At 37.7% G+C, this 72,089-nt stretch overlaps 1 pseudogene; it reads left to right on the top strand.

Moving 5' to 3' along the window:
• Positions 1 to 33,540: 33,540 nt before the first annotated feature.
• LOC107060443 (uncharacterized) lies at positions 33,541 to 38,651 on the top strand (annotated as a pseudogene).
• The last annotated feature ends 33,438 nt before the right edge of the window (positions 38,652 to 72,089 follow it).

Here is a 72,089-nt window from a genome sequence, read left to right as displayed (position 1 = left end):
AGGGTTCTAGAAACTGCCCTACAAGAGTGAACCACAACAGGATCCATGCCCCGTGGGTGGGTCCACGCCTCATGGGTGAGGGGATGTGGGTCAAGGCCCTGAAAACAGGTTTTTGAAACCCAACCCATGCTTCACCATCACGGGCCATGGGTCCACCCACGGTCCATCAGTGAGGGTCGTGGATGGGGCCTGAAACTACTCTTTGGTGGTTAAGTTTAGGGGCACTTTAGGGTTTTCCGGTTTTAATTAATGTTAAGTGAAGTCGTTTTAGCCTACATTAGATAACCTCTATAAGGATTTAAACCCACTAAATTAATCATCTACCTCATTATTTCTAAAACCAAAACTACTCCCAAAACTTCATCCTAACAAAAAAATTTATCTCTCTAGAACTTCAAGGAAGAAGAAGAAGGAAGTTGGAGATAGGGTTCAAGTAGCAAGGATTTCTTCTAAAATTCATTGGATTTTATTTCTAAGGTATGGTAGCTCTTCATCCATGGATAGAATTTATCCATGGTTCCCCTTCAAAACTCCAATTTCAAAGATAGAAATCCCCAAAAGCTAGGGTTTGATTCCAAAGTCATAGGTTCCATTAAAAATGATTCTAATGGTTGGATTTATTTATATTATGATTAAATTGATGATTTATTATGGTTTATATGTTGAAATCCCCAAGAACCTAGGAAATCCCCATATTTCCCAATTATGAACTTGTGATGTGGGTTGCGGATGAAAAAAAGATATCATGAAATTATTCTTGTAGTAATTGGGTTACTTGAATTATGATAATATCCATGTCTAATATAGTGAATTCTAGATGTGTTTATTTGATATGAGCTTTGATCCTTGAAAGGGAAAATTATGATATTATGCATGTTTATGAAGACCTTGTATATGCTTTAAGAACACATTGACAGGGAAGTGTCTATGATTATGATGTAGTTGTTGTGTTGTTGAAAAGTTATTCTCATATACACACTTATGCATGAATATGATATGATGTGAAAAGGTTTTCTCACAATATGATGATTTTAGGGTTGAAAAGCTTTCTCACCTATTGAATCTATATGTATACATGGATGGTGAAAGGTTATTCTCATGCATGATCAATGAGCTATCTTTATGAATTATGTTGGATTGAGTGTCAAGACATTCTTCCATGAATATGAAATTAAGTCAATACTTCATAGGAACTCCATGGGAATTAATGTTTAGCACCGAATGGATATTGAATATGAGATGGAAGTTTTTACACTAGTTGAGTCCGGCTTCCCAATGGGACCTTTTACACTAGTTGAGTCCGGGTTCCTAAAGTATGTCTCATGAGATGGAAACCTGCTACCTTAGTTGAGTTTGGGTTTCTAGTAAAAATCTTCGTATCCCATAAACTTTGTGCCCTCATAGGTATTTAGCTAGTGGATCCACCTAAGCTAAGAGTATGGTTTACCTTAGGGAAGTAGAGCAACCCTTTTCGGTGTGGGAGTCACCGGATAAAATTTTAGCTCACCTTGTCTCATATCAGTTAAGGCTTATTCCCACTATGTCAATAACAATATGAACAAGAATATGAATTATGAACTATGACTTATGAGACAATCTAGGACCATTCTAAACCTTGTTCTCTCATTACCAAGTTTTTCACGACCCAGTGGTACCCCTAGATGTAACATGGTGTATAGAACCACGAAGAGGGTTGTTGTTTCTTATTGTGGTAGTGGTGGTGTTCTTATTCCATCTATGATTATAAAAGTGGAGGAAGGATGAGAGGAAGTTTTACCAAGAGAAATAGTTAAATGAGAGCAATTAGTCGGTCAGTGGTAGTAATGCTTGACTTTTCAGTTGGTAGAGATGATGAGAGAATGATAAATTCTTATAAGGATTGTTTAGCAGGAGTTGATGGAGTGGTAATAGTACTATGCTTGAATGTGGTGTTGTTAACATGTGGACAAATGCATGATGCATTAGGTGTTTCTTGACATGGTCTTAAGGTTGTTTGAATGTCGTTATAAGGAGAAGTATTCTTGGGATGATATTCCCCATAGAGGTATAGAACATGAATCTTGTGGTTTAGATAAGTATAACCATCTCATGTTTAGAACCTTGTGCATTAGAGATTAGGCTTGAACACAGTAAGAGCAAGGGATTTCACCTAGACATTTGTAAGAGTAGTCATATATTCTAGTGGGAGCTATGAGTTGTAGCAAATGAAGTATAATAATCATAAGGGGGACCATAATCGAGAAGTGTTGCTAAGCATAAAAGCTACCAGCCATATCACTCAAGGCATAATAGTCATATTCTTACTTCCTGCCTGGATACTCTTCTTTCATGTCATTGGTTGTAATCTTGATGTAACACTCCGGAAATTAGTAGGCTAAACTAGAGCTTAACGTGAGGGCTGGAGTCATGAAAGTAACTCCCCGTACTTAAAAATAGAGGGTTTTCTGTTAGAATGTCAAGGTACGACCCCCCAAGGACCAACCATGGGACCTTGAGGAGGACTATGGAAACTGCCCAAAAGTGGCGGACCACGGCAGGACCAACGCCTCGTGCATCAGTCCACGCTCTGTGGGTGTGGGCCGTACGTCCAAGCCTGAAATCAGGCTCTCTGAACCCCAAACCATGCTTCACCAGCACGGGCCATGGGTCCAACCACGGTCCGTCAGTGAGGCTCGTGGATGGGGCCTGGGAGCTGGTTTTGAGGGTAAAGTTAGGGGCACTTTGGGGTTTTCTGGTTTTTAATTAATATTAAGTGGTTTAGTTTTAGCCTAATTTATACCACATATATAAGTATTTTATACCACTAAATTCAGTTATTCATCTCATTATTTCTAAAACCCAAATCAATTCCCAAATTTCATCCTCACTAAAGAAATTCTCTCTCTAGAAAACTCAAAGAAGAAGAAGAAGAAGGAAGTTGGAGCTAGGGTTGAAGAAGCTAGGGTCTTCACATCAAATTCATAGGTCTTCGTGATAAAGGTATGGTAGCTGTTCATCCATTGAGCCCCTTCAAAATCCTAATTTCAAAGATAGAAATCCCCCAAAAGCTAGGGTTTAATTCCAAAGTCATAGGTTCCTTTCAAAACCGATTATAGTGCTTGACTTACTTTATATTATGTTTGAATTGATGACTTATTATAGTTTTAAAATTAAAATCCCCAAGAACCCATGAAATCCCCATATTCCCAAATTATGATCTTGTGATGTTGGTGTGTTGATGAAAGAAGGATATTATGAGACTATGCTTGTAGTAACTGGGTTACAACAATTATGTTAATATCCATGTCTAATATAGTGAATTCTAGATGTGTAGATTTGATATGAGCTTTGATCCTTGAAAGGGAAAATTATGATATTATGCATGTTTATGAATTCTTTGTACATGCTTTAAGAACTCTTTGAGAGTGAAGTGACTATGATTATGATCTAGTTGTTGTGTTGTTGAAAGGTTATTCTCATATACACACTTATGCATGAATACGATATGATGTGAAAGGTTTTCTCACAATATGAAGATTCTAAGGTTGAAATGCTTTCTCACCTATTGAATCTATATGTAGACATGGACGGTGAAAGGTTATTCTCACACATGATCTAATGAGCTATCTTAATGAATCAAGGTATGACTTAATATGTATTCTTTGGGAAGTAATGCTTAGAACTGAGTGGATATTGAATATGAGATGGAAGTTTTTACACTAGTTGAGTCCGGCTTCCCAATGGGACCTTTTACACTAGTTGAGTCTGGGTTCCCAAAATGTGTCTCATGAGATGGAGACCTTCTACCTTAGTTGAGTCTGGGTTTCTAGTAGCAATCTTCTTATCCCATAAATTATGTGCCCCCATAGGTTATTCATCTAGTGGATTCATCTAAGCTAAGAGCATGGTTCTACCTTAGGCAAGTAAGACACCCCTTTTCGGTGTGGGTAACACTCAGTGGCGGAGCCAGGATTTTCATGGAGGGGGTTCAACATATAAAGAAGTAAATAAAAAAATGGAGCAAAATGAATTGGGGAAGAAAAAAATTATCCTTAATCTGTTAAATTTAATTTGCCTTGTCAAGCCGCGTTTAACTTTGTTTCCTACTTTTACCCTGCTTCATTGATTTTCTTTTTTTAAAAAGTGATTTTTTTTCTTTTATTTTTTATTGTTTTACTTTATTTTGAATTTTTAAAATAAATTAAATTAGTGTTCATTCAATCATATGTTACTTTAAAATTGTTTGATACTCTTTACAAACGTGTGGGGATTGAGTTACTAATATTATAATGCATATTAAAAGGATAAATAAATGGCATCGCCAATTTTTTGTTCATTTATTCAATTAATAAGGTTTTCAATCGGTGAAAAATAAAAGACGAATAATCAAATAAATGTAGTTTACATCTCTCTAGAATAGAAATGAAAAAATGAGAAAAAAAATATCATGAATAATCATGCCTTTCAAATTTGTTCGTTCGATTAAATTTAGTGTAACTTATCTTTAAAATATTTTTTCTCTATCTCAAATTCAAGTTTAAGAATAATTGACAGTTTTTTAAAAAGTTCCTTTGAATTACTATATAAAAAAAGAGTTACGTAAAAATAAAATGAGCAATAGAGATAAAAAGAATAAAATACAAAAAATGAAAATAATGTGCCTAATTCCCTATATTCAAACAAATGAATATTGAAAAGGAGAAATAACATTGAAAAAAATAAGCCCAAAAAATAATAATAAAGCTCCAGCCCAAAAATATTGAGCCCATCTCAGCCTAGCTATTTGATTTTCTAAATGAAGAAAAGAAAAAGAAGTGTTGCCGTGCGGAATCGAACCCAAGGCATCCAGGCAAATTCTTGAACACCCTTAACCACTGAGCCAGCACACTGGGGTCCATGTATAGCTCACATGGTCTCATGTCGGTTAAAGATTATTCCCACAACAACAAGAACAAGAATAGGAATTATGAACTATGGTTACTCAAGAAGCTTATATATGAGTTTTTAAGGTCTTACAGGTGATGAATATGAATGATGGCCTAAGAGGTTTACTTAGCATGGGTGAGATTTAACGGGTCTTATTCATGCATTGCACAAAAATGCCTTGAGGGTATATATGAAGTATTTCTCTTATGATATGATGATGCATGTATTGACTATGCATATGACGTATTCTTTTCCACTATCCTTATGATGATGTTTATAACTTGATAAATTGCATACTTTCAAATAAAGTGTTCCTTTTTGCATGTCTTCAAGGTTTTTATGCATGGCTATCATACTTAGTCCATTTTTGTACTAACCCCTACTTTCCTACATTTTCCCCAAGTGTAGGGTCCTGATCTCGAGGTGAATGTTCTAGTGGCTAGTGCTTGGAATTCGCTATCTTCCGAGCTTGTTGGTGAGTCTCATGGTTCGAGGATGGATTTTTCTCATGATGTAGTTTCCTTTATTGTATTTCCCATTTTGGACATGTGTATGGGATTGGCCCTATTTCATTCACGTATTGTAATAGATGGCTATATTGAGACAAGTCTAGACTTCCACTTTCTTTAGTAAAAACATTTTAGACTTGAAATGTGTTTTACTCTTATTGTTCTATTGCTTATGTTATGATATGCTAAGTTGCTTGTCTAGAGTCCTTCGGGGTTCTATACGCCTTGTTACATCTAGGGGTTACCCCTGGGTCTGACAAACTTGGTAATCAGAGAACGAGGTTTAGAATGATTCTAGGATGATGTGTCATAATCCACGTCTAGTAGAGTCTTGTTCATGAGTGTGAAGTGCACCACATTTATAAATAAGAAGCTACAAGATGTTTAGGAAATTTCACTTCTTCATTACTCTTAAGTCATGCCTTAGAGTTTAACTTTAAAAATATCCCTCTCATATGAATACTTGAACGAATGCTAGAAGGATGGAGGGTGACAAAGTGAATCAAGGAGCTCCTCTTAAAGCTCATCAAGCTCCGGTTGATCCTTTGGTTGAGAATGTGACCCATGCAGAGTTTAGGTTGACTATCCAAATGTTGGCTCAAGCCGATACGGCTCAATCCAATAGAGAGGTTGTAGCTCTAGTGAATTCTAATATGAATTCGACGGCTTCAAGAGTGAGAGATTTTGCAAGAATGACCCCCCTCCCCTGAATTTCATGGCTCCAAAGTGGGAGAGTATCCTCAAAGGTTTATCGATGAGGTTTATAAAGTACTTGCTATTATGGGGGTGTCTTCGGAAGAGAAACCGGAGTTAGCCGGCTATCAACTAAAAGATATTGCTCAAGTGTGGTATGATCAGTGGAAGGAAGAGAGACCTATAGGAGCGGGCCTGGTAAAATAGGAATTGTTTAAATCGACATTTCTTGATAGGTTCTTCCTCCTAGAGTTGAGGGATTCAAAGGTACAACAGTTCATCAACCTTCATCAAGAAAGTATAAGTGTTAAGGAGTATGCTCCAAAGTTCACCCAACTCTCCAAATATGCTCCAACTATGGTAGCGGACTCAAGGGCTAAAATGAGTAGGTTTACGTCGGGGGTGTCTAACTTGGTTGAAAAAGAGTGTCGTACGGCAATGCTCCTCTATAACATGGATATCTCAAGGCTTATGGTGTACGCCCAACAAATTGAGGAATCAAAACTCAAGGAAAATAATAAGGAGATGAAAAGAGCTAGAACCGGTGATGGGAACTTCTCCAATGCTAGGTCCGATGGACAAGGTCGACCAAGGTTTAGACAAAGATTTTCCAACCAAGGTTTCTCTAGTGCTTCCCTAAGGGTCAAAAGGGATAGGGTGTATAACCCTAAACCTCAAGGTGGTAATAGTAGTGGCTCTTATGTGACTAGTCCTATTTGTGCAAAGTGTGGGAGGAAACATGATGGTAAGTGCCTAGTTGGCAATGATGGTTGCTTTGGTTGTGGAAAGAGTGGCCACAAGATGAGAGATTTCCCGATGCTCGAGGTTAAGGGGAGAGAAGACAAGCAAGCTCCTCCAAGCGGTTCAAACTCCAATGCTCCTAAGCAAAACCGTTTCTATGCTCTCCAAAGGTTACCAAGAGAGCTCCCCAGATGTGGTTACCGGTATGTTAAAAGTCTTTCTTATTGATGTATATGCCTTGTTAGATCCTGGTGCTACTTTGTCCTTTGTAACACCTTATGTGGCCATGAAGTTTGATATTCTCCATGAAGTGTTATTAGAACCTTTTTCGGTCTCTACCCCGATTGGTGATTATGTGGTAACTAAGAGGGTTTATAGAAGGTGTCCTATTTCCTTATCCCATAGAGTTACTCTTGTTGACTTGGTAGAGCTTGACATTTTAGACTTTGATGTGATTCTTGGTATGGATTGGTTGCATGCATGTTATGCCTCTATTGATTGTAGAACTCAGCTAGTTAGATTCCAATTTCCGAATGAGCCTATCATAGAGTGGAAAGGGAGAAATTCTATGCCTAGAGGTCAATTTGTGTCTTACCTTAAATCTGGGAAGATGATCTCGAAAAGTTGCTTTTACCATGTTATTAGGGTGAGGGATGTAGATTCTGATACTCCTTCTCTTGAGTTGGTTCCCGTGGTTAGTGAGTTCCCGGGGAAGCTTTTCCTGATGATTTGCCCGGTTTTCCTCCGAAGCAGAAAATAGATTTTGGTATTGACCTTTTTTTGGATACACAACCTATCTATATTCCTTCTTATAGAATGGCTCCGGCCGAGTTAAAGGAGTTGAAGGAACAACTAAAGGATTTTCTAGATAAAGGTTTCATCCGACCAAGTATCTCTCCATAGAGTGCTCCTGTATTGTTTGTTAAAAAGAAAGATGGGTCTCTTAGAATGTGCATCGCTTATCGTCAATTGAATAAAGTGACCATTAAGAAAAAATATCCTCTTCCAAGAATTGATGATTTATTTGACCAACTTCAAGGGGCTAGTTATTTCTCCAAGATTGATCTTCGTTCGGGTTATCACCAATTGAGGGTGAGAGGGATTGATATTCCCAAGATGTCTTTTCAAACCCTGTATGGTCATTATGAGTTTTTGGTTATGTCATTTGGGTTGAGAAATGCTCTGGCGACATTTATGGACTTGATGAATAAGGTGTTTAGACAATACCTTGATATGTTCGTAATTGTGTTTATTGATGATATTTTGATCTATTCAAGGAGTGAAAATGAACATGTGGACCATTTGAGAATTGTGTTGCAAGTTTTTAAGGACCAACAACTTTTTGCAAAGTTTAGCAAGTGTGAATTTTGGTTAAGGTCTGTAGCTTTCCTTGGTCATATTGTCTCAAGCAAGGGTATTGAGGTAGATCCTAAGAAGACGGATGTGGTCAAGATTTGGCCTAGACCTCTAACTCCTTCCGACATTAGAAGCTTTTTTGGTTTGGCCGGTTACTATAGAAGGTTTGTTGAGGCATTTTCTTCCATTGCTTCTCCTTTTACGGCTTTGAGGCAAAAGAAAGCTAAGTTTGTGTGGTCGAAAGCTTGTGAGAAAAGTTTCCAAGAGTTGAAAGATAGGCTTACTTCCGCTCTGGTGTTGACCTTACTGGAAGGTACGGATGGTTTTGTGGTGTATTGTGATGCCTGTAGAGTTGGGTTGGGGTGTGTGCTTATGCAAAATGGTAAAGTGATTGCCTATGCTTCAAGGCAACTTAAAGTCCATGAGAATAATTATCCTACCCGTGACCTTGAGTTAGCGGCGGTTGTGTTTGCCTTAAAAATATGGAGGCATTATTTGTATGGGGTCCATGTGGATGCTTTCACCGATTATAAGAGTATTCAATATGTGTTTAGTCAAAAGGACTTGAATCTTCACCAAAGAAGGTGGCTAGAAATCTTGAAGGATTATGATATGAGTGTCCTTTATCAATCCGACAAATCTAATGTGGTAGCGTATACTCTTAGTAGGTTGTCGATGGGTAGTGTGGTTTATGTTGAGGAGGAAAAGAAAGAGTTGGTTCGTGATGTGCATAGGTTGGCCCAACTAGGTGTTCAACTAGTGTATTCCACCAAGGGTGGTGTCATGGTCCATAATGGTTCTGAATCGTCCTTTGTGATGGATGTGAAGTATAAGCAAGGTCTTAATCCTATATTAGTTGAGTTGAAAGAGGCAGTACTTAAGAAGCCCGTTGAGTCTTTATCCCAAGGGGGAGATGGGGTGCTTAGGTATCAAGGTCGATTATGTGTTCCGAATGTTGATGATTAGAAGGAAATTTTCTTAGAGAAAGCCCATAGTTCTCGATATTCTATTCACCTGAGAGCCACCAAGATGTACCATGATCTACGGGAAGTCTATTGGTGGAATGGGATGAAGAAAGATATTGTGGGATTTGTAATGTGTTCCAGATGTTGATGGTTTTAGGGAACAAATTTTAGAGGAAGCCCATAGTTCTCGGTATTCTATTCACCTGGGAGCCACCAAGATGTATCGTGATATACAGGAAGTCTATTGGTGGAATGGGATGAAGAAAGATATTGTGGGATTTGTAGCCAAATGTCCTAATTGTCAACAAGTTAAAGTTGAGCATCAAAGGCCGGGAGGCTTGTCCCAATATATAAGTATTCCCACTTGGAAGTGGGAAGATGTAAACATGGACTTTATTGTCGGTTTGCCTCACACTCGGAGATAAAATTATTCTATTTGGGTCATTATAGATCGGATGACAAAATCAGCCCACTTTATTCACATCAAGGTTTCTTTTTCGGTGGAAGACTATGCTAAGTTTTATATAAGTGAAATGGTGAAATTGCATGGAGTTACTCTATCTATTATTTCCGATCAGAGTACTCAATTTACTTCACACTTTTGGAAGTCATTCCAAAAAGGTCTTGGCACTAGGGTTAAGCTTAGCACGGATTTTCATCCCCAAACCGATGGGCAAGCGGAGCGTACCATCCAAACATTGGAATATATGTTAGGGCATGTGTAATAGACTTCATGGGTAATTGGGATGACCACTTGCCATTAATAGAGTTCGCCTACAATAATAGCTATCACTCAAGTATCGGTATGGCTCCCTTTGAAACCTTGTATGGTAGGAGTTGTAGGTCTCCGATTGGATGGTTTGAGGTGGGTGAAATTGCTCTAATTTGTCCCAAACTAGTTTTTGAAGCCATTGAGAAAGTTCGGCTTATTAGAGAGAGGTTGAGAACGGCTCAAAGTAGATAAAAGTCTTATGCCGATGTAAGAAAAAGGAATCTAGAATTTGAAGTTAATGATTGGGTCTATTTGAAAATCTCACCCATGAAGGGTGTGATGAAATTTGGAAAGAAAGGGAAACTTATTCCAGTATGTAGTCCCATACAAATTTTGAAACATATTGGGAAGGTTGCTATATGTTGGATTTTCCAAATTAGTTGGCTCCGGTTCATCTGGTATTTCATGTTTCTATGCTTAAGAAGTGTATTGGAGATCCGGCATCCACTATTCCCCTAGAAGGGTTGGGAGTTGATGAAAGTATTTCATATGAAGAGGTTCCGGTAGAGATCCTAGACCGGCAAATCAAGAGATTGAGAAACAAGGAAATAGCTTCCGTGAAGGTTTTATGGAGAAATCACTTAGTTGAGGGTGCTACTTGGGAGGCCGAGGCTGATATGAAGTCCTGATATCCTCATCACTTTCCTTCTACTCCTATTCAAGCTTATGGTAAGTAGTTCCTCTTGAGTTTTCTTGTTTTGGAGTCATGTGTGTTATATGTGTTTTTCCATGATTTCCTTATGTTATGCATGTTATTGAAAAATTCATGTTTAGTAAGAAAGTGAGTTTTTATGATTGATTTTCCTCATACTGTTGTGCATTGAGTAAGAGTTGCCTATATGCTTCATGAGATGAATTGTTGAACATGCTTAGTTGGCCTTTTTGGAATCATATTTGCATAACTTCTCTTTGAGATTTTTTTGAGCATGCTTTTAGTTTGGAGAAGGTAGTTCCTCCTATGGATATGATAAATGTTGAGTTTTCATGCATAATGGGTTGTTAGATATAGTTCCTACTTCCTTGGGATGCATTGATTATGTTTGAGATGGAGTCGATGTTTCCTCCTTTGAATTGTGCATTATTTGATGTTTCATGAATGATAGGTTGCTACTCTTGAGTCTTTACTTCCATAAGGCGGCTAGATCGTCATTCGAGGACGAATATTCCCAAGGAGTAGATATTGTAACACTCAGAAATTAGTAGGCTAAACTAGAGCTTAATACGAGGGCTACAGTCATGAATGTAACTCTCCGTACTTAAAAATAGAGGGTTTCATGTTAGAACGTCAAGGTATAACCCCCCAAGGACCAACCATGGGTCCTTGAGGAGGACCCGGAAACAGCCCAAAAGCAGTGGACCATGGCAGGACCCACGCCCCATGGGTCAGTCCACGCTCCGTGGGTGGGGGCCGTAGGTCCAAGACTGAAATCAGGCTCTCTGAACCCCAAACCACGCTTCACCAATGGGTCCAATCACGGTCCATCAGTGAGGGTTGTGGATGGGGCTTAGGAGCTAGTTTTGAGGGTTAAGTTAGGGCACTTTGGGGTTTTCTAGTTTTTAATTAATATTAAGTGGTGTTGTATTATCCTTATTTAGACCACATATATAAGTATTTTTTACCACTAAATTAAGTCATTCATCTCATTATTTCTAAAACCCAAATCGATTCCCAAACTTCATCCTCACCTAAGAAATTCTCTCTCTAGAAAACTCAAAGAAAAAGAAGGAAGTTGGAGCTAGTGTTGAAGAAGCTAGGGTATTCACATCAACTTCATAGGACTTTGTGATCAAGGTATGGTAGCTCTTCATCCATGGATAGAATTCATCCATGGATCCCCTTCGAAATCCCAATTTCAAAGATAGAAATCCCCCAAAAGCTAAGGTTTGATTCCAAAGTCATGGGTTCCTTTCAAAAACTATTCTAATGCTTGAATTACTTTATATTATGATTGAATTGATGATTTATTATTGTTTTTATGTTGAAATACGCAAGAATCCATGATATCCCCATATTCCCAAATTATTATCTTGTGAAGTGTGTTGATGAAAGAAGGATATTATGAGATTATGCTTGTAGTAATTGGGTTACTTGAATTATGTTAATATCCATGTCTAATGTAGTGAATTCTAGATGTGTTAATTCAATATGAGCTTTGATCCTTGAAAGGCCAAATTATGATATTATGCATGTCTATGAAGTCTTTGTATATGCTTTAAGAACACTTTGAGAGTGAAGTGACTATGATTATGATCTAGTTGTTGTGTTGTTGAAAGGTTATTCTTATATACACACTTATGCATGAATACGATATGATGTGAAAGGTTTTCTCACAATATGAAGATTCTAAGGTTGAAAGGCTTTCTCACCTATTGAATCTATATGTAGACATAGACTGTGAAAGGTTATTCTCACGTATGATCTAATGAGCTATCTTAATAAATCAAGTTATGACTTAATATGTATTTCGTGGGAAGTAATGCTTAGCACAGAGTGCATATTAAATATGAGATGGAAGCTATTACACTAGTTGAATCCGGCTTCCCAATGGGACCTTTTACACTAGTTGAGTCCGGGTTCCCAAAGTATGTCTCATGAGATGGAGACCTTCCACCTTAGTTGAGTCTAGGTTTCTAGTAGCAATCTCCTTATCCCATAAACTATGTACCCTCATAGGTTATTTAGCTAGTGGATCCACCTAAGCTAAGAGTATGGTTCTACCTTAGGCAAGTAGGACACCCTTTTTTTGTGTGGGTTGGTGTCTATGTATAGCTCACATAGTCTCATGTCGGTTAAGGCTTATTCCCACAACAAGAATATGAATTATTCACTATGGTTACTCAAGAAGCTTATATATTAGTTTTAAGGTCTTAAAGGTTATGAATATGAATGATGGCCTAAGATGTTTACTTAGCATGGGTGAGATTTATGGGGTCTTACTCATGCATTGCATAGGTATGCCTTGACGGTATTTATAAAGTGTATCTTTTATGGTATGATGATCCATGTATTGACTATGCATATGACTTATGCTTTTCCACTATCCTCATGATGTTGTTTAAAACTTGATAAATTGCATGCTTTCAAATAAAATGTCCATTTTTGCATGTTTTTATGCATGGCTATCATACTTAGTGCATTTATGTACTAACCCCTATTTTTCCTACATTTTCCCCAAGTGTAGGGTCCGGATCTCGAAGTGATCATTCTAGTGGCTAGTTCTTGGCTTTGCTATCTTTCGAGCTTGTGGTGAGTCCTCATGGTTCGAGGACGGATTTTTCTCATGATGTAGTTTCCTTTATTGTGTTTCCCTTTTTGGACATGTCTATGGGATTGGCCCTATTTCATTCAAGTATTGTAATAGATGGATAAATTGAGACAAGTCTAGACTTCTCCGCTTTCTTTAGTAAAAACTTTTTAGACTTGGAATGTGTTTTACTCTTATTGGTATATTAGTTATGTTATGATATGCTAAGTGTCTTGTATGGAGTCCTTCGGGGTTCTATAAGCCTTGTTACATCTAGGGAGTACCCCTGGGTCGTGACACTTGAAATCTTAAGTATGTTTCGTGCCAACTGACAAGCGTGCTCTTCTCCCGTTTCAAAACTATTAGTATCAATCAATTCATCTTCTGTTAGTAGGCAAGCTCAGAAGTCAAGAGAGGTAGTGATAGTTACTCTTTCCCCTCCATTCTATATTTAAACATCATTCGAGGATGAATCATGCCAAATGGGAGATATTGTAACACCGCGAAAATTTCTAAGTTATGACCCGAACCATTCTTTATTTGTGAATAAGATTATACCAAGTGATTCTTAATTTTTCTTAGGTGTTATGGTCAATAAATTAGTGTGGAATAATTTTGGATATGAATTAAGGTCACTAGAATCCCTAGCACAAAGTGGAGTTGAAAGCTTCCATACCGATTGAGTTTCTGTAGCTCCCAAAAATTCTAAGTTAAGACCCGAACTATTCTGCATTTACATGTAAGTTTGTATTGGGTGATTCTTAAATTGACCAACTGTGTAAAGGTAAATTCTTTAGTAGGGGAATGATTTTTTATATCAATTAAGGTCACTAGAAACTCCTAGCACAAAGTTGAGTTGAAAGTTTCCTTACCGATTAAGTTAAGATGTAAGATTTTCATTGGGACAACTTCAAATGACCATATCTCTTAGAATACAAAATGTTATGTGGACCATAACCTATGAAATTAAAGGTGTTGTAATCTTCTTTCTAAAGCCACCAATTTCTCAACAATCCGAGTTTTGAGTAAAAAATTTATGACCATTTTAGTAACCTGATACAGTATAGTAACGAATTAGCCGACAAGAAAATATTAAAAAGGGTCATTTTGTCTTTTTACCTCTAAGAAAACCCTAAAAGAATTTCTTGACTAATTAAAGACCTAAAACAATCAAATTTTCATCTCTTAATCCATAATTTTCTTCTCTCTCAACCCTAAGGCAAAATCCTAAAAAAAATCAAAGGACTACATTCAAGATTCTTTCAAACTTTTTGAAGATTCTTCTTCAAGGTAAGTCTTTTCTCCAAGAATTTCATTCTTTCCAACTCAAATTACTCCATAAAATTATTAATCAATCACTAATGAAAATCATAATTCTTGGCCATAGAGATTTCAAGAAATTAATTCAAGAATCTCAAGAAAGGTTTTCTTGATTGTTTACCTTCAAGCTAGGGTTTCAAGGCTTCTAATCAAGTTCTTATTCAAGATTATACAAGAACCTTGTTCTTCTAGGTATGTAAGTTTATCATAGTGTTGGACTAGTTCGTCCTCGCGCCCTACATCTACTTTTTCAAATCAGTAAAAGAGTAATATAGGATTCTATCCCTAGATTTGAGTGTTCTTGAGATTAGTTGATTTTGAGTTCTTGGGTTCCTAATTCTTTTAGTAAATCTATTCCTACTTATTGAATTGCTATATGTTATGTATTATGATTTTTGATTTGATTCGTTCATGTCTATATCTCAGCATTAACCCTATTAATTGAGTATTCTTCAAAGAAATAGTATCGTTGAGTTATGAGTTCTTGAGTTCTAAGTATTGAGTTTTGTATATTGTTATTGAGATTCTTGAGTTGATTTGTTCATGTCTATATTTCAGCATGAACCCTATTTTGAGTTATACTTTTGAGAATCTTTTAAAGCAAACTTTTTTTATCTTAAACAGATTTTTCTATGAAAGCAAAGATGAGTTTTGAGAAAATATTTTAAAATATGATTAGTATGACAGTCGAGTATGCCATCAATGTTTAGGCAGTATGACTTCCCGCGTCATCAATTATCATATCACAATACGATTTTTTATATAGTTTTGCAAAAGTTTTCAAATATGAATTGAGCAACAATATAAGGGAACTAAGTATTCCCAAAGAGAAATTTTTATTTCTAAATAAGTTAATGAGTTCAGAATATATTTTAGAGCACTTACCACTTTTAAGAGGTTATTTTGTGTAACTACTTCAAAACAGAGAAAGAGTATGTTTTATACATTTGAGCATGAGTATATTATTAGTAGTAGTGTTGAGCACCGATATGGGGATGAGTTCAGACAACTCAAAATCCTCACAAACCATGTCTGCCAACATGGGTAAAGGATCATACTTTTAGATGAATCCTTATTACTTAGTGGATTTACTTAGTTGAGTTGTTCTAAACCCCAGTAAGGTATAGGACAGTTCTGGCAGCGTGGGCGAGACGTTGTATCATCACGTAGCTCATAGTGATATTGGCGATTAAAGAATCTCCCAAATAGAGTTAAAAGTGTATTTTTATTATATCACTTACTATGTTGAGTTCAGAGATAAGTAAGTATTTTGTAAAGTTTTAATGATTTCACTTCTTTATTTATTTACATTCAGTTGAGTGTATATCTATATCTTTTGTAGTCATTTCATTCAGTTATTTGTTTTTCAGCTATATTACATACTCATACATTCAATATATTGATGTCATTCAACCTGCATCTTTAATTGATGCACATACATGTTCTTAGGATCCTCAACAAGAGTCCATTGAGATCACTTCATTTGCTCGTTAGATTTTGAGTAAGACCTCCTTGCTTTTGGAGGACTCTAGTTTTATGAGTTGATAGTAGTTGTTCATTTGAGGAGTTGTGGATCTTGTCACAACACTCATCATTGTACAATAGAGACTTCATTAATAGACAATTTTCGAGAATTTTTCAGTTTCAGATATTTTATTTAGAACTTATGTTTCATACTCAGTATATTCACCGAAGTTTTGACATTCAGTAAACTATTTTTAATCATTTCTTTCAATTTGATGCTTATGTATGCTTGAGTTAGTCTTCCACTTGTAGTCAGCTAGGATGAGGGTTCACTTGAGGGCAAGCAATGGTTCTCGAGTGCCAACCACGTCCAGGGTGTAGGCTTGGGTCATGACAAACTTGGTATCAAAGAACAGAGTTCAAGTGTCCTAGGGTGTCAATGAAGATGTGTCGGTAGATCTTGTTTACTGTTATGGGGGACCCAAATCTATAAATAAGAGACTACAGGCATTTAAGAAAAATTTCCCTTATTTCATACTATAAATCGTGCAGTTCAGTTGTGTCATAAGGAACTTATTTAAACTCATGTGTTTCTGTTGAAGTTTGCTTTTAGTTACTACAGTAGTTTTTAGCAAAATAAGTTAATTAGTTTAAGATGAATTTGAATTTTGAATTTTAGTTAGGTCATTTGAATTATTGAGATATTTTAGGTTGTTTTAAATTTCAAATTATGCAGATTATATTTTTATGTTGGCTATTTAAATCCCCTCAATGATTAATAAAATCATTGAAAGCTATTGAATGTCATTTCAATCCATTGAGAGATATTATCAATCTTTTTGTTCTGCCCCATCTTTTTAGAAAACACCAACAGTGGTATCAAGAGCTTCATTAATCTTAAGGGATCTGTGAAATCTTCCAAAGAACTACCATCTATTTTTAACCCATAAGGGCTACCTTTTTAACACATCAGGGCTACCCATTTTAACCCATCAAAGCTACCTTTTCAACCGGTGCTTTTTTCAACGCACAGGCTTTTCTAAATCATTTTTAACCAAAATAATGGCAAGCAGCAATCTCTCTTTGAATGCTCCAAAATTTTCACTGGTGAAAACTATCAGATTTGGTCAGTGAAAATGAAATCATATCTTGAAGCCTATGATCTATGGGAAGTTGTAATGGAAGATGTACCCTTACAACCTCTCCCTGCAAATCCTACCCTTGCTCAAATTAAATCTCATTCGGATGAAAAAATCAAAAAATTCAAAGCCAAAACTGTAATTCAAAATTTAGTTGCGGATTCGATTTTTTCTAAAATCATTGCTTGTGAGACGGCAAAAGAAGATTGGCAAAAATTAATAAAAGAATATCAAGGAAGTGAACGAGTCAGGCAAATGAAAATTTTGAATTAGAAAAGAGATTTTGAATCTCTTAGGATGCAAGAGGATGAAACTATTGTTAAGTATTCTGACAAGATTTCTTTTATTGTTAATAAAATCAGGTTGCTTGGCGAGGATTTCAGAGATGGCAGAATAGTAGAAAAAATTCTTGTGACATTTCCAGAGAGATTCGAATCTCAAATTTCATCTCTGGAAGAGTCTAAAGATCTCTCTACTATGTCTGTTGAAGAAATAATAAGTGTTCTTCAAGCACAAGAGCAGAGAAGAGCCTTCAGGCAAGATAATGTTATTGAGGGTACCTTTTATGCACAAAATAGAAAAGAAAAAGGTAATTATCCCCTTTGCAAATACTGCAAAAGAAAAACACACTTGAAAATATTTTGTTGGTGGAGACCTGACGCAATATGTGGAAATTGCAAACAAGTCGGTCATGTTACAAAAGTATGCAAGCTGAAGAACAATTTTCAAGCACAAGTTGTAGAAGCATAAATCGAGGAGGAGCAACTTTCTTAAATTGCAGTATCTAAAGCAAAGGAGGAGTGTTGAAGTTTGCTTTTAGTTACTACAGTAGTTTTTAGCAAAATAAGTTAATTAGTTTAAGATGAATTTGAATTTTGAATTTTAGTTAGGTTGTTTGAATTATTGAGATATTTTGAGAAAATGACCAAAAGCCCCCCCAACCTATACTCGAATTCCCAACTACACACTCATACTTTACAGGGGTCCTATTACCCCCCTGAACATTTTTTTTTACTAATTTTCTCACCCTTATTTGCTGACATGTCCAAGAAGGTGAGATCAACTCCCTTAGGCGCGTAAGAACAGAAAATAAAACGTTAAAAGCTGAAGAAAACTACACATGTGAGTTCAAATCAGCTATATTAAATCTCCAATGGTATAATCTCATCTCTCCCAAAATCAAACTCTCTTTTTCTTCCTTTTTTTCTCAATTCTTCTAATAGTTGACAAATCTCCAACGGTATATTCCTTCATTCTCTCCCAAATCAGCTTAAAACTTGAATTTACTTGTCAAAGCATTCAACTGTAGTTTCAATTTCGAAAAAGCTTGAAGCTTTAGGACTTGTAATTTCTCTGATTTCATAGTTATGGTTCAAAAAATTTCTTCAATGGAATGCTATTATACCAAAACCCAGTTATTGCTCTTCATTTTTTTGTCAATTTCATAACCCTTATCAAACACAATAATCAATATCGTTCAAAATCGCTAGTAAAGAACTAAAAGAACTAACCTTTACTTAGAGAAAACTTCGACCCAACAAACGAAAAAAGCTAAACGAACCTTCCCCAACCTTCCCAGCAAACTTTGATTGGAACGAAATCTCAGATCGAAGAGAATGGGGGTGAATTTGGTCAGATCGAAAAAAGGTTAGGGTTTAGAGAAAGAAAGAGGAAAATGAAAAGATTAAAGGAAATTCGTGGGTTCTGGGGTCCAGTCATTATGTGGCAGCGCGTGTAAACAAACATTTAATTATATCTGGTTTATGTGGACACGTCAGCAAATAAGGGTGAGAAAATTAGTAAAAAAAAATGTTCAGGGGGGTAATAGGACCCCCGTAAAGTATGAGTGTGTAGTTGGGAATCCGGCTATAGGTTAGGGGGGCTTTTGACCATTTTCTCAGATATTTTAGGTTGTTTTAAATTTCAAATTATGCAGATTATATTTTTATGTTGGCTATTTAAAGCCCCTCAATGCTTAATAAAATCATTGAAAGCTATTGAAAGTCATTTCAATCCATTGAGAGACATTTTCAATCTTTTTGTGCTGCCCCATCTTTTTAAAAAACACCAACAGTTTCTCATATACCTTCGACTACCCCTCATACTCAAGGTTGTTGAAAAGCAAATCTAGTTCCATATCGATGAGTTACTCTCAGCAAAAGCCTTGACGAAATCATTAGAATGTAGAGGGGCTTGAGAGAAGCCCGTGAGTGAGTTAAGTGTTGAGTTTTGAAAGAATTCACTTTTATTCATATGAATTGTACGTTCAAGCTAAAAGCGAGATGTACTCTCTTCTCTAAATGTTGTTTCAATTGAGACCACTATGAGAAAGTGTGTTTTAGAGCTTGGGTAGTTATTGCACCCAAAAAGATAGTATGTGTTATGAAAGTATAAGCAATATTAAAAAAAGTTTCAAGAGTTAGAAGAATGCACGCAGTGGTGATGAATGAGGAGATAGTGATGAGGCAAATCATGTTATTGTAGTCATGCACCTAATGAGTTATTAATGAGGAGATTTGCCTTATGGGTAGATTAAGAAGTGATAGGTTTGTGTAGATTTCATGATAAAAGGTAGAGTAAGAGTTACTAGTTAGGATGAGTTACAGTAAACGTTAACTAGAAAAGATTTATGATGATGTGTCATTGTGTAAGTAACGACCAAGTGTAGGTGTTGAATAAAAGAGTAGAGTATTCATATGGTGATAAATCTAAGCTAGGCTTTTTTTTTTGGGAGAGTCATGAGGTCAGAGGGTTATAGAATAATCTAGTAATGATGTATAGTTAGTGGATAAATAGTACTTAAGTTGTGAAAAGGAATGTGATGGTAGTCTGTAAATAAATAGGTTGTGAGATAAAGATTTACTACTTTTCATGAGGTCTTAGTGGGTAAGTGTTTCTTAATTTAATCTAGTAGTTGTAAGTTGGTATAGTAAGCAAGAAATCATACTAATATCCGGGATTAGTAATAAACATTACGCTTGAATTTGAGATGAGTGTCATGAGAATGGAAACATGAGGGTGATGATGTTAGTCTTGAGATCTGATCTGGTAGACTTGACATAGAGTAGGTGAGGAATTGAGATGTTAGTTGCAATGAATACGAGTGGTACAAGTGAGAGATCCTAACTTTTAGATAAGGGCAGTGAAATGTGGCTAAGACATAAGAGTAACAAGAGCATTAAGAGGTGTACCGAGATTGTATGTAATCAGACGAGGTTCTAATTAAGTTAATGATTTTACATGTGTGCCTAGATAGTGTATTTGAGCTATCAATGTGGAATAGGATGAGTTCAACATTTTATTTTCTCCTTAAGATTTAAATGAGGCGGCCTTATAAGCCAATGAGAAGAGGTTAGTAGTAGCATCTTCGAAAAAGGTCCTAGAAGGAGTCTTAGTACCTGCTTATGTAGAGTTTTGTAGTCATGAGACAAGCCTTTCCCGAGTATTAAAGGGAATGTAGACTAGTTTGGAGTTGAGGGAATAGATCCATAGTTTTCAAGTGTTAGTTTTAGACCTAAGGGTGATATGAAAAGATGAGAAACCAAGTTAAGTGTTAAGGATGAGATAGTGATGTTTTCTGGATGAGTTTTAGAGGTTCATTAATCCATTCATACTCTAGTGTATTCCTCATATTTTAGTCATTCAACATCATGATGATGTTTCTTACATCAGAATTGTGTTCATGACCTATGCTCATACACTTCAAAGAGACTAGTGTTTTGACACGTGCATTCACGTGATTACCAATTTCAAAAATATATGTTATAGTAAATAGTATTTGCTTATTTAAGCGGAGATTTGAACAATAAGTTTAGCAAAAAATAATATTACAGATTTTTTTGTGAATATTCAATGTGGATCGTCATATATATATATATCTTATTCATGCAAACCTAGGAAGATGGTCAATGAAAAAATTTATTAGTTAAATGCAATATATATATTTATTTCAAATTGATAAGGTTCAATTATGTAATTAGTCGTATCTCACCAATATTAATTTATAGACAATATTTGCTTTGTATTTGTCTTGGCATCTAACAAGATGTGCTTTGCATATGTTTTTCACGTTAAATTGTTTAGATGTCATATGAACATGTAAAGAAAAAACTACATTTTATATATTCACATATTTTCACATTTGTTGTGAGGTTTTTTTATTAAAAAAACTCGAAATATTTTAAAATAATATATTTTAAAGTTAGAAGATCTTGTGAACTTGATAATACATTTGTGACATATATAATACTTTAATTTAAATACAAATACCTACCCAATTATAAATATATATTTACATTAATGAAAATATTTATTTCATAAAATTAACTATTAAATAAATAATAAATATTAAACTAATACAAACTTCAACTGACATTATTACAAGTCATATGACCTTTTCTTCGTCTAAAATAATGAAATTTTAAGAAATAGTAAATAAGTAAAACAAAAGGGCAATGTTTATATAGTAATAATTATTTTGAAGCAAACTTCCTGAGAGTTTAAATCACATAAGTAACATTGATAAATAAAGTCATTCTTTTGACTTAAGCATAAAAAAATAAATCGTGATAATTCTCTAAATTTTGGAAAAGATATTCAGAAGCATATATTTACATCACAAGAGAAATTGTTAACAAAAAACAAATGAATTTAGACTACATCATGTTAACTTCATATATTGGAACATTACATACTAATGTATATATTAAGCAAAAAAAATAATTATTGCATCATCAAAATTATTTTCCTCGAGTACTCGAGGTTATGGAATACACCCTCTTAGGATAGAATGACTTACTTCATCAGACTAGTGGTACCTCATATTCCGCTAAACTTCGAACTCACTCAACCATGAAAAATCACACAAAAAAAATTAAAATGCAAGAATAAGAAGAGTAGAAGATTAAAAAAAATGTGGTTGAAAAATGAGAGGAAGCCCCTTTATTTATAGTCAACAAAGGGTAGTATGAACAAATATATTTTGTGTCTTATCTGAAAAGTCATTACCTTTTCGAGAAGTCACAACCCTTTGAAAAAGTCACAACTTATTGAAAAAGTCACAACTCTTTGGAAAAGTCACAACTCATCAAAAATTCACAACCCTTTGAAAAAAGTCACAACTTATCGGAAAAGTCACAACTCATCAAAAAAGGTCACCAGCTAAGTTAGGGATACTATATTAATTTAACATTCAAGTTAGGAGTTCATGCTTTTAAGGTAATATAGATATATAGATAGATTATAATTGAAAGAACATAGGACAAGTGTTTTTAAATTATTAATACATATTGTTACAGAGTTACTTGTATTTTCATATCAAAATGACCAGATATCATTAAAACATTTCAAAATACACTCAAAGTTTCAATATGGGAGAAACTGATATTTCTTTAATAATATTATTTCTTACTTCACTCAATTTTGTAAAAAAATCTAACCAACAAAATAGAAAAAAAAATTATTCAAAAAATGTCACCAATAGCGTTTCCTCTTGAGGTTATGAACATAAATGATATACACCATTTAAGTACAATTTTTGTCTTAAATATTCATACTTGAAATTTAGTATGTGCATGAAACTAATAAGGATTACCATAAGTATTTCAATATTTTATCTTTATATCCAACATATCTTTTACAAAATATTATTACTCTATTAATATTTTTGTAAGGCTATCATAGAGAGGTAATTTTACCAAAATGTGAACTTTGTTGTTATCATGAATGATGGTTATATATACTTCAGTAGTAATAATTAATTTTAATATATGAATAACATCACCTATGGTGAAAATATTTCATTTCATTAAGTTTCTACCTTATCTTTGTGGAATAATAGTCTTCTCCTTTTTTCTGCAGCATGCATATCATAAAGTTGTTGTATAATGAAAGTATCTAGTATCTTATAGAAGTTGTATCATGATATAAATTATTTAATTTTTTCAATATTAAAAATTAATAGATGAATAAATTGTAAAGTATTATTTATAGAATCATTAATTTGATTTAAGATCATTTTATGATCGATCACTTTTTTCTTATCTATTTTTATATAGCTAGTAAGGAGTGTATCTTGTGACATAAAAATAAATTATATGGAATAATACATAGCCAATGAAGAATAAAAACGAAACTATATGTTCATGCCATATTCACTCTAGTGTTCCATTTGATTTAAATCTCTTGCCACCAACACTTTACATTCTCTGTTCATTTTTATGTACATATCTATTAAAAATAATTATTATCATGGCTATGTTATCATCTTATAAGAAAAAATAAAAATTGATTTTTGAAATAGTGAATTTAACATCAAAACTAATAATTCAATGGACTACGTTGATACTCTTTGTTTTCGAAAAAATAGGAAGAAACTCATTCGTTTAAGGGAAAAGAATAAAATATAAAATAATAAAGAAGAAATATCGTACTTAAATCATATGCCTTTTTATTATATCTGTTTAATATTACTGTCTCTCCCATAAATTTTTCGTCACTGTTAACTCATGAAAACGGTAAGAAAAAATACGAGTGTTGAATTGATGAATGATTTGCTACAATTGTTTCACCAACTTTTTCTTATGAGGTACCTCGAATTTCGTTGAATTTTGAACTTAATCAACTTTTGCAAATAACACTTAAGATTTTTTAAGAAGAAAAAGAATAGAGAACTTAAAGAAATTGTAGTTTAAAAGTGTGAGGAAACCCCTCTTTTTATAGCCACCAAATAGTAGTATTAATAGGTGTTAATTGTGCCTTATCCGAAAAGTCACAATCTTTCGAAAAAATCACTGCTTATCGGAAAAGTCACAACCCTTTGAAAAGGCACAACTCATAAGAAAAGGCACAATCCTTTAGATTAGTCACAACCCTTCGAAAAAATCACAACCCTCTGGAAAAGTCACAACTCATTGAAAAAGTCACAACCCTTTGAAAAGGCACAACTCATAAGAAAAGGCACAATCCTTTAGATTAAGTCACAACCCTTCGAAAAAATCACAACCCTCTGGAAAAGTCACAACTCATTGAAAAAGTCACAATCCTTTAATTTGAAAAGGTATCTACTTTCAATATAATAAAATTAATTAAATTAATAAATAAACTAAATTGAGTATTTTTAATTGGGGGTATTATAGTAATTCTAATTTTTAGTTTCGGAGTTCATGTTTTTAAGGTAGTATAGATAGATAGATATAGATATAGATAGATAGATTCACATCTATGCTCAGTTTTCAGAATGAGGGGTAAAGACTTTAGCCCGTTGATCTCAATCTTACTCCATAAAGTTATGGATACCAATCTCATGCTATGAACATATTCATATAAGTAATCATGTCTAACAATATGTTCAGTCTCACAAATTCATGAACTACTCTCAGTGGCGTGCAACATAATGTTATGTCATGCATATTCTTCTATCTGACATCTCGAATGAATAGTGCTTATATTTTTCGCCCTAATGTTCTTTCACTAATACTTTTTAGTTTTGGGAGAGGTGTTGTTGATAATAGTTGTGTGATGATAGAGAAAAGGAATGTTATTTCTTATTGTGATATTGATGGTTTGTTTATTCCATCTAAGGTTATAAATGTGGAGGAAGAAGGAGATAGGGTTTTATGATGAGTAATAAGTCAGTTTCATGGTAGCAATGCATGAAATTTCAGTTGGTAGAAGTGATGAGAGAATGAGCAATTTTTATAAGGATTAGTTAGTAGGAGTCCATGGAGTTGTCACAGTACTAGACTTGAATGTTGTGTTGGTAGCATGTAGATGAATGCATGATGCATTAGGTGGTTCTTGATTAAGACTCGAGGTTGGTTGAATGTTGTAGTAAGGAGTAATATTCGTGCGATGAGATTTCCTATGGAGGTATAGAACCCGAATCTTGTGATTTAGATTTGAGTAATCACATTATGTTAAGTACTTTGTGATTTCGATTTAGGCTCTAATATAGTAAGAGCATACAGTTAGACTCAAACCTTGGTAAGAATAGTTGTATAACCTTGTGGGAGCTTTGAGTTGCAGCCAATGAGGTGTGGTAATAATAAAGAACAGCATAGTTGAGAAGTGTTTCTAAGCTACAAATCTATCAGCTATATCACTCAAGGCATAATATTCCTATTCGTACTTTGTTCCCAGATATCCTAGCTTTATATCAAATCATTTCAGATAGAGTATGACTATGTTCAAACTCATATCGTTTGTGACTTATGTGCTCTAGTCCAGTTTCAAAACTATTAGTATCAATCAGTTCAGCCTATGTTAGTAGGCAAGCTCAGAAGACAAGAGAGGTAGTGATAGTAACTATATTCCCCTCCATTCTCAGTTTAACTGTCATTCGAGGACGAATGATCCCAAGGGGGAGATATTGTAACACCCCCAAAAATTCTAAGTTAAGACCCGAACTATTCTTCATTTACATGTAAGGTAGTATTGGGTGATTCTTAATTTAACCATATGTGTAAAGGTAAATTTTTTAGTGTGGGAATGATTTTGGGTATCAATTAAGGTTACTAGAAACTCCTAGCACAAAGTTGAGTTGAAAGTTTCCTTACTGATTAGGTTTAAATGTAGGATTCTCTTTAGGTCAACTTCAAATAACTATATCTCTTAGAATATAAAAAGTTATGTGGTCCATAACCTATCAAATTATAGATATTTGAATCTTTTTTCCAACACCACAAATTTCTCAACCATCCGAGTTTTGAGTAAAAAGTTATGACCATTTTAGTAACCTGATACACTGTAGTGATGAATTAGCCGACGGTAAAACATTAAAAAGGGTCTTTTTTGTCTTTTTACCTGTAAGAAAACCCTAAACGAATTTATTGAATAATTAACGACCCAAAACAATCAAATTTCATCTCTTAATCCATCATTCTCTTCTCTTTCAAACCCTAAGGAAAAATCAAAGTAGAAGACTCCATTCAAGATTCTTTCAATCTTTTTCAAGATTCTTCTTCAAGGTAAGTCTTTCTCCAAGAATTTCATTTTTTCCAACTCAAATTCCTCTATACAACTATTAATCACTAATGAAAATCATAATTCTTGGCCATAGAGATTTTAAGAAAGTAATTCAAGAATCTCAAGAAAGTTTTTCTTGATTGTTTACCTTTAAGCTAGGATTTCAAGGCTTCTAATCAAGTTCATATTCAAGATTCTTCAAGAACTGTATTCTTCTAGGTATGTAAGGATATCATTGTGTTGGACTAGATCGTCATCACACCCTACATCTACTTTTTCAGATCAGTAAAAGAGTAATCTAGAATTATATCCCTAGATTTGAGTATTCTTGAGATGAGTTGATTTTGAGTTCTTGGGTTCCTGATTCTTTTTGAAATTCTATTCCTAATTATTGAATTGCTATATGTTATGCATTATGATTTTTGAGTTGATTGGATCATGTCTATATTTCAGCATGAACCCTATTAATTGAGTATTCATGAGAAACGTAGTATCGTTGAGTTGTGAGTTCATGAGTTTTCGATATTGTTATTGAGATCCTTGAGTTGATTTTTTCATGTCTATATTTCAGCATGAAACTTATTTTGCGTTATACTTTTTGAGATTCTTTTAAACAATCTAGGGTGTAGGCTCGGGTCGTGATAGTTTCTATATGAGATTTTTCTTAGGTAAACTTCAAACAATCATATCTCTGAGCACAAATAGAATTATATGGCCCATGTCTTATCAAATTAATATTCTTTGAGTCCTTTTTCCAACGCCGTCAAGTTTGCTTAATTTCGAGCTAAGAGTAAAAAGTTATGCCTGTTTTGGTGAAGCCTCTCTTTTAAGGAACCTCAATCGTTTTTAGAGGGGGAATTTGGTCTTTTCCCATACCTTATAAACCTAAGCCATGTTTCTTTTCACCCAAATAAGGGGTCTAATCGGTGTTAAACCATCTTTTCACGTTCTTTTACACTTAGTGGAAATAAAACAATGTTCCAAGAGGTGAAAAAACTAGGTTCCAAGAGTCTTCAAGTTTCCAACAATTCTCACCAAGAACCATTGTTCTTTCCAGGTATGTAAGTCTTCTCATAGTGTTGGACTTGTTCGTCATCACGACCTACATCTCGATTTAGTCAAGAAATCATTATATCTAAATGGTCCATTCGTAGTTCTTGATATTGAGTTCAATTCTTTAACAATGGAAGTTTTTATTCTTTTGTTTTGTTGATCTTTGGTGAAGTTATGTTTCCAAAGGAATTGTATCAAATTTCTTTGTATTCGTGTTGGGTTTGAGAATTAAGAAGAGTTTAGGAGAAATTTTTCCAATTCTAAACTAGTTGGGGTCCTAATTTTAGCTTGGAAATCTGTCAGGTCGCTGGGCAAAGGTATGGGGCGGAGTACCACGAAGGCGCTAAAGATGGCTCCCTGAAGTTTTGGGCCTGCCACACTGCACCATCAGTGCACTCCAAATATGGGGCTTAAGTTTTATGCCTGGCGCCCTGCACTAGCAATGCGCCAGGGGTCGCCTGGACCATCCCTTCTATGTTTCATCCGACGCATGTTCCTTTAAGTTAAGCCCACGTTTCCATTCTCTGTATTAGCTCCTATATGCTCCATTTACCTTTGAAAATTCCGGCATATCCTAATCACATATATTAAAGCATGCTCAAAACTAAAGTGAGTTTAAGAGAAAAGTTCAAGAGCTTTTATTAAGTAATTTTGAGTTCTTGAATTCTTATTCTTTTAAAAAAAATTATATTCCTAATGATTGAATTTCCATATGTTATGCATTAAGATTCTTGAGTTGATTTGTTCATGTCTATATTTCAGCATGAACCCTACGAATTGAGTGTTCTTGAGATGAGTAGTATCGTTGAGTTCTAAGTTCTTGAGTTCTTGAGTTCTTGAGTTCTGAGTATTGAGTTTCCTATACTGTTATTGAGATCCTTGAGTTGATTCTTTCATGTCTATATTTCAGCATGAACCTCATTTTGCGTTATAAATTTTGAGAATCTTTTAAAGCCAACAATTGTGTTTTAAATTGAGTCTTTGATGAAATAAAGAGTTGGAGAAAGAGTATAAGGAAACTAAGTACATCCCAAATGTTTCATTTTACATGAAGAAAGACAGTTTTATTTTGAGAAAAGAGAAACTTTGATTTCTAAACAAGTTTATGAGTTTAGAGATATTATAGAGTTGTTACCTCTTTTAACAGGATATTTTGAGCAATTATTTCAAACTAGAGAAAGAGTATGTTTTATACAATTGAGCATGAGTGTATTATTGGTAGTAGTATTGAGCACTGATATGGGGATGAGTTTAGACAACTCAAAATCTTCATAAACCATGTATTCCAACATGGGTAAAGGATCATACTTTTTAGATGAATCCTTAATGCCTTCGGACAGAGCTTAGTGGATTAACTTAGTTGAGGTGTTCTATAACCCAATAAGGTATATGATAGTTTTGGCAGTGTGGGTGAGACATTGTGTCATCACGTAGATCATAGTGATGGTTGTCGGTTAGAGAATCTCCTAAATAAAGTTAAGGTATTTTATATATCACTTATTATGTTGAGTTTCAGAGATGAGTAAGTATTTTTTGTAAAGTTTAAATGATTTCGTTTCAGTAATTCTTTACATTCAATTGGGCTTATTTTTAACCTATTGTAGTCTTTCATTCAGTTATTTTTTACTTCATTTATATTACTCGTATATTCAAATGTACTGATGTCATTTGACTTGAATCCTTTTATTATGCAGATACACGTGTTCAGGATCATCAATAGGCGATTCGTTGAGATCACTCTACACTCCAGTTAGCTTTTGGTGAGCCTCCATGTATTTTAGAGGACTTCACATTTACTTTCAGTTTAGTTGTTTTGAGGCGTGGTGGCTCTTGTCCCGACACCTATCTTAAATATTAGAGGCTTCGTAGATAGATAGACATTCTTAGAGAGTCTTTTAGTTTCAAAGGTTTTCTTTAAAACTTATGTTTAATACTCAGAGTATTCAGAGAGTTTTGAGATTTAATACATTGTTGATTAAACATTTCTTTCAGTTTTATGTTTATGTATGCTCGAATTAGTCTTCCTCTAGTAGTCAGCTAGGATGAGGGATCGCTTGGGGATCAGTAATTGCTCTCGAGTGCAAGCCACGTCCAGGGTGTAGGCTCAGGTCGTGAGAAACTTGGTATTAGAGCACAGAGTTCAAGTGTCCTAGGGTGTCTATTAAGCCATGACAGAAGGATCTTATTTATTATTGAGAGGGCCCCACTTCTATAAATGAGGGACTATAGACATTTCAAAAAAGTTTCCCTTCTTTCATACTCTAAATTGTGAAATAGAATTATGTCATAAAGAACTTATACGAACTCGTGTGTTTCTCAGATACATTCGACAACCCCTCAAACTCTAGTTGGTTTAAAATCAAAGTCAAATCCTTATTGATGGGTAACTTACAGCAAAAAAATCTTGAGAAAGTCATGAGACTTCGGAGGGGTTTGAGAGAAACCTGTGAGTGTGTTTAAGTGTTCTTATTCGAAAGAAAGCACTCTTAGTCATGTGAATCGTGCATTCGAGCAAAGAGCGAGATGTACTTGCAAACTCTCTCCTCTAAACCTTGTTTCAAGTACAACCCTTATGAGGGAAGTGTATTTTAGAATGTTTGGGTGGTAATTTTTTTCCCCGAAAGATAGTATGAGTTGCAATGTGATAAGTAGTAGTAGTAGTAGAAGCACCCAGAGTTAAAAGTTTCTATGGAGAGGTATAGTAATCTAAGAAAGGGAGATAGTTATGAGGTAGATTATATTATTGCAGTCATGCACCCAATAAGTTATTAATGGGGAGTTTCCCCTATAGGTAGAATATGAAGTGACAAGTTCGTGTAGACTAAGGAAGAATAATCTTGTATGGAGTTCATGATAGAGGGTGGAGGAATAGTTACTAGTTAGGATAAGTTAGAGTATACTTTTACTAGAATGGAGTTTATGATGATATGTCAATGTGTTAATAACGACCAAGTGTTGAATAGAAGGGTAGGAGTATTCATGAGGTGAGAGATCTACCATAGGTTTATAATATTTAAGGGAGAGCCTCATGGTATTCAAAGGGTTATAGAAACTAATTAGGCAATGATGTGTAGTGATTGGGTAAGTAGTACTTAAGTTGTGAAAGGAAATATTATGGTAAACTTTAAGTATCTATATAGAGAGAGAATGATTGACTACTTGTTATGAGTTCTTAGTGAGTGAGTATTTCTTAATTTTATCTAGTGGTCGTAAGGTAGTATAATATGTGAGCAATTATATTCATTTTTGTGGTTAGTACTATACAATAAGCTTTAATTTGAGATGAGCGTCGTGATTAAAAAAAGGGAGGGGAGGGTGATGAGTCATGGATTTCTACTCATTTTGGGCTTATATTCGAGGATTTAGTGTCTTCAATGCCTATTTGATGCTCATAACTGATGTTAAAATGTTGATCTGTAGTAATGGAGGCTAAAGAACAAGGCAAGGACATTACGAGGCAAAAAGGAGCGAAAAAATTGAAAAGTTGAAGGAAAGAGAAGTTGGTACCCTTCAAAGCCACTCAGCGACTTGCCGAGTGGACCTTCAACTCGCCTAATGTTCTAGCATACTATCCCGTGGATGAAACTAACTTGGTGAGCATACAAGCGATTTGGTGACATACCCAAGAGATCGGCGATGATGACTTGGCTCGCCGAAAGTTACAGAATGCTTTGATGAAAAAGTCATGCCAAAGTGGCGAGAAGAGGAGCAACTCGGTTGTGCGGCGAACTGGTCGGCAAACCTTACTTACCTCGATGAGTTGACTCTGTGTTGAAATTTTGAGAATGTACAAATGCAATTTTAAAAAGAAGAGAAGGAGTTCCCAAATTGTTTACTTCTGGGTTTTTGAGTTTTTACATTCTAGAACATTGTTTTTACATTATAGAGTAGAGATTTAGATATTATGAGATTTTTAGATTAAATTTCAGCATTTGGGAATTGCAGATTGTTGTCAAATCAGATGGAAAACTTAATTGGTAAAGATTTCTGGTTTTTCACTATGCTTGGCTAAAACGCCTTTCCTTGGGTGTGTGATTATGTAGTTGAATGCGTTAATTAGCTAATGGGTGTTGTTAGTTACTAATTTTATTGTTGTTTTGAAGTGGATTCAATTAATTGTTCAAGTTTTAATTGAGGAATTGGTTTTCCAAATGCAATTCTAGCCTAGTGCTCTATACTTACTTGAGAAAGAGGTATAAGAGTTGAATTATTGGTTGATAGTTGTATTGATTGCATCTTTAAGAATCTAGCTTGAGAAAGTGAGTTTGATTGCATTCTTACAAATCTAGCTTGAAAGAGTGGATTAATTAAGGAATTGGGTTGTTTGATAGTGTTTTGCTTGTTGAGGTTCGAAAAAACTTGCTAGAAATGCAAAAGTAGATTGAGAAATGGCTATTGCACTTAAAACCTAGCCTACCTATTGAGATTCAATATCTTTGAATAACTACTAATCACCTATTACGTGAATTTAGCATTAAACTTATCAAACTCCTACGGACCAATCTCTACTTGTTCACTTCCCATTTTAGTTGTTGAAAATTGGTTGCCCAAATCCCCCTATTCGATATTAATCATTGAAACTTTGTGATTTGCTTTATTATTGATCTTAGGCATATTTATATGCCTAAGTTGTCAATATTTGTCGATGAATGGATTGAAGTAATGAATGATCTTGAGTCTATTAGCTTGATTTTGTTATACTTGCTATGATTATGCACAAATACATGTGATTAAAGATTTCAGGAACTCTCAAGGAAATTGGAATCAAATTGAAGAAAAGAGATGCAAGAGAGCATGAAAAACGGCTAAGGATGAAGGTCCTAGGGCCAGGCGCACTGCTAGGTGCGAGGCGCCAAGGGCCAACATTCAGAGGCCTTTCTCAGGAACTCTGAGTGACGCAACGCTCCAAGCCCAACATTCTGGGGCCGTTATCAGGCGCTCTGAAAGGTGCGACGCGCCAAGATGGAAACTTCATAGGTTAAGTCTAGGCGCGATGAGAGGCGTGACACGCCAGTGGGATCCTGACTTTTCCAGCTTAAAAGTGTAAAAAAAGGATTCCTAATTGTAATAGACTTTGGCTCTAATTTTCCTACCATTATAAATAGACCCTTAGGGCTCCATTGTTAGGGTTTGAATTTTATTGGGTGTGCAAGAGCAAGTATTCACGTTTGTAATAGGTTTTGATCTTCTAACTCTTCTATTTTCTGGAAATCGCATGAACAATTGTATTTTGTGGTTTTCGAATATTATGAGTGGCTAAACGCCCTAGTTCTGTGGCTGTAGCTACAGATTGAATGTTGATTATTTAAGGTTCGTGAATTAATTTTTGGTTGTCATTATAAGTTACTTCTATATTCTTGTTTTAGTATTTTATGCTTGATCAACATAAGATAAATATATTGTCTAATCTGAAAATTTGGAGAGGAGAGGTTAGATAAACCAGAGAATATAGAGAGCTCGATCGACCCATTTGATTGAGGTGATTTGTGTTTAGGAGTGACGCCCAGACGAACAACTTGCTTGGTTACGAAACAGGATGAAATATAAATGCTTGCCAATTAGTCTGTTTATGCCCGCTCAACGATGTAGTTAGACAACTAACTAGAGTAGGAGACTAGAGGTGTATAACCTGACTCATACAATTAACCCTGTAAACCATTAACTTGACAACTGAAATTAGTTCTAAGTTGATAATATGATACATGAGATTCAGTTTATGTTGCAGCCCTGGAATTGCCTTTTACTTGCTTGAAACATCATATTAAAGTCGTTCACAATTGGTTACTTTTATTTAGTGCATAATTATTAGTAGTTAACAATCATCACAATCTCTTAAATGGTTACTTTTACTTTTATTTGTAGAATTGAGTGTCTAATATAAATTAATCATAAGTCCCTTGGGAACGATAACTCGTTCTTTAAGAATTTATATTACTTGTGCGACCACGTACACTTGCGTGTTTATTGCGGAGCAACAAGTTTTTGGCGCCGCTGTCGGGGACTTAGAAATTGATTTATATTCGATCTTCTTAAGTCTACAATTAGAATATTCAGGTATTAATTACTTGATCTTAGCTTGTTTATTACAGGCACTTGACTTTCAGGTCTGGCTCGAAAAGGAGAATTTATCGAACCTTACAACGAACCCAAAATAGTTTTACGCCAGAGCAAAAAAATGAATCAAGGACGTCAAGGAGAATTGGGGTTAGGTCTTAGGGGGAACAATGATGAGAATAACCAAGACAACATGAATAACCCAGAGAATCTGAACAACCAAGAGAACTTGAATAACCAAGAGGTACCCCCTGTAGTACCCGCAAGGCCCATTCGTGATGTGGCAATCCCACTCATAGCGAATTTGGCATCTAGTATTAGGAAACTTCCACCGGGGGTAGATTTGAACTGAAGCAAGGCATGGTACAACTCCTCCATTCTAATGGGAAATTCACGGGTCTCCTCCACGAGGATCCTCAAATCCACCTTAGAAACTTTATAGATATTACTGATACATACATCCCAACTGGAGTCTCATCGGACTATGTGAGGCTGACGTTGTTCCCATACTCATTGTTAGGAGCCGCAAGGCGTTGGTTAGATTCTGAGACACCAAACTCCATCACTACCTGGGATTATCTAGCAAAGAAGTTCTTGAGTCGATTCTTCCCATCCAAGAAAACCACTAAGCTGAGGAGTGAGATATTAAGCTTTACTCAAAACCAGGGAGAGAACATGTACCAAGCATGGGCTTGTTTCAAATAAATGTTGAATGCTTGCCCGCACCAAATGCAAACTAATGAGGTACTTGCTCACACTTTCTTTGAGGGTTTAGATTATAATGCTCGTGTGCTTCTTAATAGTGCAGCAGGTGGACAGGACCTAGCTAAAACATGTGAAGAGTTGTTCGACTTACTCGATAGACTCTCCGAAGGGAACCCAGGGTATGAGGGGGAAATGCCTAAAACCACAACCCAAAGGGCCGCATGAATTTTAGATGTAGATCAAGCCACCGCCATAAATGCCAAATTAGATGCGATGCAATACAATATAGCCATGCATTTGAAACAGATGTCCTTAAATCAAGCATCGGTTAATATGGTACAACAGGAATCAAATTGGTGTGGGGTATGTGGTAGTGGAGCTCATGAAACCGAGCAATGTGAGGCAAACCCGAATTCCATAAACTATTTGGGTAATGCACAAAGGGGTTGAGTTTAGTAAAATTATGGTAACACTTACAACCCTAGTTGGAGGAACCATCCTAACTTCTCATGGGATGGGAACCGAAACCAAAATCAGGGGCAAGGGGCTAACCAATACCGTTCTCAAACGGCTAGGCAAAAATACCAAAATCCTAACCAAGGAGCAAATCCTAGTGCACCAAAAGGGGGGATGACCAATGAAGAGCTACTCCAAAAGCTCATGACTGAAATAGGGACCAAAATAAATGTTAGAATAGATAAGCAGGATGAGAACATCAGAAACATCCAAATGTCCCAAATGAGTTTAGAGAAACAAGTTGAGCAATTAGCTAATTCTCTAAACTTCCATCCCCAAGGTGGGATGCCCGGTGATACTGAACCCAACCCAAAACAATTGTATGCGGTAAGTACTAGAAGTGGGTTACAATTAGAGGAACTAGCTCCAAAGAAGAGAGATACTGAGGCAAGTACCAAAGAAAAGAAAATGGAAGAGGTAGTAAAAAGATCCAAGGTTGAGGTACCCATTCCTCAAAAGAAATTACCACCTCCATTTCCACAAAGGCTCAAAAAACAGAATGAAGATGAATGCTTCGGTAAGTTTCTCTCTCTTCTTAAACAGGTTCACATTAATCTGCCTTTGGTTGACATTTTGTAGGGTACCCCGAAGTATGCTAAATACGTGAAGGACATTGTGGCTAGCAAGAAGAGGGCTCACGGAGTGTGAAACTGTAGCACTTACTGAGGAGTGCAGCTCTAGGATCCAAAATAGACTGCCCAAAAAGTTAAAAGATCCAGGTAGTTTTACTGTACAAAATACAATTGGGCAAAGTGTTCATGCCCGCGGGTTGTGTGATTTGGGGGAAAGTATAAATCTGATGCCCTTGTCATTTTATCAAAAGCTTAGGTTGGGTAGTCCAAAACGAACCACTATTATTCTCTAACTCGCTGATAGATCCATTGCTAGGCCATAGGGGGTGGTAGAAGATGTGTTAGTTCAAGTAGGTTTATTGATTTTTCTTGTACATTTTGTGGTCTTAGATTTTGAACCTAATTTTGAAGTTCTATTCATTTTAGGACGTCCATTCTTGGCCACGGGTAGGGCATTGATTGATATAGCAGTTGGTCAGTTAACCATGAGGGCACATGATAAACTTGAGGTATTCGATGTTTACCTCGCTTTAAAATTGCCTTCTATTTATGAAGAATTGTCTGTTATTACTGTGGTTGATCACATAGTAGAATCACAAGTAGTTGTGCCCGAAGATCCTTTAGAAAGAGTGTGGGTTGTGAGGTAGATGGGGATACCGAGGCCCAAGAGATAGAGACATGTTTAAATCTGGCAATCGTAGAGGCTCACAGGTATAAAGTGGAGCCATTAGATCGTGAGTTAGGGCCACTACCCAAACCCTCCATCGAAGAAGCCCCCAAGATGGAACTGAAAACATTGTCGGCTTACCTCAAGTATGCTTATTTTGGTACTAACGAAACTTTGCATGTTATACTTTCTACAGAGTTGTCTGAATTACAGGTTGATGCGGCACTAAGGATCTTAAAGCGGAGGAAGAAAGTAATTGTATGGCAGATGGCTGATATTCATGGGATAAGTCCGGCATTATGTACGTACAAAATTTACATGGAAGAGGTTCACAAACCAAGTGCACAACATCAACGTCGGCTAACCTTTGATGAAAGAAGTGGTAAGAAAGGAAATCATAAAGTGGCTAGATGCTGGAATTGTGTACCCGATCTCTAATAGTAAGTGGGTAAGTCCGGTACAATGTGTTCCCAAGAAGGGAGGTATGATAGTGGTAAGAAACGAAAAGAATGAGTTAATTCCTACTAGAACAGTGGCCGAGTGGAGAATTTGTATGGATTACCAGAAACTAAATGATGCCACCCGGAAAGATCACTATCCCGTTCCCTTCATTGATCAGATGCTTGACCGACTAGCAGGGCAAGAGTACTATTGTTTCTTAGATGGGTATTTCGGTTACAAGCAGATCGTAATTGGCCCCCGAGGATCAGGAAAAGACCACGTTCACTTGTCCTTATGGTACCTATGCTTTCAAACGCATGCCATTCGGACTTTGCAATGCACCAGTGACTTTTCAAAGGTGTATGATGGCCATTTTTCACGATATGGTGGAAGATTTTGTAGAGGTGTTCATGGATGATTTCTCCGTCTTTGGGAAGTCTTTTGAGGTATGTCTTCGGAATCTTGATAAAGTACTTCCTAGATGTAAGGACACTAACTTAGTTCTAAGCTGGGAAAAGTGTCATTTTTTTGTTAGAGAGGGGATAGTGTTGGGACACAAGGTATCTAAGTCAGGTTTAGAGGTTGATAAGGCCAAGGTAGAAGTTATTGAAATATTGCCCCCTTCCATTTCTGTTAAAGGGGTGCGTAGTTTCTTGGTCATGCAGGTTTTTACAGGCAATTCATCAAGGATTTTTCTAAGATTGCAAGACCTATGTGCAGTCTTTTGGAGAAGGAGGTGAAGTTTGACTTTGATGAGATGTGCTTGAAAGTTTTTGAGATGTTGAAGAGGAACTTAATTTAGGCTCCCATCTTAATTGCTCCTGATTGGGGACTACCAGTTGAACTCATGTGTGATGCAAGCGACGTAGCAGTGGGTGCAGTGTTGGGACAAAGAAAGAATAAAGTGTTCCACTCGATCTATTATGCAAGCAAGACCCTTGACTCTACACAAGCTAATTACACAGTGACTGAGAAGGAGATGCTAGCTCTAGTGTTCGCCTTTGACAAGTTCAGATCATATTAAGTAGGTACTAAAGTGATTGTTTTTACTGACCATGCAGCTATTAGGTACATATTCAACAAGAAGGATGCTAAACCAAGGCTTATTCGATGGATATTGCTTCTCCAAGAATTTGACCTTGAGATCAAAGATAGGAAAGGTACTGAAAATCAAATAGCTGATCACTTGTCTAGGTTGGAGGATTTTTCCCATGTGAATGAAGGTGAGCAAATCTGGGAAGAGTTTTCGGATGAACAATTGATGGAATTAGATATCTCTCAAGTGCCATGGTATGTAGACATTGTGAATTTAATATTAAGTGGAGAATATCCTACGGGGGCAACAGACCAACAAAAGAAAAAGCTAAATCATGATGCTAAGTTCTACATCTGGGATGAACCGTTCTTGTTCAAGCAAGATGTGGATCGGGTAGTGAGAACATGCATTCCGGAGTAAGAGGTTCACAAAGTGCTCAAAAGTTGTCATGCTAGCCCATATGGAGGTCACCACGGAGGAGAGTGCACTGCTCATAAGGTACTACAATCTGGTTTCTTTTGGCCCTCGTTATTTAAAGATTCTATTGCTTTTGTGAAGGGTTGCGATAAATGCCAAAGGTTGGGTACTATTTCAATAAGACATGAGATGCCGCTAGGTAACATTTTGGAGGTGGAAATATTCTATGTGTGGGGTATTGACTTCATGGGTCCCTTCCCGCCATTTAGTGGAAACTAATACATTCTTTGTGGTTGTGGATTATGTGAGTAAATGGGTTGAGGCTGTCGCTCTTCCTTCAAATGATTAAAGGGTGGTGATAAAGTTCATCAAAAAGCACATCTTCACTCACTTTGGCACTCCAAGAGAAATCATAAGTGATGGAGGTAAGCATTTCATTTACCATCTAGTTAAAAATCTTCTTGCTAAGTATGGTGTTCGGCATAAGGTTGCTACAGCTTACCATCCTCAAACGAGTGGCCAAGTGGAGGTGTCGAATAGAGAGGTGAAGCAAATTTTACAGAAAATGGTAAATGTGCAGAGGGAAGATTGGTATGAGAAGTTAGATGATGTGTTGTGGGCATATAGAACTAGGTACAAGACACCCATAAGGACTTCTCCCTATCACATAGTATTTGGGAAAGCATGTCATTTTCTGGTGGAATTAGAACATCAAGCTTATTGGGCAATTAAGAGGTTGAATTTGGACCCCGAGCTAGCCGATAAAATGAGAGTGAATCAGTTACATGAACTTGAAGAGTTTAGTCTCCACGCATATGAGAATGCCAAACTTTACAAAGAAAAGGTGAAGAGGTGGCATGACAAGCACATAGTTGCGCGTACTTTCACTCTGGGGGAAAAGGTACTACTCTTTAACTCTAGATTAAGGTTATTCCACGGAAAACTAAGGTCTAAATGGATGGGTCCGTTCGAAGTTGTAAGAATGACACAACATGGGGCTGTTGAACTTAAAGGTAAGACTGGCCTTACGTTCTTGGTCTATGGGCAAAGGGTGAAACACTACTTTGGTGAGTATTCGGATCATGATCGGGAGGCTCTTGAGCTAAATGATGAATGATCCAAGCTGCGTTGTACCGCGCCGTTAAATTAAGCGCTACATGGGAGGCAACCCGTGAACAATATGTAATAGATATGTAGTTCATTTTTGAAATTTTGATTTTTATTGTTTTAGCATAGTTTCAATTCCTAGACTTTAGGAAGCACTTTTAATTATTAGTTTTAGCTAGATAGGCTTTTTCATTACTTGTAACCGAGTTTTCACCCGGTCAAACCCGACCCACTACCCTTATAACCGCCCAAATCCCAAATTCTTTCCCTATTCTCCTAAAAACCGCCCAACCCCCCAATATACTCTCCAACTCCTCTTTTTCTTCCTCCATTACTCTCCACCTTCCTCCATTAACACCCGCTCAAAACCTTTCTCTTTTCTAAAACCAACTCTCATTCTTCCCCTCACCTACTATAACACCCTTTTCACCCACAAATCCAACACCATCTTTATTCTTTCTCCCTCAATTTTTTTTTCTTGTTTTCTTCCCCCACCACTGCCATAACCGACCCCCCCCCCTTTTTTCTAATCTTATTTCTTTTCTCCACTTTTCTCTTATTAACAGGTAGGGATGGCTCCAAAAGCAAAGAATGTGGATGGTTCTAAGCGGAGTAGGAAGGGTGAAACATCCGGGTCATCTAATCGTGAACCAATCAGGAAATTTGGGAAAAAGGCGGTGGAGCTGTATGGTTGGGAATGGTTTGAGTGTCAGCACGAACCGAAGTATATGGGCGATGAGTACGTCCATGAGGTAAGGTTGCAGTCTCAATTTCCTGTTATTTATCAAACTATGCTTGAGTTGGGGCAGAGATTTATTTTTTATCATCCGGGAGATTGTATTTTGTCTTTAGTTTGTCAATTTTATGCAAATTGGCTCACTGAAACTAAGTATAAAATTGTTCCTATTAGAGGTAAGGATGTGAAGTTCAGTGCTACGATACTAAATGAATTTTTGGGGACCCCAAATTGTGATTCTGATGACTTTAATAAATTGAAGGATAAACCTCCTTATAGGGATATCCGACATACATTATATGGGGTAGAGTCCACGGCTAGGTGGGAGCGTAGCAAGGATATTGGGAGGCATAACACCCTTCACTTTGCTAATTTCAATCAAGTTGTTAGGGTGTGGTTAAAGATAATGTGTAGTGTGCTGCTACCCGCAAAACATCTAACAGAGGTGACGAGGGATAGGGTGGTGTTGGTTTATATGCTGATGAATGGGATACCCATTAATGTAAGGGCAATTCTAAGACAGAACATGATGAAATTTAGGAACAATATGAGATGGAGGTTTTGCTATGGGGGTTTGATAACCCGTTTTTTGAGGACCCAGGGTATTGAGGAAAAGGTTGTGGACCTAACTATTGCTTTTCACCCGGATCTAACGGGTAAGTTAGTTGATGTGACTCGAACAAAGGCACTAAACACGTCTTATGGAACTATCTTGTCTGCCTAGAGAGGCAAGCCCGTGATGACAGTGTCATGGCAAGAATGTTCGGTATGGCAGAGCTGCAGCTGTGGATCGGAGGATGCCCGGTTACAAATGAGGAGATGGAAAACCTGGCAGATCGCTACCCTTTGACCGAGAGTGAAGCATCCTTATGCAGGACTGGTCCCATATTTTTGGAGCCTTTGGATGATGATGAGGCTACAGCTGATGAGGCGATGGATGATGAGGAGGATGATGTTGTAGATGAGGAGGTGAATGCCTTGATGGTGTTCAATGGCGGTGACGACGAGGCCTAGAGACCCGAGGGAGTATTCCTAACTCTATACTTTGCTTTAACTGTGCACTGAGGACGGTGGTTATTTTTAAAGTGTAGGGTGGGTAATATGTCTCTGTTGTATATAATTGTTTACTGCTTTAACAATTCTAGTGTTAGTTTTTAGTTAAATTTTTAAAAAAAAATTGGGTTCCCTCAACATTTGTTTTTGGTACTTTTACTGAGGGTTGTCCCTTTGAACCGACTAGGACTAGTTTACTGCTTTATTGAGTCTTTAAGTCGTCATAAGAGTGACAGTTCCCAATGTTGGATGGATGACGACCGTCTTAAGGGAAAATTAGTCACATAGAGGAGTAGGATTGAGAAACCAACCTTGGTCTTTTGAAACTATGTCCAAAAAAGTTAGCCAACGTCATGGGTAGTCACAATTTGAGAAGTGCAATAGAATGTTAACCTTGTAACAAGCATGTGTTCTTAGTTTGACTAAAAAATATTTTTAAAATGGGCTTAATTGTGTAGTAATACTGTAATGCAAGTTGTATGAGCATGTTAGTTGATATATCCCTATATGTGTCATGATGCCATGTGTGGTGAGTGTTGTTTGGTTCTTGCTTAACTTGATATCTAGAACTTTCCTTGTGTGTGTTGAATGAGTAGCTTGTATGAATTAGGGAATGTGATTGAGGCGTTTCTTTGAATTAACCAATTCTTGACTATACTTGTATGCCTACCATTGAAATTATCCCTAGTGAAGCCCAATTGAGCCTTTAGCCTTGTTTGTTGATAAGCCGAATGATAAGCTGAAACCCATTTTCTTGATACCAAGTTCTTTTGATCCAAAAAAAATCCTTAATGCACTATGTTAAGAATAAGGGTTGAAAATTGTTGGTTGATATAAGAAAGGGTGAAATGCTAAATTGTGTGGAAAAGAAAAAGAGAAGTAAAAACTATGTTTTGTCCCTGGTCCTTAGTGACAATGTGCACCTCAACTCAATTCAGGATGGCTATTTCAGAAATATGTTCTAAACATTGGCCCTGGTCCTATCAAGGATAATATGTACCTTACCCGGACTTTAAAATATAGAGTGAGGGTGGCTAGTGCAAAGGCATGAAAAGAAAAAAAATGTATATAAATAAATGAAAGACAGAGATGGAGCTACAAAAATGGGGTAAATAGGCATGAAGTGTGTACTAGGAGGAAAGAAAATATATGAAGGAGATTGTTGGCAAAATAATGACATGTGCATTAGGTAGGTGTAGTCACTAAAATGATTCCTAAATATTCCCTCCCTTACCTTAAGCCGACATTACAATCAAATGAAAGTCATCTTGATTCCTTGAGAAATATAATGTGAAAGTAAAAATACACTATGGGCAAGCTTATGGTATGTTGAGAGAACTAAGAACCTCTTTTGTGAGAATGAGTTGATTGTTTGAAAAATAGGCCTTGTTGATATTGTGATTGCTCGAGTGAAAGGGCTTACTAAACAAGAATAAGTGTGGGCATTCATGGCATGTGTAGGATTATCTAATTGGTGTGTTTGTATGAATTTGCATTGGCCCGGAAAAATATTAAAAGAGTCATTCTTTGAGCATGTGTTGTAACTTGGTGTAAAAGTTGTGAAGTGTGCATCCTTTGTGAACTATATGATCATGATTTTAAATGTTTGGTTGATTTTAAGGTGGGTTGATAAGTCCAAGGGTTGTGAAAAAAGAGTTGATAGTCTAAAGATTGTTTGAGGAAAAACAAAACTCTAAGTGTGGGGTGGTGATCTTAGGCGTATTTATATGCCTAAGTTGTCAATATGTGCTCATGAATTGATTGAAGTAATGAATGATTTTGAGTCTATTAGCTTGATTTTGTTATACTTGCTATGATTATGCACTAATACATATGATTAGAGATTTTAGGAACTCTCAAGGAAATTCGAGTCAAATTGAAGAAAACAGATGCAAGATAGCATGAAAAACGGCTAAGGATGAAGGCCCCAGGGCCAGGCGTGAGACGCCAAGGGCAAACATTCAATGGCCTTTCTCAGGCGCTCTGAGAGGCGTAACGCACCAAGGCCCAACATTCTGGGGCCGTTCTCAAGAGCTCTGAGAGGCGCGAAGCGCCAAGATGGAAACTTCAGAGGTGAAGTCTGGGCGCGATGAGAGGCGCGACACGCCAGTGGGATCCCAACTTTTCCAGCTTAAAAGTGTAAAAAAAGGATTCCTAATTGTAATAGACTTTGGCTCTAATTTTCCTACCATTATAAATAAACCCTTAGGGCTCCATTGTTAGGGTTCAACTTTTATTAGGTGTGCAAGAGCAAGTATTCACGTTTGTAATAGGTTTTGATCTTCTAACTCTTCTATTTTCCGGAAATCGCATGAACAATTGTATTTTGTGGTTTTATAATAGCATGAGTGGCTAAACGCCCTTGTTCTGGGGCTGTAGCTTTGAATGGATTGTTGATTATTAAAGGCTTTTTGAATTAATTCTTGGTTGTCATTATAAGTTACTTCTATATTCTTGTTTTAGTATTTTATGTTTGATCACCATAAGATAAATATATTGTCTAATCTTAAAATCGGGAGAGGAGAGGTTAGATAGACCAGAGAATATAGAGAGCTTGATCGACCCATTTGATTGAGGTGATTTGTGTTTAGGAGTGATACCCAGACGAACAACTTGCTTGGTTACGAAACAGGATGAAATATAAATGCTCGCCAATTAGTCTGTTTATGCCCGCTCAACGATGTAGTTAGACAACTAATTGGAGTAGGCGACTAGAGGTGTAGAACCCGACTCATACAATTAACCTTGTAAACCAGTAACTTGACAACTGAAATTAGTTCTAAGCTGATAATATGATACATGAGATTCAGTATATGCTGCAGCCCTGGAATTGCCTTTTACTTGCTTGAAACATCATATTAAAGTCGTTCACAATTGGTTACTTTTATTTAGTGCATAATTATTAGTAGTTGACAATCATCACAATCTCTTAAACAGTTACTTTTACTTTTATTTGTAGAATTGAGTGTCTAATATAAATTAATCATAAGTCCTTTGGGAACGATAACTCGTTCTTTAAGAATCTATATTACTTGCGCGACCACATATACTTGCGTGTATATTGGGGAGCAACAATTATAGTGAATGTGTTACCTCTACAAATAATTAGGACACCATTTTACCTCTTGATCGAATTCTCTACTGTATCACTCCCTGTAGGATCGACCTTAACTCTTAGTTGGGTTTATGCTTGTTAGCGACCACCTACACTTAGAATTGGATGAAGTGTAGTTGAGCGTTATCAAAAATGGCACCGCTACCGGGGAGTAGTGTTTAGAATTCGTTTATTGAAGTTTAGTTGTGAACTGATTTTGTTGTAGTTGAATTATCTTATTTGTGTTCTTTGTTGGCTTCTCTAAAACAAGTGAACAAATGAGTGTAAATGGGAGAAATGCCAGCCAACTTGGGAACAACGATGACATCAGGAATTTGCATGATGTCAATGAGGATCGGTTGGGAAGTGCACGTGATATCTAATTGCCTCTGACTGTGGGCAATGCGGTGTTTTATGTGACCAGCACAATGTTGCAGTTGTTGCAAATGAAGGGTCTCTTTTGAGAACTCGCTCATGAGGACCCTCATGACCACATCCAAAACTTTGTGGATGTATGTGGGATGTTCTCTTTCAAAAACACTCAAGAGTCAGTCCGACTTCGTTTGTTTCCGTTTTCTCTTATGGGGGAAGCAACGAAGTGGTTGACTGAACTACCAAGGGATTTAATTACTTCTTGGGAGGAGCTCACTGATTCGTTTTATGAAAGGTTTTTCCCTCCTTCAAAGATGGTTAAGTTGAGGGATAATATTCAGAACTTCCACCAAGTTGATGGTGAACCTATCCATGATACATGGTTAAGGTTCCAAAAGTTGATGCTCCAATGTCCAACTCACGGGCTACTGGACAACGTGTTATTGCACTACTTTTACCGGAGCCTCGACACGGTCAACAAAGGTGTGGCAGATCAGCTCATCTGAGGCGGAATCATGAGACAACTGTTTGACATAGCATCCACTCTTCTTGATGAAATGACAAAAATAAATCGTGCATGGTACACTAGAGAAGATCATGTGTCTCATTTGAACTTTGGGGTGACAAAGGAACAACTAGAAAAGAACTAGGAGCGAGATGAAAGCATGGCCCAAATGGACCTATTGACAAAACATGTCATGGGAAGTGACTGCAAGGTTGTGAATTCAGTCGGAATTAATAGTGGTATAAATCCTGATGAAGCACACTTTGAGGCTATGTACAATGAAGAAGTGCATTTCTTGACAAACCAAGCGGGGGGTTCTCATCCGAATTATCCAAGACTGGGTGGGAATCAAGGTTGGAATAGAGATCGGGATGATGGTTGGAGAGATCGAGATAGTGAATGGCGTGACCGTGGTGCAAATTGGATGGATCGGGATGGTGACAAAGATCACTATGTACCTCTCCATGAGCGTCAAACGTCGAAAGAACCAAGGGTTGATCCTCAAAATTTCTGAACCGAGGATATGCTTGCTCGTATTCTAAACAATGTAAAAGGATTGGACAAGGCGCTAAAGGAAATGAAAGATCACGTCTCTTCCCCTAACCAAACGGTCACATCCCACTCGGTATCCATTAAGCAGTTGGAAATAGATATGGGTCAGATCTCGGCTCATTTAAATCCAAGGCAAAAGGGGGGGCTCCCAAGTGATACTTTGTTGAACCTGAAAAATTAGACATGATCCCATGACTACATCATCCCATGACTACGTCGTCCCATTACGTTAAATAAGGTTCTTCATGGGAGACAACCCAAGTTTTTACTTTTCAGCATGTGAATAACGTTTGTTAGATGTGCAGGCTGAAAATTCGAAGTTTGGGAGAAATAGGTTGAAGGGCGAGCTCTAAACCCACTCGGTGAAACATTGAATGGTTTGGCGAGCCTGATGTTGATCTCCCTTGTTGATCAACCAAAGGGTTGGAGTTCTAGAAAGTTCAGCGGACAAAAATTAGTTCGGCACATCACCGAGTGGATCAACGACATTAATGAACCTCGTTGACTGAGGCGCAAACTGAAGGGTCAAAAGCTTTCAACCATTTTAAATTCAAAATCTCTCCATATTTTGAAATTTTCAACTCTTGAACTCTCTCAACTTCATATTAGATCTCAGTTCTTAATGAATTTTTGTGTGAGTGTCATTGTGTGATTGGAGTTATTTGCCTTGCTCGCTTTTGCTTTTGCCCTCATTGTTTCCTTATCTACTTCTGAAGTTGGTGTCCTAAATTAACCTTAATATCATGTCGTAATCTAAGCATGTTTGTGTATTTGATGGATCTAATGTGTATCTTTGTGTGTTTAGTCGATAATTGAATATTGTTGGGTAATCAAGCATGTTAGATTTTGTGTTTGGCCTAATTAACTTTAAGTTTCGGGTTTAAATTGTTTAAATGGTGGTTCCGCAATTGATTTTGGTGTGGATGAAGTTTGAGTAACTCAAATTGCTCTAAACAACTTAAATTTTCCCAATGATGGATCGGGTTACGTCGTTCTTAAGGGCAAACCAGGTAAGTTGTGGTATGGGCTAGTCTTGAATTGCGTAGAATGAGACTTTGATTTGGTTATCGTAGATTGAGCGTTGAGAATTGGGAGTCATGGTAAAATTTTGGCACGATGGGCCATTTGGTGAGTTAGTCGAGCTCGCCGAATGACTCAATGGTTCACCGACTGACTCCATTCATCGCCCTTTTTGCCCTAAAATATTGATGTTTGATTCTGTAATTTTTGGGGATACGCATGTGCTCGCCGAGTTGACTCGGCGACTCACCGAATGTCTTTGGCCTCACCTTTTTAAAGCCCAGATATTAGGATTTACTCTATAAAAATCAGCGAGCTACTATTGCCTTACCGATTAGGTTCGTCGACTCGCTGAATGACCTTTTACCTCGCCGTTTTGTGCTGAAATTATGATATTTTATTCTGTAATTTTTGGTGAGCTCTCTGAAGCTCGCCGATTGACTTCGGTGACTCGCTAAGTTGATTGGCGAGTTTTCCTGCACTTTTGAATCGTGATATTTTACTAACCTTTTTCAACCAAATTCGGTTGTTTACTTGTTTTGACAAATATGGCCAGGTCAAAAGTTCCAGTTAAGGGCCCTTAACAACAAAAAGGGCAAAAGGAGTAGAAATTGTTGCAGAGGTTGCACCTCCAAGATCTACGAGACCTCGACCCACTAAGACAAGTGGTCAAGGTAAGGGCAAACAACCTGCGGAGCCTAGTCCGAGCAGCTCCAGCTCCAACAACATGGTGTCTACTCTACCCACCTCACTACATCTGAGTTTGAAAGTGGGGAAGATGTTAGGTCCAGGACTTCAATCTATGAGTCCAAACAAGCTGATGATCAAACCCTTAAGCGCAAATGTGCTGAGTTGCACTCCAAAGCGTTGCATGATCCGGCGAGACTCTCGACACTACTGACACAGCCACCACCTCCAGCACATGCAGTAGAATAGGCACCACAGATGCCCCCAACCCAAGCACTTCCGCCACGCTCGATGAACAGGCTGAAGGTTGCCGGTATGATAATAATTTTAGAGAAGAAGAGGTTGTCCACCGATGGGGTAGTGGACAGGTATCGGGTCTCCCTTCTTTCCATTGGTTGAACCAAATTTGAGCAACACCCTTTAGTTGATAAGTGGCCAACTTCGACTTTTCCATCGGCATCACTCCCATAATCGTCAATACCTTGTAAACCTCATCAATGAACTCTTGAGGATCTTCCTCAACCTTAGAACCATGAAACTCCGGAGAATTAATTCTAGTGAAGTCCCTCACTCTAAATGTCTCGTCGTACCCACATTTGGGTTAATGGGAACCGCAACCTCCCTATTGGCTTGGGCCGTCACGGCTTGAGCCAATACTTGAAACGCTGACTTAAACTCCGCATTAGTCACTTGCTTAGCCAAAGGGTCAACCGGAGTTTGAGGAACTTGTTAGAGGAGCTTCTTGATTCGCATTCTCTCCCGCATTCCATCTAGAATAAGCTCTTTGAGTTGCCATCTCCTGTAGAGCAAGGGGTAAGGATTAGGAGAGAGACCTTATAGAGTTAAAATATATCGTACGACTTTAGAGTAATGAAAGAAGTAGAGTTTCCTAAACATCTTGTAGCCTGTCATTCATAAATGTGGCACGCTTCACACTCATGAACAAGACTCTACTCGACGTGTCTTATGAGACATCCTAGGACGATTCTAAACCTTGTGCTCTAATTACCAAGTTTGTCACGACCCAGGGATACACCTTAGATGTAACATGGCAAATAGAATCCTGAGAGGCCCCATACAAGACCCTTAGCATTCGTAACATAAGAAATAGAACAACATAGATAAGAAACAACATTTCAAAATCTCAAAAGTTTTTTAAGAGTAAAGAGGAAGTCTAAACATTTTGTCTCAATAGCTATCTAATACAATAGAATGAAATTGGACCTAGTGCATACATCATGTCCAAATCTGAAAGTAAGAAAGAAAAACTGAAAACGATGAAAATTTGTCCTCAAAGCGTGTGGACTCACCAAGGCTCGGAAATGTCGCAAATCAACCTCTAGCCACGAAACTGGGAACCATGACTGTCAAACCCTACATTTGGGAAATGTAGGAAAGAGTATACATTAGTACAAAACAATGTACCAAGTATAATAGCCATGCACGAAACATTTTAAACATGCTAAAATTGGACATTTTCATGAGTAAGCAATGATCAAGTTAAAACATGCATCTTGAGAGTAAGAAATCATAAGTTATAAAACCATGATCAATGCAAGTGAACATCATCTTAGAACATACTTACGATACTTCCTTGAAGTAACCTCGGTTCATCAGAACTTTGCTTAATTGTGGGAAGAAGCCTTAATCGACATATAAGACCATGTAAGCTAGCAACATGGAATCTGGTGTCTACCCCACACCGGAAAAGGGTGTCCTACTTGCCAAGTAAAGGACCATGAACTTCTAGCTATTGTGGATCCACTAGCTAATGTCTTTCTAGACAGTCCTATGGAGGCACAAAGGTATGGGACTTGGGTAATCGCCACTTGTCCACTCGGTGTTAAGCTTAACTTCCACAAAATAGTTCTTAATCCTATTCATCATAGCTCATAAAGGAACATGGGTAATCGCCTCTTGTCCTTACATCACATGACGTGGGTAATAGCCTCTTGTCATTGAATGGAGAGCATGGGTAGTCTCCTCTTGCCTCAACATTAACATAATTTCTTAATCATTGGTTTATTTTAGGTGAGAATAGCCTTTCAACCTTAGGAACCCTTATTATGTGAGAATACCTTTCACAATCATGTATAGAGGTGCATATGAAAAAATCCTTTCAACAACACAACAACAACATCATTGATACGACACTCTCAAAGCATTCCTTAAAACATATACATAATTTTCATAAGAACATGCTAACTTTCATAATTCACCTTTCATGGTTCCAAACCCATTTTCATACGTCAACATCTAGAAATCATGTGTTAGATATGGGCTCATAGAAATTCATCATAAAATCATATAATTCAAACAATTCATGCTTGATTTCATAAAAATCTTCTTTCATAATCAAAACCCACATTATATCATCATAATTGGAAAACATGGGATTTACATGGGTTCATGGGGATCATCATAAAAACCATAGTATTTCATCAATTCATGCATAAGAGATCATAATTCAATAATTTAAATCAACATTGAAGAGAACCCATGACAATTGAAGAAAACCCTATCTCAATTGGGGATTTCTAACTTCTGAAATAGGAAAACTTGGGAACTCCGTGAATGGAAGGAATTCATGGATGAAAACTATCATACCTCAATTCCAAAAGCTTGCCTTCAATGGTGGAATTAGAGACTTGCCTTGAAACCCTAGGTTGAAACCTTCTTCTTCAACTTTCTAGAGAGAGAAATATTTTGGAGAAGAAGAACTTGATTTCTTCTGGTGAATTTAAGAGAATGACTTGAATAGGTAAGTTTTTGGGTTAAAATCACTTATATAGGGGTCCTAGGCATGGCTAAAATGGCGTAGTATAAATATAAAATAATAAGGAAAAGACCCAACTGCCCCTGAACTTACAGCTGACTAAACCCCCACACACCACCCCTTACAAGTCATCAAGGACCGCACTGGCCGTGGTGGCAACCGTGGTCTTTGACCAGTGGCTTGGAAAAACACCCCAAGACCCCCCCCCCCCTTCCTTCACAACCCACTCCACAATCCGTCAAGTGGCTCGTGTGGAGGGTAACCCTTAAGGTAGCTGCTACCTCCCCTTTCACAGGCTTCACCACATGCTGTGGTGCTCACCACATGTTGTGGTGCTCACCACGAGCCGTCTAGGTGATTGTGAGATAGGAGCCATCTTTGTCTAGGCACACTGAGCCTTCACAAGACACATCAAGCCTCGTGGTACCCTTCACGACTCATCTGGGCCTTCGTGAAGGGTGTCCAGGCTCAGTCTTTGGCTTGTGACCTCTCACTTGGTCCCTTGCGTAGCCTACTAGATTCCGAGGTGTTACAAGGTTGCAAAATCAATTCCTACTTCTCATCTCCGGTCAATTCTCGAAAAAGGATTGGAGTGGGTAATTAGTCCGATACTAGTAATTTAGGTTTAATGTCTATAATTTGCTTGAAAATAGAGGTTACGGGTTGGATCTATTTGCCCTACTTCTGCATCGAAAGAAAGAGTAAAGTAAGGTATTGGGTTGTTTGTGTCACAACCCAGGGGTACCCCCTAGATGTAACATGGCACATAGAACCCTGAAGGACTCCATGTAAGCCACTTAGCATATCACAACATAAGATAATAGAAAAGTACGGAAATTTAAAACATTTTTCAATACAATCGAAGTCTCATAAAACGAAGTGGAAGTCTTTGACATTGTCTCAAACCATCTAATACACGAAAGTCTTCGGGACGTAGCCCATACAATAGCTCTAAACATAAAATGAAATATAAAGGACATGGTGGTCAAGCCCTCGAATGCTATGAGGACTCACCAAAACTCCCCTTCTTGATCTACTATGAACCTAGCCACGAGGATGGAAGTCGATGTCGCCAAACCCTACATTGGATAAGAATGTAGGCAAAAGTATGCATTAGTACAATAATGTACTAAATATGATGGCTAGCATAAATCATCAACATAAGCATGTAAGAGGCATAATTCAACATAAGACATATACCATAATGATAAGAGACAATAACATAAGTCATAAGTATAAGAGACATCATCACAAGACGTAGGCTATAACATGATAGACAATAATCACAATGTGTGAGCATAAGAGATAACATCATAGTCATAGGCATAATCAATGCATTTAGAACAACATAATATAAGAGGAACACTACATAAGTCACCTCAGGGCAATCTTGTGCAATGCATGGATAAGATCTCATAATCCCACCCATGCTAAGCAAGTCACTTGAGGCCCTCTTTCATATTTATCATCTTTTGATCTCATCCATAACTCATTTCTCATAGACAAGGGAACATTCGCCTTTAGTCAATCATATCAAGGAAAGCAACTTATAGGAACAATCCAAGTTAAGCATACATCATACAAGTAGTCCTCATATCAAAACATACTTACAATACTTAATAACATAGTCATAAGAATATTCATAACATAGATCATCATTATATAAGAGAACATACCATAACTACCCTCAAAGAATACTTGAGCAATGAATGAATAAGACCTCATAATCTCACCCATACTAAGTAAAGCTTATTGAGTAGCCATAGTTCATAATTCATATTCTTGTCATAGTGGGAATAAGCCTTAACCGACATAGACCATGTGAGCTTAACATGGAATCCGGTGTTACCCACACCGAAAATGGTTGTCCTATTTGCCTAAGGTAAGACCATCATTTGTTAGCTTTAGGTGGATCCACTAGCTAACTATCCTACGGGGGCATGTAGTTTATGAAATAAGAAGATTGTTACTACAAACCCGCCCTTTGTAGCGGGACAACTTCCATCTCAAGAGATTGTTTCTAGAAACATGGTCTTTCGCATGGAAGAGCTTCCATCTCATATTCAATATCCACTCGGTGCTAAGCATTTATCCCACAGAGTACTTATTAAGTCATAAGTTGTTTCAGTAGGATTGCTCCTTATATTATGCGTGAGAATAACATTTCACCATCCATGTCTACATATAACATTAGATTCAATTAGGTGAGAAAGCTTTTCAACCTAGAATCTCCAATATGTGAGAAAACCTTTCACATTATGTTCATTATGTTTTCATGAGAATAGCCTTTCAATCAAAATGACATAATCATCATAATCATGGTCACTTCACTCTCAAAGTGTTCTTAAAGCATATACATAACCTTCATAAAACATGCATAATATCATATCTTGCCCTTTCAAAGGTCAAAGCTCATACCAAATCAACACATCTAGAATTACTACATTAGACATGGATAATAACATAATCCAAATAACTCAATTACTACAAGCATAATTGATTAATAACGTTTCAAAGACTCTTCATCCAATTCTAAGCGTCAATGGCCATTAATCAGTATAATAACCCAACCAAATGAGTTGGGGTCGAATCCCACAAGGAGTGGTACGTGTTTAAGATTCAATAGAAAAGTGTAAATATGTTCAAATCAGCCATAGGAATAGACATGATCAAATAAAGACATAATCAAATAAAGACATAATCCAAATCAGGGGTGACACGAATGTGAATTAACAGTGGGGGTTTTGGTTTTAATTATCAACTACAGCAGCAGCAAATAACACGAAATGATAATAATGAGACAGGTTCTTGGGATGTGATTCAATTATAGGCTAATATAGACAAACGGGTAATTGAAACTGTTATAAAATAGTTGAATGTTAGTGAGTAAGCTAAGCCATAGAGGGAATAAATTTTCTCTCGAACAATTATCCTGAATCAGGTTGGTTTCTCTCGAACACCAACAAGCAAGCAAATAAAACCAACCTACACCTTAGTCTATTCACTCTCTCGAGCTGAATATGTGGAATTGATTTTAGGATTCACTCTCTCAAGCTGAACCCATATCAACCCAGTAACCATTGACCATTAATCAACAATCTTGGTTTTAAAACCTCTCTCTCGAGCAAGCCAAAAATACGAAGGTAGAACTGCATTTGCAACTACAATTCTTTAATTTAAACCACTATTACTGATTAAACTCACTTCTAAATAGCATTTAAACTAACAATTAGCAATACCCATAAGCTAAATCAGCCCATAATCAAATATTCACACCCCAAGAATTGGGGTTTTAGCTAGACATCATAAAAAGATAAAAAAAAAATCGTTACCAAATTGTGTTTCCATCAACTGGGTAAGATTAATTTCGTCCTTACAACGCTCCAAGTTGAAGAATCTCAAAGACCCACTTCCAGCTTCTCAAAAGTGAAAATTTTCAATTCTCCAAAGCTTAGGGAAAATTTAGTCTCAATACTCAGAGTTCAAACTCAAAAATTACTCTAATGAATGTTCAGAATAAATTTTTATACTAAACTTAATGTTTAAAAATATATTTATAGTCGCCAAAAATATATTGCGAAGGGTCATTCGTCGAAGTAAGTCGGGCTCGCCGATCAGCTCGGTGATCCGCCATTTGGTCCATGTCTTCGCTTTTCTGCCTTTGGCCTTCAGCTTTCTCAGGTTCTGTAACTTTGGGGGATCCAACACTGCATCGTGGAACCATTTGGTGATCCGTCGACTGCTCATTTCTCTCACCAACTTGGTTTTCTCCTTCAGGGCTTGGCACACTGGAACTTTAGGCGGTCAAGAGGCCATTCGGTGACTCGCCAAAGGGACATGGCGATCACCAGGCTTTCATTTCTTTGTTCTTTCAGCTCGCTTTGCTCCTTTTTGCAAGTTAGTGTCTGTGCTTTGTTCCTCAATCCATGTACCTGGAAATCAAGGGTTTTGCATCAGTTATTTGCACAAAATAAGCATTTGATGACACTAAATCATTGTAAATAAAGCCCTAAATGAGTCCAAAACTTCAGACTCATCAACACCCCCAACTTAAACTTTTGCTTGTCCTCAAGTAAAACTCAAGTTCAGCAGTTCAAAAAGAAGCCTCAAACAGTGCTACACAAGACCCAATCATGAATTCGCACAAAAAGACTCAACTTACTCATTCAAGGATCAATTGTGCACTCAAAGATTCAACTTGTGACTCACCTTCACCAAAGATTCTCAAGTTCACAATACTTGTTTCAAATGGAAGTTCAAGCTCAACAAAGGTACTCAAATGCCCTCACACAAAGAATGATTCCATATTCACACACAATGGTTCAACACTTTATAGTTCTGGAATCACATACAACTCTCACACTCACAAAGATGAACGCATGCATGACTCCACCCATAGGTTTTCCCTTATTTTCCAACCAACACTTGTTTCAGCTCACTCAAGATCAAAAAGGTCTTTTTAAGGCTTGTAACGGGACTGAGTGTAAAGGTATGGTCATTTAGGCTCAGTGGATGCTATCCTCATAAAATATGGTATGAACAACACTATCTTCCCTTTTCTTCAACAATTTCATTCATGTTCAAAATTCACCCCATTATTCATTTTCCATGAAACTTTGGACACCCCATTTCTTTTTGTAGCTTTATTTCAAAAACTTTTTCATTCTTTTTCCTTCTTCTTTTCTTTTCTTCTTCTTCTTTTTTTTGTTTGGAGGGGTTCCATCTTTTTCAAAACAATGGGTAGAGGGGAATTTCTTCACATTTCTTGATTTACCTTCTCTTTTCACCACACCCCCAACTTAGGCTTTTGGCCTAAGTTGGCTATTCAAACAAACCACATCTCATGAGGATTAAGGGTGAAGGGATAAAGAAAGATCACAATTGCATCAAGTTTCTTCCAAGAAAAGGGTAAGGCTCAAAGGGTGCTCAAAGGGAGTTCACATACTCACAAGGTAGGCCACAAAAGAGGTATAATATCAAATTGTTTCACTCTTTAAATTTTTTTTCCTAAGATCATTTCAAGAGCTTGCATCACTTAGTCAACCGGACCAACGGGGAAATTCTAGGTGTCATCACACATGGTTCACGGTAAGCTCATCACACAAGGCATTGACACCAATATCAAACAAGACTCCACACTTTCGCTAGTTTGCAATGTTCATCACAAGAGACTCATTCGATAACCGTTAGTCATAATGAGATGCAAAAAGTTCACATAATGTCTATGCAACTTCATTTGGCCTCATCGTAGCCACACATTTATTTTTGTTCGATTATGAGCACTATTTAAGTCATCAGTATTGATCAAGAATGATACTCAAATTTGCAAAAGAACACCCACATTCAAACACAATCAAGAAGGCACAAAAATTTCAAAAAGGGTTCAAAAACCATTTTCAGTTAAAACAAGGAGCCACAAGCTTAAATATCCATAACACAATTTATGGCACAAAATCCAATGTATAAAAAAATTATCATCAGCACAAGAGGTAGGTATAGAAATACCTCAGCCCACCACAAACAAAAAGCTATCTGTCCTCAAATGTAATAAAGTACTAAAATATCAATAAAAATGATAGAGAAGGAGGTAAAGAAAAGTCCTGTCGAAACAGTCGCTCCGTCTGTCGGGGCATCTGCCCAATGTAGTAGCAGCAGCACTCGATCCACTAGGGCCTTCCATGGACGTCTCTGTCAGCGATGTCTGAATCACCTATTGTACAATAGTCTCCTCCAGATCATGAAGGTCTCCATAGATTCTCTCTTTTCTCACCTCAATCTTCTCCTCCTCAATCTCCGCCTCTGAGGCATCAGCTACTATGCCATCCATTTGTGCATCACTGGTGGTAGTCGAAGGAATCTCAGATGTAGCTGGAGCACCCTCTGTCTCGGTTGCCTCAAATAAAGAGGTGAAGTCTATAGACTTGAGATAGTTTACATCCTTTCACAGATCTGCCACCTCAGTCCTCAAAGTCGTCACCTCAGAAGACTCCCCCTGTCGCTGCTCACAAGTCTCGACTCTCATAGTCAAATCATCAATAGAATTCCTGAGGGGGGTCAGTGCAGCAAGGATGGCACTCTTAATCATCCATGGGACTGGGTAGCCCTCACATAAGCCGAATGGGCTAGGTCCCCCATCTTCAGGATCATAGCCTGAGTAATCCTGGCGGGCTGGGCAGTGGCAAAAGTACCAGGAGCCTGGGAGGAAGAAGTGGGAGCAGATGTACGCCTCCTCCCGAGTGTAATCAGCCTATATACGTGCCAAATATCAATGGAGGATGTAGGGGTGACCTCAAAATCTCTCATCTCATCACAAGGAAATCCAACACGTTGGCACAGCTCTGTAATCAGCACTGGGAATGGTAGGGAAGTCTGGCTCTACTTGGACCTCATAGTCATCTCCTGCTCTATGCGGAGTCCCAGGTTAATGCTCCTCTTGGATATGATCGACCCAAGGCAGGAAACCTTAGAGTGGCGGAGGATAGACTCGTTCTGGGATGGCATGATAGTGTTGCTGATAAAGCCAAACCAGAATTGAGCAGCAATATTCAGGTCCTTCTTCTCGATGGGGGCTCCCGTCTCAATCCACCTCGGGGTGGAATCGAAAATCAATGGTGCAAGCCAGCCCTTTAAGTCATCTAGGGACTGAGTAGTAGGTAAGCCCTCATATGACATGATTAATGTAATCATTACTACACCTGACTTCCTTCCCCCGGACCATGACCGACTTCACCGGTCTGAAGGCACTGGCCTTCTTCTTCCCTTTGGGAATCAGCTCTCCGTATGCTGTATAAAACTCCCAGACCCATGTAGGAATGTATGGGACTTGGGGTCTGGTGAACTACTCGAACTAGTGGAAATGGAGGGTGTCCCTCACTTCGGAGTATCTGCCATCAAGTCCCTCTGTGGATAGCAGCTTCTCCTCTAAAATTGTCTGCAACCCATCGGTTTTCAATCTATTAAGTAGTTGGGGAGGAGGAACCACTGGTGGCAATAGAGCCACATGAGGTGCCGGAGTTGGCACTGTCCCTGTTGTAAAAGGGGTGGCTGCTGGAACTCTCACTGAGTCAGGACGAGACCTAGCACTAATATCAGCTCTCCTGGACTGCAGTGGCTAGTCATCATCTGGTTCGGAGAATGTAGTTTGGGAGCCTTCACTGTCGAAGTTGTGCTCCGAAACCTCAGTCATAGGCCTCTTGCCCTTAACCTTGCCTCACTTCTGAGGCTCTGTCCTCCCCTTCTTGGGAGGATTGGCTCCCCCTTCATTTATCACAAAGCTATCTGCTCTCTTACGGGGCCGCATGTCAAGGTTGGTTCTAGCCATATCTGCAAAAAAATCAAAAAGAGTTAGAAATAGTTCAAACAAAGGTGTAGAAAATAATTGTAGACAGACTCGCCTAACCGATCGGCGAGTAGCCGAATCACTTTGGCGAGTCAGATCGGGCTCTCCGAAAGAATTGGCTCAAAATTTCTTTAAAAAATGGCATGTCGGGGATGGGATGGCCCTTTCGGCAAATCGCCGACAGCATTCAGCGAGCAAGGACTTGCCTGCTGAAAGTAACAGTGCTTTTAAGGGTTAGGGGAACAAAAAGAGCGATCAAGAAAGACAATCGGCGAACTCAGGCTTCTTGCCGAAAGTTACAGAACCCAAACTCATTTTTTGCTTGAAATTAAAGGTGATAAAGGGGGATTCGGCGAACTGCCAAGTGGTTCGGCAAACTCAACTCAGCTCGCCAAATGACCCAACGTGCCTACTCTCAACCCCAACTTCTAAATTCAACCCCGCAGCTAGGGGTGTGCAAAAACCGATTTAACCAATAAACCGAACCGAATAAAACACTATTGGTTTATTGATATTGGGTTATTGGGCTAACGGTTTTTAAATAGTTTTGCAAAAAAATTTATTGGGTTATTGGTTTGGTTTCCGGTTTTATATTTTTTGTTAATGGTTAAACCGATAACCCAATAAGACTATACTAAATTTTCTAGTCTTATTGTTAATGGTTAAACGATTTTTACTTTCACACTTTTTGTTAATGGTTAAACGATTGTTACTTTCACACTTTTTCCTTTGAATGTGTCTAGTGTCTAAACTTGCAAGAAAAATGATTGTTACTTTTATGATTATTACTTTCATGCCAAATGCTTGAAAAATCATATGGTTTATTTGAAAATTTTCTTATCGTGTATATAATATATATGAGTATTTTCTTATTGGTTAAATCAAAAACCGAACCGTTAAGTACCATAAACCGATTAACCAAAAACCGATAAGAAATATGTTATTGGTTTGGTTATCGATTTGACGTATTTACAAACCGAAAACCAATAAACCGACCCAATAACACCTAAAACCGAACCGAACCGACCAATGTGCACTCCTACCCGCAGCCCCCGAAAACAAAATCAAACCATGCACTCATTCAATTAGACTTAGACCCATACGACCCATGCCACCGGCATACTCAGACTTTTCCCAATTTGGCTAAAATTGGCCATTTGACAGCTTACGACCTTAGGAATGACGTCAAACGCTCCACCATCAGGTAAAATACGTCATTTAGCACAATTAGAGGCTACTAAAACTTCAGCCGATTAGACCCAACACCATTTAAGCACAACCCAATAATTTTGATTAATTTTAAGCACGAAAATCTCAGGAAATCAACAGTTAGGCATTATGGGGGCAATATTCAAATTAAAACATGCATTAAAGCATACAATTACGATCAAAGAGTCCCAGCACACATCACTAAGATAAGAACAATTGCAAATGATTAAAATTGCAAAATATAAGCTTGGGGTTCGAAAAACCAGCCTTTTATGCCGAATGTATAAGTTGTAAAACTAGGTGGCAACGATATCCACTCCAAACACAAAACTGACGACTAATATGCAATAAAAACACAAGAATATAGGAAGATATAGTGCGGGTGTGAGTTTGGGAATTTAAAAAGTGAGGGAATGTAAAGGATTTTGAACTTTTGAACGTTTGGCCTTTAAAACCGTTCAGTTCTCACCCATTCGGCGACATTAGTCTTACTCGCTCGCCAACCCACTCGGCGACACGCCGAATGGGCACTTACCTCACTGAGTTTTACAGGACCTCCAGTTAATATGGGGGTCCAAACGGCGGACAAAGTCGCAATCGCCGACCTGTTCGGCAACACGCCGATTTGCTCCTAGACTCGCCGAGTTTTACAGACTCCAACCTTAAATTTATTGAGCAACGGCGGTCCAAGTCAGGCTCATCGACCTCTTCGACGAGTGACCGACTGGACTTCAATCACCACTTTTCAAATACATTCCATACTTTAACCTACACAATCAACACACGATTATTTCTAAAACAAAAATAAAATGATAAAAACTTAGGTTGCCTCCCAAGAAGCGACTTAGTTAACGTCGTGGCACGACGCAAGTCCCCACTTAGGTTTCATTTTTGGGGTTTGAGACATTCTCTCTTATCTCTCACAATACTCTGTCGTGTTCTTCAACTTTGTGATGAATGAGTAAGAGCACCACTTCTATTTCCCACCCTCATGCTCCTTTGTCCTTCGACGCTCATGAGGAGGAATGTACCTATCTTTTCTTTGGTACATTGTTTCCAGTTCCTTGACCTTTTTGGCCAAGAGATCCAGCTGACCCAACAATGTGACCAAGTCTTGGTCCTTATTTGTCTCCTCGTTGGTCTTGGCCACACAATCAAGGAGTTAGGTTGTTATTTCATAGGGTTGTCGTATCAGACAACCCGAAGTGAGTTGATCAGCCAATTTTCTATTTTTTAGGACCAAGACCTCTCTAGAAGCATTCCAGAAGCATTGTATCTGAAATTCCATAAGTTGAGCACTGCTGCACAAGGGCCTTAAAACTTTTCCAAAACTCATGAATTGACTCACCCTCCAATTGACAGAAATTTAGGATGTTATTCATAAGAATCATTATTCTCATAAGAGGGTGGTCCATTAGGTCACCATTGCTACTAGACACGCTCTTTGCTTCTGTTACAATCAGTAACACACAAACCAAAACTAAAAATAAGTAGATTCAACTATGACTAAGAAGAACAAAATTCAACTTAACCAAAGAATCTTAACCAAAACCACTCCCCGGCAGCGGTGCCATTTTCATTAATAACGTTTCAAAGACACTTCATCCAATCTAAGCACCAACGGCCGTTAATTAGTATAATAACCCAACTAAATGAGTTGGGGTCGAATCCCACAGGGAGTGGTACGTGTTTAAGATTCAATAGAAAGTATAAATATGTTCAAATCAGCCATAGGAATAGACATGATCAAATAAAGACATGATCCAAATCAAGGGTGACACGAATGTCAAATAACAGAGGGGTTTTGGTTTTAATTATCAACTACAGCAGCAGCAAATAACACGAAATGACAATAATGAGACAGGTTCTTGGGATGTGATTCAATTATAGGCTAATATAGACAAATGGGTAATTGCAACTGTTAGAAAATAGCAGAATGTTAGTGAGTAAGCTAAGCCATAGAGGGAATAAATTTTCTCTATAATAATTTATCCTGAATCAAGTTGGTTTCTCTCGAACACCAACAAGCAAGCAAATAAGACCAGCCTACACCTTAATATATTCACTCTCTCAAGCTGAATATGTGGGACTGAGTTTAGGATTCACTTTCTCAAGTTGAACCCATATCAACCCAGTAACCACTGACTTAATCAACAATCTTGGTTTTAAAACTTCTCTCTCGAGCAAGCCAAAAACACGAAGGTAGAACTGCATTTGCAACTACAACTCTTTAAATTAAACCACAATTACTGATTAAACTTACTTCTAAACAGTATTTAAACTAACAATTAGCAATACCCATAAGCTAAATCAGCCCATAATCAAATAATCACACCCCAAGAATTGGGGTTTTAGCTAGACATCATAAAAAGATAAAAATCGTTACCAAATTGTGTTTTTATCAACTGGGTAAGATTAATTTCGTCCTTACAATGCTCCAAGTTGAAGATCTCAAAGACCCACTTCCAATTCCTCGAAAGTGAAAAACTTCAATTCTCCAAAGTATAGGGAAAACTTAGTCTCAATACTAAGAGTTCAAAATCAAAAATTACTCTAATGAATGTTTAGAATAAAATTTTATACTAAACTTAATGTTTGAAAATGTATTTATAGTCGCCAAAAGGGTCATTCAGAGCAATAAGTCGGGCTCGGCGATCCGCCCTTTGGTTCATGTCTTCGCGTTTCCACCTTTGGCCTTCAGCTTCCTCAAGTTCTATAACTTTGTGCGATCTAACACTGCATCGCGAAACCATTCGACGATCTGCCAACTTCTCCTTTCTCTCGCCAACTCGGTTTTCTCCTTCAGGTCTTGGCACATTGGAACTTTAGGTGGTCAAGAGGCCATTCGGCCACTCTCGATCATCCATGGTTCCGCAACCTCTAATCGAGTAGCCCTCACATCAGTAGAATGGGCTAAGTGTCCCATCTTTAGGAGCATAGCTTGAGTGATCTTGGTCGACTAGGGAGTAGTAGAAGTACCAGAAGTATGGGATGAAGTGGAAGTACTTGAAGGCCCGGAGGCCAGAGTAGGCAAAGGTGCCTCTATAGGTATAAAGTCAATGTCCACCTCTGGGGATGCATCTACCAGGGATGCTCTCCTTCTATCAGCCTCCTCCCAAGTGTACTTGGCTTCTATACACCGGATGTCTGTGGAGGATGTGGAGTGACCTCAATATCTCTCATATCATGACGAGGGACTCCAGCACGCCGGCACAACTCTATAATCAGCACCGATAATGGAAGGTACGTCTGAATCTGCTTGGCCCTTATGGCCATCTCCTGCTCTATAAGGAGTCCCATGTTGATGCTCCTCCTGGATATGATCGACCCAAGGCAAGCCGCCTTGGGATGCCGGAGGATGGACTCATTCTAGGAGGGCAAGATGGAACTGCTGATGAATATGAACCAGTACCGAGCAATAATGTTCAGGTCCTTTTTCTCGATGGGGGCTCCTGCCTCGATCCACATCGTGGTGGTATCAGAAATAAAAGGTGCAAGCCAGCCCTTTAAATCATATAGGGACTGAGTAATAGGCAAGCCCTCATATGCAAATGTAGCACCTAGAGCCCTGTTGAGTACAGTATTAATGTACTCACTGCTACACCCTACTTCCTTTCCTCGGACCATGACAGACTTCACTGGTCTCAAAGCACTCGCCTTTTTCTTTCCCTTGGGTACCAAGTCACTGTATGTTGTGTAGAACTCCCGGACCCATGAAGGAATATATAGGCCTCGGGGACTGGTGAACTGCTCGAATCGGTGGAACTAGAGGGTGTCCCTTACCGCGGATTATCTACCCACTAAACCCTCTGTGGATAGAAGCTTCTCCTCTAGAATATTCCTTAAACCATCAGCTTTTAATCTGCTGAGTAGCTGGGGAGGAGGAACCACTGGTGGCACTGGATTGGTGCCGGAGCTGGTACTGCTGCTGTAGGAGAAGTAGCTGTTGGAGCCCTCAATGAGTCTGGGCGAGATCTAGCAGGAATCTCTACCCGCCGGGACTGTAGTGGCTGGTCATCCTCCGGATCAGATAATGCAGCCTGAGTCAGCAGACTCTCTTTCCCTATCGGAGTTGTGCTCTGGGGTCTCATATATGGGCCTTTTTCATTTTCCCTTGCCTCCCTTTAGAGGTTTTGTCCTTCCCTTCTTAGGAGGATTAGCTCCCCCCTTCATCTATCACCCTGTGCTCTTTTATGGGGTGGCATGTCGAGATTGGTTCTATCCATATCTGCAAAAACATCAAAAAGAGTTAGATTTATTCCAAGAAAAGTTGCAGAAAACATTTCAGACAGACTCGTCTAACCGATCGGCGAGTCGTCGAATCACTTTGGCGAACCAGATCAGGCTCGCCGAAAGGGTTGGCTAAAAATTTCTCAGAAAAATTGGCATGTCGGTCATGGGAAGGGCCTTTCGGCGAAACGCTAACAGCATTCGGCGAGCAAGGACAAGCCCGCCGAAAGTTACAGTGCATTTTAAGGGTTACGGGCGCAGAAAAGGAGATCAAGAAGGACTTTCAGTGAGTCGTCGAGTGCACTCGGCGAACTCAAGCTTCTCGCCAAAAGTTACAGAACCCAAACTCAATTTAAGCATGAAATTAAAGGTGATATAGGGGGATTCGGCGAACCGTCGAGTGGTTCGGTGATGAGTCCACAAATTGGACTTATTTAGGGCTATATTTTGATAGAATTAGTGTCCTCAAATGCATATTTTATCTCAATATCTGATGAAAACCCTAAAGTTTTAGGTATTTGGAGTTTGAGAGAAAGTATGGACACTACTTAGCCAACAAGGAACTAGCAGCTAAAAGAGCGAGGAAAAGATAACCTGATACTCGCCTAACATGTTTGGCGATACGCCAATGTGACCATCGGCTCGCCTAGATGTTCCAAAAGTGCCAATACAAAAGAGTAAAGAGAATGAAAATCTGAAGATCAGCGAAATCATTCGGCGACACGCTGAATAAGCTACCAAACCGCCGAAAGTTACAGAAAGCTGGAGCGAAAAATGAGAAAAATGACGGCGAGTAGCAATCTCGTTCGGTGTGTCACTGCTTCAGTCGGCATCAGATGTCCTAGTCGCCGAAGGTGAGGATAAAGGTTGTAAGTCAGTGCTGATGCGCGAAGCAGCAAGGAAGAGGGCAATTCACGGAATCAATCGATGACCCCCGATCAAGCTCGCCGTAAGTTACAGTGATTTAAATCAATAACTGATGACGAATAGAAGGCGAGACGAAGAAACATCGACGGATCACTGAGTTGATCAGCGATCTCGACTAACGACGCCGAATGATCTGCTTCAGCATAGATTTTTGAAAATTATAAATACTCGTTGAGAGTTGTAGCTTATTTATCAGATTTTGAATATCAGATATTTTAATATAGAATTTTTCGTTCTTAGTTTGGAGAGGGTTTTGAAGAACTTGAAGATTCAAAGGGTTTCAACTCCAAGAATTTGGACTTGGGTCTTGTGGATTCTTCATTCTTTCTTGTTTTGAGACTTAAATCTTCATACCCATTTGAATTCAAACTCATTTTGGTATAAATTTCAATCTCTTATACATGTCTAGCTAAAACCCCAATTCTTGGGGTGTGATTTTGTGAATATGGGTTAAATTAGTTGTTGGGTTTTGCTTGCTGATAGTTCAATCGTAGTTTAAATGTGATTTCGTTTAGTAGTTTTGGATGAACTTAATGAAATTGTTGTTGCAAATATGATTTCATACATGTGTTTTCGGCTAGCGAAAGAGAGAGGCCGTAAAACTAAGACTACTAAATTGATGGCCGGTAGGATTGGGTTGACATGAGGTTCAGCTCGAGAGAGTGAACCCTAGTCTCATTCCCACACTCAGCTCGAGAGAGTAAGTGGGCTAAGGTGGAGGCTATTCTTGATGCAGCAAGTGGGTGTTCTAGAGAAACCTATTTGAAACGGGGTAAGTTGCTCGAGAGAGAGCTTATCCACATTAAAGTCTAGCCTAGTCACAAATATTCTATGAATACTCTATCAAAAGTATGTACCCAATAATCTCGTTTATCCCGTATTCCTATCACATCCCAAGAATCCCGTCTCCTTGATTAGTACCCTTTGCATTTTTGCTGTTTTGCTTATTGTGACAAACCCTCATTGATAATTGACTCTTGTGTCACGCTTTAGATTTAACATGTTTATATTCGATAATGTTTTAAGCTATGACTAATTAGAACTAAATTTTATTTTTCTATTAATTCTCAAAACCACTCCCTTGGGACACGATCCCAACCCTTGGTTGGGTTACTTTACTATTGTACGATCGTAGACACTTGCATTGGAAGTTGTGTCTTGATTACGCAAACATAATTCGGCGAGCTCGACCCAGCTCGTCAAACTGCCCAACGTGCCTACTTTCAACCACATCTTCCAAATTCAACCCTGCAGCCCTCGAAAACAAAATCAAAACATACACTATTTCAATTAGGCTTAGACGCATTACACCCATGCCCCCGGGATACTCAAATTTTTCTCGGTTTGGCCAAATTTGGCCGATTGACGACTTAAGCCCTTAAGAATGACGTCAACCGCTCCATCATTGGGAAAAGCACATCATTTGGCACAAATGTGGGTTACTTAGACTTCACCCGACTAGACCCAACAACAACAAAACACAAGCCAACAATTTTGATCAATTTTAAGCACAAAATTTAAGGAAATCAACCATATAGGCAATATAGGCATGATATTCAAATTAAAACGGGCATACAAACACACAATTACGATTAAGAGAGACCCAACACACATCACTAAGATAAGAACAATTGCAAATGAGTAAAACTCACTAAGTATGAGTTAGGGGTTTGGAAAACCAACCTTTTATGCTAAATAAATAAGTTGAAATGCTAGGCGGCAAACATATCCAACTCCGAACACACAATTGACGACAAGAAAGTGGAAATAATGCAAAAATATGGAAAATTATAGTGTGGGTGTGAGTTTGGGAAGTTAAAAAGTGAGGGAATGTGAAAGAGTTTGAAAGTTTAAACCTTTAGCCATTAAAACCGTCCAGTTCTCGCCCATTCGGCAACATTACTTTTGCTCGCCGACCCACGCCGAGTGGGCACTTACCTCACCGAGTTTTACAAGACCTCTAGTTAATGTGGGGGTCCAAATGACGGACAAAGTCGTGATCGCTGACCTGTTCGGCGACACGCCGATTTTCTCCTAGGCTCGCCGATATTTACAGACTCCAACCTTAGAATTTCTTGAGTCCAACGGTGGTCTAAGTCGGGCTCGCCGACCTCTTCGGCGAGTCGCCGACTGGAAATTTAGCTCGCCAATTTGCACTTTTCAAACACATTCCACACTTTAACCTGCACAATCAACACACCATTATTTCAAAATAAAAAATAAAGCAAATAAAACATGGGTTGCTTCTCAAACAGCGCCTTAGTTAACGTCGTGGCATGACGCAAGTCCTCACTCAAACTTCATTCTTGGGGTTGGACATAGTGTCACTAGGCAACCCCCCTTGTTGTCTCAGATTTAAATGAGACAAAATATGACCCATTTGGGTCTCCAACTATTTGATAGAGACGGAATGAGAGGTAATCGTCTGGCTAAGGGTCGACACATCTTCCTTCATCTCTTTCAAATTCTTGTCTAACCCATCAACCTTGTTGAGAATATGAGACAGCATATCCTCAGACCGGCCACCCTCGGAATCCTTTTGCTTTTGACGCTCATGTGGAGCAATGTACTTGTCCTTCTCCCCATCCCTTTCCTTTCAAGTAGGGTTACGATCCCTCCACTCTCTATCACGATCTCTCCAACCTTTATCCCTATTCAAACCTTGGTTACCACCCTGCCTTGGGTAGTTTGCACAATAACCACCTCCTTGGTTGGCTAGGAAATTCACCTCCTCGTTGTACAATGCTTTAAACTTGGCCTGTTCGGGGTTTACACACCCGACACCCACAGTATTGACACTTCTAGCACCAGCTCCCATGACATTTTTGGACAAAATGTCAAGTTGTGTCATGATCTTTTCCATGTTATGGTCCTTCTCCTGATCTTTCTCAAGCTGCTCCTTGGTCAATTTAAAGGTGAGAAAGGAGACCTGATCTTCGCGAGTGTACCAAGCCCGATTAATTGTGGTCATACCATCCAAAAGTTGGGCTGCTATAATGTAAAGGTTGTTGTATCAAACCTCTCAGAGAAAGTTGGTCAGCTACACCCTTGTTCACCGAATCAAGGCTTCGGTAAAAAAATTGCAGAAAAGCGTTGTCGGGCAAACCATAAGTTGGGCATTGCAGCCCCAACTTCTTGAATCGTAGCCAAGTCTCATGAATTGGCTCACCCTCCAAACGCTTGAAGATTTGGATGTTGTCCCGAAGGGTCATCATCTTTGAAGGAGGGAAAAATCGCACTTGAAATGTGGTGACAATCTCTTCCCACGAAGTGATTGATTCTCTTGGCAATTCAACCAACCATTTACATGCTTCTCCCATTAAAGAAAATGGGAACAACCTCAACCGGACCGACTCTTGGGATATGTTCTTGAAGGAGAACGGCCCGCAAACATCAACAAAGTTACTTATATGCTCATGGGGATCCTCATAAGCCAGCCCACCAAACAACCCTTTTAATTGCAAGAGCTGCAACATGGTACTTGTAATATGGAACACAATGTTCCCTTCCGCCGGAGGCAAGCGAATGGCACCAATTCCACCCATTAGATGAGGGTCATTGACATTAGGCTCATTGACATCGTTGAGGTTTCTTATGTCATCTTGGTGGCCCACTTGGCTACCATTGCTTCCGTTCACACTTATTTCTTCTGTTCAAAACAGCAATACACAAACCAAAATTGAAAGTAAGTAGATTCAATTATAACTAAAAAGAATAAAATTCAACTTAACTAAAGAATCTTAACCAACACCACTCCCCGGCAGCGGCGCCATTTGATTTAACGTTTCAAGGACACTTCATCCAATTCTAAGCGTCAACGATCGCTAGTCAGTATAATAACACAACTAAATGAGTTGGGGTCGAATCCCACAGGGAGCGGTGCGTGTTTAAGATTCAATAGGAAAGTACGAATATGCTCAAATCAGCCATAGGAATAGACATTAATGAATAAAAATATAATTCAAATCAGGGGTGACACGAATGTCAAATCAGGAGGTTTATGTTTTAATTAACATCTACAGCAACAACAAATAACACGAAAATGACAATAATGAGACGAGTTCTTGGGATGTGATTTGATTATAGGCTAATATAGACAAATGGGTAGTTGCAAATGTTAGAAAATAGCTGTAAATTAGTGACTAAGCTAGACTATAGAGGAGGTAAATTTTCTCTTAAACAATTTACCCTGAATCAAGTTGATTTCTCTCGAACATCAACAAGCATGCAAAATAAGAACAACTTATGCTTTAGTCCATTCACTCTATCGAGCTGAATGTGTGGAAAAGGGTTTAGGATTCACTCTCTCGAGTTGAACCCATGACAACCCAATACCCATAGACCATCAATCAATAATCTTGGTTTTAAAACCTCTCACTCGAGCAAGCCAAAAAAGACGAAGGTAGAACTGCATTTGCAACTATAATTCTTTAAATTAAACCACAATTAATGATTGAAATCACTTCTAAACAGCATTTAAACTAACAATTAGCAATACCCATAAGCTAAATCAGCCCATAATCACATAATCACACCCCAAGAATTGGGGTTTTAGCTAGACATCATAAAAAAATAAAAATCGTTACCAAATTGTGTTTCCATCAACTGGGTAAGATTAATTTCGTCTTTACAAAGGTCCAAATTGAATAATCTCAAAGACCCATTTCCAATTTCTCAAAAGTGAAAAACTTCAATTCTTCAAAGCTAAGGAAAAACTTGCCTCAATACTCAGAATTCGAAATATTCGAAAATATGATACTTGATAATGATAAAAGCTCTAAACTAAATGTTCAAAAACTTATTTATTGTCGCCAAAAATATGTTGCGAAGAGCCATTAAGTGCAGTAAGTCGGGCTCGCCGATCCACTTGGCGATGCACCCTTTAGCCAATTCCATCGCCTTTCTGTCTTGGTCTTCAGCATCCTCCAGGTTTGTAACTTCGGGCGAACTAACACTGCATCCCGAACCTACTCGGCGATCCACCAACTACTCCTTTCTCTCGTCGACTTGATTTTCCCTTTCTAAGCTCGGCACACTGGAACTTTAGGCGGTCAAGAAACCCTTCGGTGACTCACCAAGTAGACTTGGCAATTACCAGTCTTCTTTTTCTTCCTTCTTTCAGCTCGCTTCGTTCCTTTTTGCAAATTAGTGTCATTGCTTTGTTCCTCAATCCAAATACCTGGAAATCAAGGATTTTACATCAATTCTTGGCACAAAATAAGCATTTGAGGACACTCAATCTATACAAATAAAGTAGTAAATGAGTCCAAATCTCGGACTCATCAACACCTCTGGGTAATTTCTCCAAAGCTATTATATAATCAGAATTTGGTGCATGTTATGTCTGGGTATGAAGCCAATAATGTTAGATTTGTTGATGTTTGCGAAGAGTTCGAAAAGAATTTAGGGTTCACTAAAGTAAATCAACTTTTAGTAACTGGTCCTTCTAGAAGGTATTATTTGGTGACAAACGATGATGGTATGAGAACTTTGCAGTACTTATTCAGTAAGAAGTTTAGAGTGATAAATTTCTTTGCTGTAAATTCTTTCGATTTGAGTGTTTTTGCTCAGAACATCACATATCATACTGAGACATATATTGTGGATGATGATGTAGCTTCTGACCAAGAAAGTAGTTCTAGTGAATTCGACGAATCAGATTCTAATGATTATAATGAGGAAGAACTTGAGGTCTTTAGCCACGAAAAAAGAAGGGATGTGACTGATACTTTGGAGAATTATAAAGTTTTGGAGAAAGGGCAAGCATTTAAGGATATCTCGGAAGCTAGAAGGATAATATGCTTCTATGCAATGGCCAATCGTTATGGACTAAGGGTGAAGAAAACCGATACAACTAGGGCCGGGTATAAATGTGTTGAAAGGCTGTCCCTTCACAGTTTTAGTATCAAAGGATAAGAAAAGTAGTACTTGTTCCATCAAAACATTGAATTCAGTACATACATGTGATTAGTTATAAAAATCTGAGGGCTAATGCTAACACACTAGCACATTTATTCAAGAGAAAAGTTCAGTATAATCCTCAATTGAAGGTAAAATACATGCGTGAAGAGTTATATACTATTTTTAACATGAATGTGTCTACATCTAAGGTTAAAAGGGCTAAGAGGTTGGCTCTTGAAAATCTAGAAGGGAGTTTTCTTGATGACTATAACAAACTTGAAGCATATGGACAAGAACTTAGAACTTCTAATCCGGGAAGTGATGTTGTTATTAATATATCAAAAGAAGCTCTTTTACAAGGAAAGAGGAAGTTCTTAAGGATGTACATTTGTTTCAAAGCATTGAAAGATGGATGGAAAAGTGGTTTGAGACCACTTATTGGGCTGGATGGTACTTTTTTGAAGAGAAGATATAAGGGGCAACTATTAGTTGCTATGGGTCAAGATTGTATGAACCATTTTTATCCTATTGCATGGGAAGTGGTAGATAAGGAGACAGGCAGGACATAGGAATGGTTTTTGGAGCTTTTGAAGTATTTTTTGAATCTTAAAGATGGACATGGAATGACATTCATCTCAGATATGCAAAAGGTAAAACTTACGTCTTTTCCTTATGTTTTTTTCCTTTCGTTTCTTTGAAATGAATTATTTATAGCATTTGATTTATACATGATAAAGTTAAAGTTAAACCGCTTTAAGTGGTTGATAACTAAAATAATACCTAAGAAGACATTTCCTTTCAAGTTTTTAATTCTTTTTTTAGTTTTCCAGTTTGCAAGTTCTTTTTTTTTTGTAGTTAAGTATATTGATTGATAATTAAAATTGTCATCCTTGAGCTAAACAAATATACTGCTGTTTGTTTTCAATTTTAAAACTAATAATGATGTTGACTGTTTTTTTTATTTCATAGGGGTTAATTGATGCTAAGAAGAGTGTGTTTCCTGAAGCTAAGTACAAATATTGTGTAAGGCATATTGAGGCTAATTGGTGTAAAAAGAAGAGGAGTGGACAATCCAAGAAACTGATGTGGTGGTGTGCGTGGGCCACATATGTTGAGGACTTTGAAGATCAATTGAGAAAATTAGGAGACATAGATGAAGAAGTTGCTAAAGACCTGGTGAAAGATAAACCTCAAACTTGGTGTCGGGCGTACTTTGATACTCAATGTAAAAATATCATGGTTGACAATAATTTCTCTGAGTCATTTAATGCATGGATTTTGGAAACAAGGCATATGTCTATGCTCTAGTTGTGCATCCGGTGTTTCATGTCTCTATGCTCCAGAAGTATGTGCCAGATGAGTTTCATATGCTTTCACTCGATTCTGTGGTGTAGGGTCCAGACTTATCATTCAAGGAGGAGCCTATAGCTATATTGGATAGGTAGGTTTGAAAGCTTAAGACCAAGGAGATTGCTTTAGTAAAGGTGCAAAGGAAGCACCATTCTATGGGGGAGGCGACTTGGGAGACGGAGTCCAACATGTGTACTAGATATCCTAGGATTTTTGAAGTTTTAGGTACTTTCTTTCACCATATGTTCGAGCACGAACATGAATTTTAGTGGTGGATAATGTAATAACTCGAAAGGTAATTTTTGGATTTTGTTTGTAAAAATTCCTGTATTAACCCTCTTGATAGTAGCCCCGAGTCATGTTCGATCAGTCCGTGAAGTTGATTTGGAAATTTTAAACTATTCGATGACTATGATTATTTAATTAATGGGTTAAATGAAATAATTAATTAATTAAATTAATGGTTGATTTATTTTATTTAATACCCTATATCATTTGGCTCATATATATTAAAATAAGTAGTGGGGCATATCACTATTTATGCTAAATTATTTAAGAAAAGAAAAGGGCAGAAAGTTACTTCTGTGAATGATAGGTTGAAAAAGGCTTCGCACTTCGTATTACAGGTAAACATTCATAAAGTGTTGCTACTCCTAAATGGCTATACAACTAATTATATGATATTGATTGGAGGGCATCCTAGGATGATTATCTAATTTGCTTTAGAGTTATTGTCCTCCAAGGTGTTACTGGACGTGATTTATTAAAAAGGGTTGAAGAGAATTTTCAAAATATAAGTATTATGTAATGATTGTCATGTTATAGGTTAATCAATGCACTGTTTGGCAATCAATACACACTGTGGGCTTCTTTGTTCCCTTTGTGGTTAGGTTGCAGATGGTGTATCTAGTTTCAATTTTGGATTTTCTTATTATATTATGATTCAAGTTTTGACAAATTGGGATATGTAATTAATTATTAGGTGCATTGTATTATATGAATACCATTAAATTATGATTTTGAAAGAATTAAGACTCAACTCTAGGCATGAAATTTAAAAAATATGAGAGTTGACTTGTTAATTAGTACCAAGATTAGGAACTTGATTATAGGTTTGAGTGAGTTTTTGAGTCTGGCTAGACATATAGTAATGTGGGAGTTGTTAGTTTCAAAATCTTATTATGATTATTTATGTGAATAGATTGAATTGATTTGGAAGCCCAAGGAAAGGGGCAGGCTCAAGTTCCGAAGTAATTGTTCTATTGTTTGAGGCAAATGGATATCTTGACCCCTTGTTAAGTGTATTTTATCGTGAATATTTTTGTTTTATGTGTTGGGAATAATGGAATTTGGTGATGAGTTGACTTGTTCATATTGGATAATCCTAATGAGGAAAAGGGGGTAATAAAATGCAACTTGATTATACATTGATGTGTCATGCGTTGAGAATGATTGGAAAGATTTATTGATTCATAATTGATGTTGTACTATGATTGTGTTGTTGTGAATTATGCATTGATATATAAATGGTCATCTCCTCATTAAATTGTGTGAACATGTCATTTGCATTGGTTTTGAGGCATGGTTGTGTCAAGTGTTATGTGAATTGAGAAAGAATAACAAATTTAAGAAGTGGGCCATTTTGATGGACGTGTCATGCACCGCGAAAGATATTATAATTCAAGGGACGTGTCATA

This window comes from Solanum tuberosum, unplaced genomic scaffold, assembly GCF_000226075.1.
Source record: "Solanum tuberosum cultivar DM 1-3 516 R44 unplaced genomic scaffold, SolTub_3.0 scf00081, whole genome shotgun sequence".
NCBI classification, from domain to species: domain Eukaryota; kingdom Viridiplantae; phylum Streptophyta; class Magnoliopsida; order Solanales; family Solanaceae; genus Solanum; species Solanum tuberosum.
The sequence above is the reverse complement of the archived record's forward strand: the minus strand, read 5'-3'. Positions and strand labels throughout refer to the sequence as shown.